Here is a 60,948-nt window from a genome sequence, read left to right on the forward strand (position 1 = left end):
ATCCCTGATCCATCCGCCAAGCCAACCCTTCCCATCGGATTAACCCCTCTAGCAATTTTTGTCGCCCGTGGCAAGGTTAGCTTTTGCGTTGGATTACGATTGGGTTCATGCCATATCCCATCCGTCCATTCCCCACATCCACCGTCACTGTGGAACGCCACGCCATCCCCGACCGACCCCCCACGACCCCGCGCGTCATCGACACGCGCGCTGGGCCCCACCCGAGGAGACGACTCGGACTCCGACTTGAAACCTCCCCGCGAGAGCGAGAGAGATGGAGGAGAGCTCCAAATAAAAGCGGCCCGAGCCTCGCCGTCCTCACCTTCCTCGTCCGTCGTCTCGTCTCGCCTCGCCTCCTCCGCTTCCCAATTCATAAAGCGATCGAGCTCCTTCTCGCCCGCTGATCCCGAGCCGGAAGGAGGATGGGCTGCGCCTTCTCGTCGGCGTCGTCGTCGGGGTCGCTGCGGCCCTGCCCCGCGGGGGTCCGCGTCATCCACACCAACGGCTACGTCGAGGACTTCCTCGGCCCCGGCGTCGTCACCGTCGCGCACGTCACCGGCTGCTACTACGCCGACAAGGACGATCACCCCGCCTCCTCGCCGCGCTACGTGCTGTGCTCGTCGGCGCACCTGCTGCAGCCGGGGCGCGGTCCGTTCCGCCCCGACGACACGCTCCAGCCCGGCACTGTCTACTTCCTCCTCCCACAGTCGGTGTTCCAGTCCGAGTCCTCCGCCGTCGACCTCGCCTGCCTCATGAACCGCCTCACCGCGCTCGCGCGCAAGGGCTGCGCCACCGCCGCCCCCGCGCCCAACCCCGTCGAGGCGCTCTTCGCCGGCGCCACCGTCGCGGCAACCCCGCAGCAGCAGCCGCTGGCGGCGGGGGTCAAGGAGCCCGCCGCGCCGGGGCGGCCGGCGCCGTGGAGGCCCCGCCTCGACCGGATCGACGAGTCCATCGGCCGCGCTTCCATGCGCAGCGCGTCCAGCCGCAGCGCCTGCAGCGACGCCTGAACGATGCGGTCGCCGTCACCCATTATTAGCTTGGTTGTTAGATTTCCCTTTTCTTTTCTTCTCCCTCTTCGATTCTCTATGCAAATATATAGTACATACAGGTTTTGTACATGTTTTGTTGTAGCATAGCATCCATTCGATTGATCAATGGTGTAAAAATAGCAGGGCCAGATTAAATTGTTCATGATGAGTTCCTCCCTAGATTCAGAGCAAGTTCAGAGCATGCGTAAGAGATCGAGCAGCAACCTGCTCTTCCAGATGGTCAGAGTTCGGACCCCGGAAACATGGTTCAGTTTCACCACGTAAACTTGTTGATCTTGTTGATCCAGGACACTTGAGGTGTTTCCGGTGGATTCAGGAGAAAAAGGCAGGTTCCTGATGCAATGGAATTATTGGTGTTCGATTTGGATGCAGGATGCCGGTGGAACGACGACGAGCACGAGCCCTGCCCTGGGTTTTCCAGGCCCCGGTGGACGGCGTGTGGCAGCGGTTTGAAGCGAAAGCGAGTGGATTTACACTGATGACTCGGCCACAGTCTTGCTTCCGCCGCCGCCTGACCGCCGCCGATAAGCGACGATGAGGGGTCTCCATCACGCGAGTCCTGTGCCTTGTCCGCATCGCCTTCGACCTCGCGCGGCCAAATGGAGCCCAAACTTGTTGACTTTTTGCGCAATGCAGTAGTATAAATCTTTCACATACTTTGTTTTCCATAATCGTACAGTACTTGCAAGTTGCGACATCGTACGGAAGAGATTGTTTTCCAAATAAAATCCAAACAGCACGACCTCATCGCTGTTTTGTTTGTTCATCGGTTTTCGTACATGCGCTCAGCATCTCCGTCTCCATCCAGGTCTCCGCGGCAGGTCGGCTGGCAAAATGTCATCGAACCCGATCGCGAGCCTTGTGCTGTGCCTGCATCGCTTTCATTCGACCAAAGCGCGGCCAAATGGAGCCCAATCGTGTTGACGTTTGCGCGCAGATAATTATAGAAATACATCTCTTTCCGTTACTTTACTTGCCTTTCATGCATGATAGCAAGTTGCGAATCATGGAAAAGTTATGTGCTGTATTCAAATAAAAATCCAAGCAGCCTGATCGACCTCACCGCTCTGTGTTTTGTCTGTTCATCGGTTTCGTACAAGGCACTCGCATAGTACAATCCGTGATGAACCACATCACGTCCATGTCTCCTAGAGGTCATGTGTTTCACAAAATTCATCGAAATTTTATATAACTAGGTATAAATTAGTAGTACACGCGGCATGCTTGTGCCATCTGGACATCTGGTTTCGTACGAGTAGGAGTCGGCCGTCCAAGTCGCCGTCTCTCCCTCGTCAGTACGGCACGCACCAAACGGTGTGTGTGTGTGTGTGGAAACGGCGATCGACACACCAGGATTCTAAATTTTTCAAAAAAAAAAACAGACACACCAGGATTCTAGGGTCAGGCCACTTGACGATTGATAAGTATACTGAGCACACCAACTGTTTTCTCGAGAAACTTTTATTTAAAAATATCTCGAGAAAATTAATTCTGAATGATCCATCAGGTTCAGGTCGGGTGGCTGGTCTCTTTCGATCAGCACCTGCAGCGGACACACTCGGTAGCCCCAGCCCACAGGTAGAGTAGGCAGGTAGTCAGGCCCCCCCTCTTTCAGTTTGATCTTTGGGAGTGCTTGGTTTGAGGAGGCATCCATTCTGAACCAGGTGGTACATCATAAGTTAATTTTCAAATTTGATTTAATAAATCTATTCCTTGTATTAGTACTAACTACTCCTTCCGTTCCAAATTACTATTCGTTTTGTATTAGTACTAACTAGTCCTTCCATTCCAAATTACTATTCATTTTGGCTTTTCTAGGTACATAGTTTTTGATATGCAGCTAGATATATATAACAATAAATAACAATTTGCAGTTTAGGACGGAGGGAGTATTAGTTTCCGAGGAAGGATACAGTGATGGATGGATCAACTCTCATTCCATTACGCAAATTAAATAAAAAAATAACAATTGAAAAATGATGGAACTATCTCATTACTCAAACTAAACACCCTATTTATTATTGGCTCTCCTCTTGCTCTACCATCAACACGTACGAGAGAGCCAGTCGAAGGCTTGGTCGTGATTTGGAAGCAATCTCAAGTCCCTGATCAGTGGTCGTTGCCATCAATGTTGGTTGACTGACCGTGCCCCGGAGAGCACTGCGCCTCCGGCGACTAACTTTTGATTTTCTGGCCACCGGTTGCCGCGAACCTTTGAATCCTTCAAACCACACAACTCGTGTACGTGTTAGTGGACGATGAATTCTTGTTTGATTAAGTTAGGGCGCCACTACTGTCAATCTTAACACTCAAAAAACACGTCTTTATCAAGCAATTCGGACCGTGCTGCATCACTTTTCGGCTTCCAGGGTCCTGCATCATCAGACTCGGCAACGGCGCGTGCAACATCTGTCGAGCACTACTGGGGTCCAACACTTAAACATCCCAGAATCCAGATGCAAAATTGATGGCCGTTGTTTTCAGTATGTAGTTTCTATCATATGTTTGGACGCCAAATCTTTTGACTCTAAGGGGTCACCAGACCTGGGCTTGGATCTCAGTGTCAGAGATTGAGCACACAAGATGAAAAGAATCTTTGGACATTTCCAGGCCAGTGATGCTGTATTTTGACTGCTTTTTCTGCAGTGCATCACCTACTCAACTTATTGGAGAAGCGTTTTCAGCAAGGTCGTCAAGATAGGAACTGAAGAACAATTCTTGAATTTGTCTGCTAGGAAAATGAGCCCCATGTGTAACCAGTATTTACAGAGAAAGTCCACGTATATACAAAAACAATTGCTGGATTGCTGGTCCTTCCAGCATGAGGTTATCACAGTAACATCAACAGGAGCAATCACCGAGGAATCGAAACAACAGGACAAACCTGGATAGATATCAAGATGATACTCTCAAGAATGTTTCACGTGGCAAGTGCGATAACATGTTTTTCACAAAACAGAATGCACAAACATACAATTTTACTTTTCCATATACTGATGAAGAAATAACAGCTCTGACTGAAAAACATACCAAATGGCATCCTTCTTTTTTTCTTGAATATTCACATGATTGTTGTTCGTGCTACGAATCACCAGCTCAAATTATGGGGCAAGCGTGTACATCAATACGGTTGCAAAGATATGAACATATACCGATTCTTAATTCATGGTGCTAGGAAAATGAGTCCGTGTAACTGGTGTTTACATATTAATTAAGTCCGCACAGAGGAGCAATATCGAATTGCAGGTCCTTCAAAACATCAACACAAGCATCACTTAGGCCACCAAGTACTAACCAACAGTATGACAAATATGGATACCGAAAATGGCATCTTTTCTTGTTCACACAGCACATGCCATGACACTTAACTGATTCGAAAGATTTCACTACGACCCTGGAACAATATATCTTGCAAAACAGTGCAGGGAAATCTATTCTAATTTTCTATGAAACTTGAGACATTCAATTTTTCTGACAACACTATATTTACCTAAATCTTATGCAAAAGAACTGAGGCATGCAACTCAATTCTCTTATCAGGTTCTTCATGAGAGGCACAAAACATAGACACAAGCACATAATGTGCTAGTAAGGCAAGCAAATTCGTGGTTATGCAGCATTGTGCATCTCGAAGCAGTGGAGTTGGAAAAGTCACCGGCGAGCGGTGATGTGTACTAGCATACAAGCTTTCTGCACTTTAGTCACCATTGACTTCAACATAAGACGCCGCAATAGCACCTCTTGAAGTCCCTTTCCTTGCTCCCATGTCCAACCTAATATCTACCACACGTCTCCAATCCTCATCTGCAGCATACAAGTTTGACGCCAGTACGTAATTCCCCTCATGGTGGGGCTCCATGCCGATCACATGATCCATCACCTTCCTTGCTAAGCTGGCATTCCCATGGTCACGACAAGCACCGGCCAAAACACGCCATATCATATGATCAGGCTTAACAGGCATGGCCAGGACGAACGCAAATGCCTCGCCCAATGCTCCAGCTTTGCACAGCATGTCTACCATGCTCCCATAGTGCTCCATCCATGGTGTGATGCTGTACTCCTCCACCATGGACTTGAACAGTTGGCACCCCTCGTTCACTAGGCTGGAGTGACCACAGGCATTGAGTACACTCAAGAAGATAACCTCATCAGGCTGGAACCCTTCTCTGAGCATCTGCGCAAACCGAACAAGGGCAGCCACTCCATGCCCATTCATGGCAAGTGCTTGTATCATGGCCGTCCACGAAACCACTGTCCTCAATCCCATCAGGTCAAATATCTCACATGATCTCCTCACCCTCCCCATCTTCCCATGCATGTGTATGAGGGCATTGGCGATACGGGTGTTCTGCAGGAACCCATTCTCAAGCGCACACTGTTCCACCCAGTCCCCCAAACTCGACATGCAGTCCAGCTTAGTGCAGGCCGAGATGACAGCAAGCAGGGTGACCTCATCGACCTTGACACCAGAATTCCTCATCTCCTCGAACACTTCCAGTGCCTCAGTTGGGCGCCCATTCTCGGAGCAAGCATTGATCATGGATGTCCAAGAAACAGCAGTCCTCATGCCAACCCCCATGCCGGTGAACACCGTCCTCGCATCCTTCAGCCGCCTGCACCTGCCGTACATGTTCACCAACGCACTGAGCACGGGGAGGTCAAGATCGACGACGTTCCTCACAGCGTACCCGTGGAGCTCCCTCCCGTGCACTGAGCTCCTCAGCTGCGCGCACGCGGACAGGAGGCTCGTGACCGAGATGCCGTCTGGCCGTGCCCCCGCGTCGCGCGCCATGGCGGACGCAGCGGCCAGGGCGTGGCGGGGGTGGCCGGAGCGCGCGTAGGCGGATACCAGGGCGTTCCATAGCGGGATGTCCGGGCGCGGGATTTCGTCGAACAGCTGGCGCGCGGCGGCGATGCGGCCGGAGGCAGCGTAGGACTTGAGCAGGGCCGAGCAGCAGTGGAGGCAGGAGGGGACGACGCTGAGCTTCAGGGCGTGCGCGTGGAGGCGGGTCGCGGAGGCGGCGGAGAGCGCGCGAAGGATGGCCGCGCCGGTGCGCAAGGCGGTGGCGCTCATGGGGCATGGCGGCGTCCACGGCTCGGCGGCTTTAACACAGAGCTCGGAGGAAGCAGGTCCCACAGAACAGACACCTGCTGCCCGACGGAAACGGACTGAGATTATTCGACGCGATCGAAAAACTGGGCCAGCGACATTCTCCGCCATCCAAATATTGAGCCCAAAGTTCCTCTCTAAAAGAATATTGGGCCCAAAGTAGGTCGCATTGGATGGATCCCAATGTGGGGCCCATTGACGAAGCCTCGTTTGTGGTCCAGAGTTGAAGGCTGTTTATTCGGCCTTCTGCATTTTTGCATCCTCCCAACAAAATTGGTGCCATCTTGAAAAGAAATTCTACACGTTTTATTTTCAAATGCTTAGATTTGAGAAAAAAAATAAATGAAGATTTCTGATATGTAGGATCAAACTCTGAGCGAAACACACAAAAAAGAGTAGGATGGGATTCAAATTTCCATGCATTAGAATTAGAAAAGGACGTGGCTACAAGCCCCATACAAGAGATACCCTGATCATGTCAAATAGGCTTAAGCACCCACATATATTTTACAACCTGGGGGACATGCATAACAAGTACAGCATTTTGCTAACTCTTATTCTCTACAAGCTATGAAAAAATTACAGCATTCCTCTGCAGCTCAAGACCTCGGACTTCAGAGGCACAACTCCGCTCTTCCTATTCTCTACTCTCTAGCGCCTGTCACAGTCGTCTTCTACCTATTTGAATCCCATAGCTACCACTGGGATTCTGACGAGGTGACCTCTGTCGCCTTTCATCCTGATCTCGCCGAAACTGTAGGTGCCAGTCACGGACCTAGCTGTCAGGGTTACCGTTATATCCCTAGATGCTCCAGGGAGCACTGTGAGGGCTGCAGGTGTCACATCCAGCGCTATTTCTGGCGGCATTCTTGTCATGATGGTGTAGGTCTCGGTCTCTTCAGACACGCTCGTGACAGTCCGCTTCACTGTCACCGTGCCTCGAAGTTGAGAGATGGTGATTGAGGGGATGTTGAGATCATAAGGACGCTGTCCCTTGGAGCTGGAGTTGCAGGATGCACCAGCTATGTTTGACACTTCACTATGATTGACGTCTGGGATCGAGCACAAAAATGTGATGTAGTCTTCATGGGCTGCCAGCATGAATAAAGCAAAATTAGACAAGGGATGTGGCATTGCCATCTGAATAACTTCGACCAGCTTATCTAACAAAAAAAATTGGCAGTAATTGAACTTACTTGCATCTAGAACAAGGCCAGGATCAAGGGCAGCTTTTGGGTTAACCGCACCACTGCCACAATCAAATGGTGTGGCCCGTGAAAGTGTCATCATTTCTGATGTTGTGTATTGCTGCGCTCTAAGAGGATGGCTCCCTTTGTCCAGTGTATTAGCCGTAGTCATCAAGGCAGATTTTATTGCTGAGGGGCTCCACTTCGGGTTCTTCTGCTTTATCAGTGCCGCAATACCAGCAATGTGCGGTGCAGCCATGCTAGTTCCGGAAACCATGGCAAATCCTTCACCTGGAAAATGTTACCACCAGATGAGAATTTTTAGTAAGCTCAAACACAAACCGATTGTCCTTATGAATTACCGATCCACAAGAAATACACAAGGATGTCGTAACTTGTAAGTGTTGCACTGAAATGCTGAGAATTGAGGAGGGAAACATTTACAGACAAAGCTTACCAGCATAGTTTGATTCATCTGTTCCATTAGGTGCCCATGCAGCCCATATAAGATTGCCAGGAGCAAGTATATCTGGCTTAAGAACATCAGCATCTTGAAAGCTAAAATCTTTTACATCGGGTCCTCGAGAAGAGAACAGCGCAACCTGGGGAGCTGAATTGTATAATGTTGGTGCCAAACCATCGGCAATACCTGCTGTTGCTTTAAAGACTGTAGCCCTTCCAGCCCAATCTCTTGTGGTAGAAGAGTTGTAGTAGTCTATAAGATCCTACAAAACCAAGATTGATATTATTTAAGTATTTAACTCAAGGAACAACAATAAATAATGGAGCGACTTGGGGTACAATAGAGATGAAAGCCAACAAGAGCTGCTAACAAAGACGATATGATAAAGCAAAAGAGGTAACACTAAAAGTAATAGGAAATAGTTAGCATAGGTTGGTTTCAGCATGTGGATTGCATCTATCTATACTAGAAAATTTAATATAAGAGCAAAACATGTATAGGTACTTCACTTAGTACCACCTCCTTTTTGTCATGTCATCCTACAATAGCAGCAGTTCTATACAATTCAGCCCACTACTCTGAAAGTTGTATCTCCTTGTCAATCGTGTTTCCAGCCCAAATTCAATGTTTTTAGAGAATTACATTGTGTATTTACTGATGTATTTCATGTTTACACGGTCTCATTTTTTAGCGACATTCATATGCAATAAGGCTCTATTAGAAGTATAATACCGTTGTCTTGCTGACATCTGTGATGAGAATTCCAGGGATGCTGACTGGCACAGGATCAAATTTTGTTCCAGGATAACTATTCTCCACAGCAACAATAAAGCCAGTCGCACCAAGACTCTTGGCAGTCTGAGACACTTTCTTTATTGAAGCTGTCCCAGAAATGTAATTGAACGAATAGCCGCACAAAAGAATCTTTCCTTGCACCTTCCTCTTATTCAAGAGTTCTGGCCTCTGACAGTCTAATGCACTATACTTCGTTGCAGATGAACCCAGCAGAGCATCGGCCGCAGAAATCAGGCTGAATGACTTGTTCCCATGTGTTGCAGCTGCATTCAGATGAGAAAAACGTCAACCAACCATAAGCAGGAACTTCAAAAGTAATTATCAGAATAACAGGACCACTAGAATGGCTTGTTCTATTTCATTTTGCACAATTTCTATAATGTGGTCTGAACATTGTACATTTGTACTGATAACAAGTCAATGCATTTGCTGAAAAGACACATCAAAAGGACTTACGTGATACTCCAAGTCCAGAAAGAAGTTTCCCATTTCCGAGTGTTAAATGATTTTTGTATCTACGGTCATCAACTCCAGCAGCTACGGTGGTTATCCATGGGCTGAAGGAGACCAGTGTTTTTGGAAATGGTCCTCCATTTCCAGCAGCTTGGGCAACAAAAACCCCAGCTTTCACAGCAGAGAGAAGAGCTGCATCAAAAGGGTTCAAAAACGTAGTCCGCGTAGCTGTTGGTGGGCTATTTGGTCCAACCGAAAGGTTGAGAATGTCAACACCATCCTGAACAGCCTGCAAATAGCTATCCATGCATTAGCTCCCACATATTGGAGGCTTGCAATAGTGACACATGTTATTATCTACCCTGTCTTCTATTCAGTGCACGACATGGTTTAAAGTCAGCGTTATCAGATATTTGTTAAGTCAGCGTTATCAGATATTTGTTAAGTCAGCGTTATCAGATATTTGTTACGACATCTAGCAAGAAAATGAACTTACATTGTACTTCATACTTGTCAAAGTGTAACATCCGTTATACCCAACAGCCTATCAGGATTAAAGAAAATAATAGCACCCCAAATTTGTTTAGAAGAAAGGTTGGGGCTCTATTTAGAAACTGGAAGCTACATAAGCTACCAACTTATTCAACTGTTAAAACTTAAAACCACTATGCCCTTTCTGCTAATTTTTCTATCAAGTCAACCTTAAGGAATGCTGCCAAGCGCTTTTATCAAACATCTTTTAACATATCGCAGAATCCAGCAAAAGATTGCACACAAAGAATTTCCGGATCACATATCATACCTGATCGATAGCAGCCACAACATCAGCTACATAACCACCAAAGAGTCTGTAAAGAACCTTGTAGACAGCTATCCTAACAGGCACAAACTAAAAGACATTAGTCGTTGGCAAGTAAGCAACAGATAAATGGCTTTCTCAAAAACTAATCATCATGATACTGATAGAAGATAGGTGCTTCTGTAGTATTCCTGAATAAAACTGCATGTAACTTCAGAAAATGCTAAAGAAATCAAAGCTCACCTAGCACGTGGAGCCATGCCGCTTGCCTTTCCAAATTCATGACCATGCATTCGAACCGGAATTCCATTGTTTCCAGCAGCAATTGCAGCCGTATGACTGTTGAAGGAAAATACCATACATGTATCAGCTAAGTCCTGTCATTTTCCAAAAAGATAAAAAAGAAGTGGAATAACTAGTTTTGAAGAAAAACATGCTTCAAGCTGAGAGGTTTCCTCTGCAGGCCAAGCATTGTAATATAAACAGTACATTTCTGAAGTTACAAGCATGAATGCAAATAGTACATTTGGCTGCTCCAAACCAGAGCAGCACATATAAGAGCTAAGAGGAAATCATCAGGGGCATGACCTTCCATGACCATCACCATCTAATGGAGATGCAAATTCAATATCAGGATTAAATGCTCCAGCAGCCATGGCAGCTTTCGCAAAATGCTGGGCCCCAACTATCTTCCCATTACAGAAGCTTCTATGTGTTACTGGATCCATCTCACATTTCCCTTTATAACGAGGAACAGGTCCATAAGGATCAGTTTTGTGGGAAGAGAAGCTCGGATGTTGCGGATAAATTCCAGAATCCACAAAGCCAATCACAACATCTTCACCAGCTCTATCAAATCCACCTCCTGTTGGCCACACCCCAGTTGGCAATCCAAGAAACTGAGGGGTGTGTGTAGTCAGTTTCTGTATCTTCATGTCCCTCTCAACATGCTTAACTCCTGGGGCTTTCCTCAAGAACTCAGCCTAGGACAGGGAAACAATATGTTCAATCAAGATAACAACAACGAAGTGGAACAGAGAAAAGGATATGTGCCTCTTAGCAAAATTGGGATGTCAGATACCTGCAGAGATGACATGTGAACTGCGAAGCCATTGATAAGATGATGGTAACTATAAAGCTTCTCGTAAGTCCCTTCTACAAAAAGTGAGTCTAGGAGATTGTCATGGTGCCTTCGAAGGTGGAGCGAATACGATGTGACAGTTTCACTGCAAATCAGAAAATTTGGAGTGAAGACAAAACTATCGCGTTTGCACCGTAAGCACAAGAAGACTGCAATATAAAACTTAATCAGGATATTTCAAGTTTGAAACCAAGGAGCCTACAGCAAAATAACAACAGGTGAGCACCTATTTTTAAAGTTTTCACATTGTAAATTCTCAATTAGTGTATTGTTCGCATGAGCGCAGAGCTCAGACCCTACCCAATACATCTTTGATAACTGACATACTAGTAGTGGCAAAAGAGTAGGCGCTTCCATCAACAACTTTGATATGGAGCTAAATAACTCAATATCAAGTTCAAATCGCAGCAAAACTTGAGAAATAAAATTCAACAAGGCCTGAGTTCAGACTTTGTAGACATGGTCAAAAGCATCAGCAAGCGTACAATACCTGGTAACATCCATCTCCTCATCCAAATCCACAGCAGTTGCTGGAAACCCTTCAACACCACCTCGGTAGCTCACAACTGGATCCCCTTCCATGGTCACAATGTAGACATCATGTGTTCCAAGGACCACTTGTTGCACAAAGACAAGAAGCAAACATGCAAGCTTGATCCTCTTCATCTTCGACAGTGTCCGGAACGCGGCACAGCAGAACCTTCGAAACATAGGGAGCGAGAAACTATCAGGTCAAGCACTCAACACGGACAAAAACATTCGCAGTCAAAAACTTGGCATGCCCAGCAAGCATATTAGTCCAACGGTAGAAGTACAGTGGCTACGCGCCAACACTGACTGCTGCAAAAGTTATCGAACACCGTCAAGGGGGCATGGCACCACTCCCCGCTGGTCCCGCCCGTACCCCGCGGTGCCAGAGCTTGCCCACCTTCACAGGGCTCCCATGGAGTGCGCATTTATGGAAGGATTGGAAGCTCTTAAATTTGGGAGTGCCCATAGATATTAAATGGCTCAAGTGACACTGGTAGTAAATCAGTAGTATGAACGGCTGCCGCATTTCTCATTTCTCCCTCTTGAGAACGGATTGATCTTTAGATGAACTGAACTTTTTGTCACTTTTTATTTGGGGATGAAGAGAGCAAATATTTCGATTGGGTGTCCCTTCCCAAGAAGGTAAGAACAAAACAGAATCTTATTTGCCCCGGACAAAAAAAAACAGAACGCTTGCAGCAATCAATCCAAGCAAACCTAAGATTACTCACTCTGCAACACAAGAAATGGTTCCTCCGCTTCCAGGTGGATCTCCAGCCCACCACGCTGGACACCGAGGGAGGAGCTGCGGCGCGGCCCCAGACAGAGAAGCAAGTGGCCGCTGGGTGGCGGCGGGAGTGGCTCCGGCGGACGGGATCACTCCACCTCAATCACGCTTCCCAATGGCGGCGACGGCAGCGGCATGCCCGGCGCGAGGTGCGCGATGGGCCGCGAGGGTTAGGGTTTGGGAAGCGGGAGAGTGGGGGGGAGCGAGCGAAGTGGCCGCGGTGTGGTGTGGAGTGGAGCGGAGTGGAGGGAGGCAAAGCTGCGTGCTTGCTGGCTAATGGTGCGTCGCCTTTTGGCTGCCTCTCCCTTGTCTTTAATGGAGGGAGGCAACAGCCAAGGCAAGCATCTCAAATCCTTTTTCTCCCTCTCTTTTTTTTCCTCCCTCACGCTTTTGCCACGTCGCCTCCCACGTAGACTGGTCGAACGTGACCCGCACTGTCAGTGAGAGTAACGTGACAGAGGCGGTGTACGGCACGGTTTTTTTTTATCGAAGGTGACGCCTCCTCCTCCTCCGCCCATGGCGGCATGGGCATCGGGCCGGGATACTAGCAACTGCACCGGGTCTTGGTGGATTCGCAGGCGATGGCTCCACCTGTCAGTGGGTGTCGGTTTATGGACTTGGTCTTCTTAGGAGCGGATCCGTGAACTCGGGCGTGTGCGCGCGTGACCGCCGCGGCCGTGGGTCCCGCGGTGGAGCGGCGGCCGCTCGCCCTCTTCCGCGTGCGTGCGCCTGGTCCTTGCGGTCCAACAGAAGCGGGCCCCGAGTGCAAGTGACTAGTCATCCGTGGACCGCGCCCACTGACAGGCCAGGGGGAATGGAGCGGCGCCTCGGTGCTGGCGCGCCGATCCAGCTCTGGCCGCTTGTTGCCCCTAGCAAGTTACTCGGAACAAGTGTCGTGTCGGTCGGCGACGGCGCCGCGCGCGGCCCTCCGTGGAGCCTGTCCACTGGACCTCCGCCGACGTGGCAACAGCCACGCGCCGACGGCCGACGAGGCTCCTGATGACGAGCAGCGACTACGGCGGCGCACAGGCACAGCTGCTGTGCACGTGCGCCCAGGTTTTGAGCTTTTTGAATGGAGACTTGAACAGAGCAGAGGAGCGCGAGCAGCCGAGCTGGATGCCTTGCCGGGATCACGAGATATGCAGGGGAATTAGAGACGTTGCGTGTGTCAGGGCGGGCGCTTTGATTCTTGATCCTGAGCCGGGCAGGCCGTCCCCGACGTGCCACGCTCCATCATCGCAGCTCGCAGGTTTTCAAACGGGTGGCTCAGCGGCGCGCCTGGGACTGGGAATGGTATCAGATCAATAATGCTGGTGCGGCGTCTCACTGATCGATCTTCGGATGACAATCTGTGGCACTGAGCTGCAGCTGCAGCTGCTGCTGTGCTCGTTGTCGTATGCGCTATGCCGGTACGTGAGTGTAGCAGTGCACTAATTGTCCGATGTCTCCCGATAAGGCCACGTACAACGGTTGCTGTCGGTAAACTATACCAGGTCACACACAGACAGCTAAAAAGATAGATTTTACGATAAGTTATCTATTTAGCTGTCTGTAAGGTACTCAATTTATCCATTGATATGTTAATCAAGTATAAATTTGATCTTTTGTAGCTATCTATGTAGCCGACGAGATGATTCAGATGATGTATAATGTGTCGATCTTGGCCAACTTCCCATCAATTTTCCTTCCAAACGCTTATAATGTGTCGTCCTCGGCAATGAAGTTCTTCCATGACTTCAGACTCGAGCTTCATCAGTAGCATCCATTTCTTTTGTGCCTTCACCAGTGGGTTCAAGAGTGCCTGGTTCATCACTACTCGGAGCAGGATCATCACTGGCGACATTGACTGGAGACTGGATCTTTATCCCTGCAAAAGTGTACACTATGCAAAAAGCAATATGATATATTACAGATAAGCAAAAAATACCAGCATATATCACAATGAATGTAAATAACACTCTAGTTCCCAATAATGATCGAATAATGTCATCTTGTGCTAGACATGTTGAGATTTAGCAAAGCTGTTGTAATGTTCAGGGTTTTCTTTCAGTAGTTCTATTCCTAATCTTCATGATCTTGCACATGTAAATGGATAGTTAGACCTACTGAGGTAAGTACAGATTATAAAGTATTACTCACTAGCAATATCCGTGTCAACTGCAAGTTGAACTAATTGCCCAATTGAGCAATATAAAAACTATACTCAAATCATACCTTCTAATAGAACTGGACTCAAACATCTCCGAAATGTACTTGCATCTTGGGGGCCTAATCATGGATCAAATGTACTTACATCTACAAAGATGTGTTACTGGCAAAAATTGATTACAAATACCTGCAATCACTAGTTTCTATGAACAATCTTAAAAGAAATTGGAACGATTTGTTACTAGGTAGCTGGATCTGAAGATTGAGGAAACATCAGTTGTTGAGAGTTGAGACAGTGGGCTATGTTCAGCGTTGGGAAAGAAGGTGCCGGTGAAGAAGCTGCTCCTGTTAGTGAAGCAGCTGCGGTAAATCCACTACCGCGCTCCAGCGCAGCAGCGGCAATCCCCGCGCCATTCCGCGTCTGTGTTGTTGTCGCCGCCGCCGCGAGCCCCGCACCCTTCCACAGTTGCGCCGCTGCCGCTTTGCCCTTCAGCTACCCTGCTGACGCCGTGCCCTTCCACGCATGTGCCGCAGCGGCCCTCCGCTCCTGCGCCACCGCCACATCAAGCAGCTCACGCGCCGCCGCCGCTTGCTTCTCCTCTTGCCGCACGTTGCTCACTCACGCTGCAGATGTTGGACCTGTGACTGTTGAGGTGGGGGATTGGGGAGGAAGAAAAGGCATGCTCCAGAAGATTTTGCCGCCATCCCGCAGGAAAATCCCGCTCGCACGCAAGGGATCCGCGGCGCTGGTGACGACTCGCAGCAGGCCGTACAACGCGCGGCTTGAGGGGCCGACTCATTTCGGAGGACGTGCTCACGCTGCCGATGAAGGAGACGCCGACTCCCTCTTCTTCCTTTGTTTAATGATGTCCACGTCAACCTATTTTGCAGACGTGGTGCTAAAAAGACAATGGCCGGCTAACCGATGTACGGGCCCTAATATTACCGAGTGACACACAAGGTCACCCGCACCCGGCCGGCATTCGACGGTCAGAGGGAAAAAATAATCGAAAATTCGAAATCGGCAAGACAAATTAGGCCCAGTATAATTTAGGCCTGGCCCAGAAAGCGTGACAAGCCAGGTGGGCTCTATGTATGATGCAAAATGGGCCATCCGGCCTGGCCCATACCACAAAGGACCAAGCCCGATTACATTCCCGGGCCGAGCACGCACTTGCAGATGGCCCTTGCAGATCCATTTCAACCATCCAGAGTCTGACTGACAACCTTGAGTTGACCAACGGGGTATGTAAAAAAAAATAGAAGCAAATTAACCAGTAATCAGCATACAACTCAAGATTGAGAGAGGTCACGGCACGGACATGTACCCAGAATTGAACTCGATCAATTCCAAATCATCAGATCAAACTGCCTTGAAAAGGGGCGCCACGGGACGCCAGTGCGGCGGCAGAGTACGCATCGCCGAAGGGGTTGTTCAACTGAGACGCGGCAGCAGCAGCACCATACGGATACGGAGGCTGAAGCTGCCGCGGCATCCCGAACATGGCCTCCTGCTGCTGCGCCGCCATCACCGACATCTGCACGCCGGTCGGCGGCGCGACGCCCACGGACATGGCGAACGGATCGTCCTGCTGCTGAGAGCTCTGCCCCTGCCCGTTTCCATAGCCATAGGTGTTCTGCTGCCTCCTCGCGGCGTCCTCGTACAGGCTGTCCAGCAGCAGCTTGTCGAAGCCCCCGGCCTGCAAGAAACATCGCCGCAGATGGAGTCACCGCGTGCTTCAAGGATTATTGGCGGTGCCATTGCTACCAAGAGAAGAGGTGCTGTTCTTTACCAGCTTGCTCTCTGTCAGTTGGCTGCTGCTGCTGCTGCTGGGCTGTGCCGTGACCAGAGCTAGCTCCCAGCCTGATGAACCTGCAGTTATCTCGCCGAAGCTGATTGCAGATGCGTTACCGGAACCGCCTGCCCAATATAGACAAACACGGTTTCGCTCAAATTTGATGACACAGCTAGTGGCCGTTAAATTCATGAGCAGAAAGTAGTAAAGGCTAAAGAGTCGGCTCGGTTGCATGCAGCTTTACCTGGTGGTACTATGGCAAGAGCCAGTGCATTGCTCTCTTCAAGCGCAGCAACGGCAGGGTTTACTTCATGTAAGCCCTGATCATCACCACACCGATGCATATGATCATCTTGTTGCAGATAAACAGCTACTGAATAACAAAGCAATTTACACTGACAAGAATTACCAGTAAATCAGCAGTTGTTGGAGTTTCAGGCTCCTCTTCGTCGCAGTCATCTGCAAACCGAGGTTCTTCTTCAGGCTCAGGAGGAACTTCCTCCGCAACAGGTTCTTCAAACGCCTCGAACATCGGTTCTGGGTTCTGTTCTTCTTCCTGGTAAGGAACGAAATCTAACTGCTGGTACTCCTGTTGAATACAGGAGCAGTTTTAGAGCTTGACAGCAGAAAACAGGCTGACTGAATATGCATAAAACGATAAAACGAGCAGAGATTAGCTGAATGTCACCCTATGGTCTCATTTGGATCATAAAACGATACATACTATGGTCTCATTAGGAACAGGAGCAGTTCTAGGGGCTTCTCTTATGTACTCTTCCATGGTTCCAAGAAATGACGATGGTGGCTGAAAAAAATTCAGAAAAATGCATTTGGCATCAGAATTCAGAACTTCCATACTATAAGCAAATGAACAGTGAAGGTAGTGATGCAAGAGACCTCTCTCAGAATTGGAAATTGGAAGTTTCTCGCTAGTTCCAGACCTCTGCAGAGCTCGTAGAAGTCAGAAAGAGATTTCGCCTGTTATTCTGATGAGCATTAGTTTCACATGCACGGTTGTAAAATTCCACAAAATAAGAGTAATCACGCTGCAGTCAGACACACCAGATTCCCTGTTCTTCTATAGATGTCTTGAGCTTTGATAGCATCAAGTTTTGTCATATCAAAGAACTGCAATACGCCAGAAATTACTAAAATCAAGAAAAAGAAATCCACAAAGTTATATATTGATCTAACAGCAAAGCAATTGCGAGAGGGGATATCATAGAAGTACCGCATCCACAAGGTTGATGATCCCATCATTAACCGCACAATAAATCTTGAAGCTTTCCTTCAACACCTAAGTGATTGCATCTTTTCTCGTCAGCCAAGAGATTTTTTAGCAATGGCGCTAAACAGAACTGTCAGAGCTGAAATTATACATACCAGAGCCAAGGCATACTGTATGAGGTAGTTTCCAAATGCTGCCCCTTCAGGCTGCAACCACCAGTCCATCAAGTATGCAAGATGAGTCAATTTTAGTTTGGAACAGTAATTGATATAGAAGAAACACTCAAGAAAGCCAGTGTTCTTTTATACCTGACAGCCGACAAGGCGGAGGAGCAGCTGCTGCAATGCAGGGAGCTGTTCTAAGAGGTCATCCTTGCCTAAGGTCCTTGTTCTACTTTGCCCCTGAAAGTTAGGCAGATGTCACAAACGGAATGCTAGCAAGAAACTGCATCACTGAAACCCTGCAACTGCAAGAATGACACACAAACCTTGGGGTTTCCCTCAGCAGGTCTCAGTCGCTCCGACTCGATGTCGTATCTTAGGACTCTGAAGCACTCGAGCCGTTCCTCGAGATACAGAGCATATGTCCGCACCCACGCCGAGCAGTCCCATGCTGCAAGGGCAAGACCATCGGAAATTCAAATCCAAGCAGGAGTCAGTTAAAACTCATATCAAAATTTGCTAAAAGAAATATAAAGATTCAAATTCATCATGCAGAAATGGGTGCAGGTCTGAGAGGTGAGACCTAGTGGGCTGGAGTCGTCCTTGAAGTTGGACATCCGCAGGGCATGGCCCTTGCGCCGGTAGCTGAGGAGCTCCTCCCTGAACGCGGCGTCGCCATCGCGCAGCGTCCGGTGTATCACGATCAGCGTCTTCAGAGCAACCTGAGCAATTCGCAAGCATTTTCAGGAAACCAGAAAACACGACGATCGAGCAACGCAATTGGATGCAGGGCCATGGCAATGGCGTCAGGATGACATACCACCCAGTTGTGGGTCTTGGCGAGGCGCCTGGCGAGAGCGTGGACGCAGTAGGATACGTCGGCGAGCGGGCGGGAGGCGGACGTGGCGGCGAAGATCGCTGCAGGGACAGCGAGCGATTGGTCGGAACAATGGAGATCGATGGTCGCGAGAGGACAGAGAGCGAGAATCTTTAATCTCACCGGCGAGGTGGCGCTCCTTGGGCGGTCGCTCGACGTGGGTGGTGGCCTTGACCACGGCGACGTCGAGGTCCTTGCGCTCACGGCCGTTGCCGCCGTTCACCTTGGCGAGCCCCACGGTGGCGGAGTCCTTGATGGCGCCGCACGCCTTGCGCCAGCTCTTGTGCACCGACGCCGTGCCCATCGGCGCCGCGCCGGCCGCCCCGCTCGCTTGTTTCTCTCTGCTGCCCGTTCCGTTCGCGCGACAAGTCGTCGTCGCCGCCGCCGCCGCGGGTGGTGGCTCGCGCGTGGATGGATTCTCCTTTTTAAAAATTCTTTAAGGATCTCAGATTGGCGCGACGTGCGCGGCTGTTCCTGTGCTCCATGCAACGCGAGCGACGCCGAATAAATCAAATCAGAACGGCGGGGCCCCCGCCGGCCGGCGACCGGGCACACGGCTGAGAGGCGCTCTCTTTTGACGTGTTCTCGCTGGTTGCTGCCGCTCAGCAGGCCCCAAATGGAGTTTACTCCATCTGCTTGCTCTCAGGTCAGGGAAAAATTTTCGATTCACTCTCGCGAGAAAATCCAAAGATGACACATGCATCTCAGGATTCCAAATAGAGGCATGCGTCTGTCTGAAACAATAAGTCCAATCGATGCAGGCGGCACTACGAATTCGGAATCTAGGTGCAAAACCATGTCGATTTCAGAACGAGCATTGTTGGATTCTATCAAGCAGCAACGCAATATTCCCATAGTAGGAATAGATGGCACGTCGGAAAAAATGTATATTTCCCAACAGCAATATGACATCGTTCCAAATAGCAAGAACCATCAGATTGCTAACAAGGAATGCAGAGGTAGAAAACTGGGCATGATAAACCAGGTACGCAGTTCACATTATGAACCAACTCGGCATTAGAATTTCACTGTAACAACTAACAACACTGTCTAAACATTCACTGACAGGAGACAAAGTGACATAAAGTACTGGTACTTGACTCTGTAACACGACTAAACTCTTACAGCCACAGCAGCTAGACTAAGTTCTGCTGCCGAAAAGCAGTCGTGCTTACTCCAAAATCCTCTTAGGTTTGGTACATCCCGCTTGTGGCTTCATCCATTTGACCTGCAAGTAAAATAGTAGGATGGAATCATGTCTGACATCAAGAGAACTAAATGGTGATAATAAAGAAACAGAATTACAACAATGTCAAAAAGAAAACACTAAACATGGTAATGAGAGCCATGTATCCACTCTTATGACAACGAAAATGATCAACAAAATACTAAAATGATCAACAAAAAATGGACAAGATACTAATTGCACAACGCATGCAACAAGATAACCAGCATTCCATAACGTGTACACTGTCTATTCCATAACATAAAGGCACTGTTGTGTGCAAAGACTTTCTAATTTGAAACATTTCATCTGGCTCTCCACTTACCTCAGGTATCACCAGTGTCTGCAAAGGCTTTCCCACTTTCCTTGCCCCCGGCAACTGTCAAGCCAACAACAAACAAGGCATGTCAGTGAGGCCTTCCACAAAACAAAGGTTCATGGGAGTACTGATATGATGGGTTCTTACATGCTTCACCCTTTGTACCATTTTCAAAGTCCTTCAACGTCTTTTCTCCCGCAACTTTGACTTGTTGTCCTCTCGAACTTCATCTGCAGTGTATGTCTGATTGTTCAAGTTCTTGTTCATCTTCTCATTCCCCTTTTCACTGTCCTGGCCATCAATCTTCTTTCCAGAGTTTCCCATTGAACCGGATCCTTCAGAGTTCAGACCTCCACCAGTACTGAACCAATCAATACAAGAGAATAATTAATCGAATGTCACTAATCTGATGCAATCAAGATGAACAAAATATTGATTTATTATTGAGACCCTACCCTATAGGCTTCTCTGTTGTGTCACTGCCAGCATTACAAGCAAGTTCTTGCTCAAGTCTGGTCAAAGCAGCTGCAATACTTCTTCACGAAATACTGAAGCGGGGGCGAAGTGGAAGGAAAATATAAGGTTGGGCGAAGGATCCCTAGCGCGGCGTCCGGTGGATCACGATCAGCGTCTTCAGATCAACCTGCCATATTTGCAAGCATTTTCGGATAACCAGATCACGGAAGAACAAAACTATGCCACACCAAGTTTGTTGTGACTTGTGAGGACGACAAGAAGTCACGATCACGGCGATCGAGCAATGCAATTGGATGCAGGGCGGCCATGGCAGAGGCGGACGTGGCGGCGAAGATCGCTGCAGGAACGGCTAGCACTTGGTCAGAACAATGGAGGTCGATGGTCGCGAGAGGTGGCGAGGTGGCGCTCCTTGGGCGGTCGCTCGACGTGGGCGGTGGCCTTGACCACGGCGACGTCGAGGTCCTTGCGCTCGCGGCCGCGGTGACAGAGTCCTTGATGGCGCCGCACGCCTTGCGCCAGCCCCTGTGTACCGACGCCGTGCCCATCAGTCGCCGTCTCCAGCGCCGGCCGGCTCGCTTCCTTCTCTCTGCTTTCGGTTCGCGCGACAAGTCGTCGCCGCCGCGTGGCCAGATCTCCGAATGGTGCGACGTGCGCGGCTGTTCCTGTGATCCATGCAATGCGAGCGCCACCGAATCAATCAAAAGCAAAAACGACGGGTATTCGCCGGCCGCCCACCGGGCGCGGCCGAGAGGCGCAGTGTTATCGCTGGTTGCCGCCGTTAGCAGGCCCAAAAATGGAGTTTCTCTGCTGCTCTCAGGACAAGGAAAAAATTTCGATTAAATCTCGCAAGAAATCCGCATTTATCCAATTGATGCAGGCGACATTCTGAATTCTGAATACAGGTCCCTCTCAACAGAATATTCAGTTCAATGGGATCTGAGGAGCAGGTATACACAGTGGATGGTAGATGAAACGTGACATTCTCCCCCAGTTGAGGGGAAACTAATATAATATCAAAGAAGAGCATACCCTGAATAGTACATTGATACAGCAAAATCATGTCCACTTCTTTTACTTGTGCCACACAATTTGACCGTGAACTTTGTTCCAGAATGCAATAGGGAATCTTTTTTCCTGGAATACGCAGGAGAGCTGCGTATCATTGCATTAAGAAAGATGATAAAACACTCATATAGCCAAACAACAGCACACACACCAACACTACACACATGCTCTAGGTTACATACGCGCCCGTTAAAATAGTTAAAAATCGACCCCTTACCAACGGGCGCTACTAAACCCCAGGTTGAGTAGTGAACTAGCGACCAGTTCACTAATACCTTTAGCGCCTGCCAGCCTCTAGAGAGCGGCTTCTTCTTGTGCAAGGAGAAGCACCTGCTCTATCCTAGGTGAGGCACCATTGAATACAATATCATTCCTCTCAGTGAATTGAATCCTCTCTTGATTGTCAAGAGTGCTACCAGCTTGTTGCCACCAGTCAAAGAACCCAGTGGAAGATGGTTGAGGTGCAATATCCGGGATTCCAAAAATGCGAAGTAGCTGAAACCAGAATTGCTGAGAGAAGACACAAGAACAGAGAAGGTGCTGAATGGTTTCATCCTCCTGGTCGCAGAAGGGGCAGTGCTCAGGATGAGGGAGACCCCTTCTAGTAAGTCTATCAGCTGTCCAACATCGATTGTGTGCTACTAACCAAAGGAAGCATTTGCACTTCCTAGGACCCCAATTCCTCCAAATTAGAGTGCTCGGCTCAAACTGGACTGCTCCAAGGAAAAAAGACTCGTATGTTGTCTTAGTAGAGAAGTGTCTAGAATTGTCAAATTTCCTTTAATGAACATCCTCAACCTCTAGCAGGAGCAATGTTTCCTGACCCAAGTCCTAAATATCCAGGAATTCTGACAGGACCGCTACTGAGTAGTGCCCCTGGATATCCTGTACCCACTGATTGTTCAGCCGTGCTTCGTACGTTTCTTAACCCGCCTCTTGGGTATAGTTGCAAATAAATTGGGAGCCAATAACTGAATAGAGGACCCTTGTAACCACCGATCAGTCCAGAACTTGGTGTTCGCCCCATTGCCAACTTCCGTAGTTACAGCAGCGGCAAATATGGCCTGTGTATTCCCATGAACTGTGACCAGGAAGGCTGCCCATGGCTTATCAGGTTCAGTTTTACTCAACCACAACCAACGGACTCTAAGTGCCCAACCAAATCTCTGAAGGTCTAAAATGTCCAAACCACCAAGCTCCTTTGGACGGCTCACCTTGGGCCATGCTAATAAATAGTGACCTCCTTTCGCCTACTTCCAGCCTCGCTACAAGAAATTACGATGGATCTTATCCACCGCCTTTAGGCACCATGGAGGAAGCTCCAAAGCAGTGGCGAAATAGATTAGAACTGAGGTGAGAACCGAGTGCACATATGTAGCACGACCAGCTCGATTCATCAACTCAGATCTCCATCCTGGCAAATGATCAACAACCTTCTCAGAGGTTGTAACTGTGCTTTAGACAGTTTCTTGATGGAAAGAGGGAGACCAAGATATTTGCAGGGAAACTCCTCAACTATCCATGGAAAGTGAGTCTGAACCATAGCCAAGTCTTCGAAACATTGAATAGGAGAGATACTACATTTTTGAATATTTGTTGAGTCTTGAAGATGTGCCAAATAGCTGTAACAGTGCATCCACCATTTGCAGATCTGTGGCGACTGGACGAAGAATTAGGACCACATCATCGGCATACAGGGAGACACTGTAACATCCGTAAAATTTACTAACTCAAATCACCCGCTAAAAATTTGTTTCAAAATCTTTCGACCGTTGAGCTCCCGAAAATCTTTTCCTTCCCGGTGACCCCGTCGTCCCGGCACCCAACACCGACAGTCATCTTTTTCCTCCCTCCGCAAATTTTGCCGCGTGCCCGCAAAATCCGTCGCGCGTGCCCAACAATTCTGCATTTTTCGCTGACTTTCCCCCCCCCCTCTTTCCTTTTTCCCCTCCCCTTTTTCCCCTCCCCTTTTTCCCCTTTTCTTTTTCTTCCTTCTCTTTCTTCCTTCTTCCTCCTTCCTCCTTCTCTCTTCCTTTCCTTCCTGGCGCCTGGCGCCCGGCCGCCCGCACCTAAACCGGCCCGCGCCCCACGCTGCACGCCGCCGCCTGCGCCCGCTCGCCTGGCGCCGCGCCTGGCCGCTCGCATCCCGTCGCCCACGCCAGCGCCCGGCCCTGGGCCCGCGCGCTGGTCGCAGGTCGCCACCGTACACCACACCGGCCATCATCCATGTGTGCCCCTATGCTCCTCGTCGGCTGAGCCGGCCCCACCATGCCCTCCACACGGAGCTCCGCTCCAGCACACCACCGGCCGGGATTCCCGGCCTCCATTGAAGGCCCGCCAGCCATCGAGCCCCTGCCGCCCCTTGCGCGCCGCTCGCCTCACCCCCCCTCCCGCCGGCTATAAAAGCCGCCCGAGGCCGGCCTCCTCCCCCACCAAGAGGTCGTCGCCCCCTCCCTGCTTCCCTGTGCGTCGCCCCAACCTCCGCCCGAGCCACCTCCCTGCCCGCCGCCGGCGCTCCCTCTCCGGTCACCATCCGCCCGAGGTGAGGCCTCAAATGGGATCCCCTCATCCTCCTCTACCTCCCCCGCCACTTGGCTCACCGCCGGCGAGGCCCGGCCGGCCGACCCTCCCCCCCTCCCAGTTTTCTCTCTCCCCACCTGTTGTACCGAGCTAAGGAAGAAGAAGGGGAAAAATCTCACGGATATGCCCTTCCACCTTACAAAAATAATTACAAATAGGTCCCTAGTTCTCGCAGTTTAGTCCTAAACCTTATTTTAAGCCCCTAACACTCCGTTAACTCGTCATTTCATGCACCAAACTTCCTCCAATTGATCCCAAATTTGAACACGGCCTCCTCCAATATACTTCCGCCGAGGCATATCCAAATTTCATGAAAATACTCATTCCTTCAATTTTCCGTTCGCATTCTCTGTTCGTAGCTCAACGGGTAAAATTTTAATTTCCTTTTATTTATTGTGTGCTCGATTGTGTGTGCCGTAGATCTCGGAGTACCCGAGGAGGAGCATGAGGAGGAGTTTGACCACGAGCCCGAGCCCGAAAACCAGTACCGCGAGCAGGAACTCCCGGAAGGCTTTGAGAACGGCAAGTCCAATCTCACCCTTTGATGCATATTTATCCTAATTTTTTTTAAACACAACCTATTGGCCTATTTTATAAAATTGCATATTGTTTTACTGTTGAAACATGGTTGGATAGCCACCCCTTGATTGTCATGATTATTCCTTGATTGTCCTATAATTATCTCTAAATATGATTTGCTCTATTTGGATGATAATTACTGCTAGAACGCTTAGGACCTTGTAACTCAATTCAATCATGACTATCATGTGTTTTACTAAAGAATAAAAGTGTGAGTGTTTTTAAAAGGGAAAATGAGTTTCCAAAAATAAAGGAAAGAAATACTTAGATGAGATGGATGGGTGTTTCTAGTGTGAAATGCCAATAAGTTGGGCTCGTACCTTTGTGGTTGAGTATGGTTGGGAGATATCCATCTTGTCATGGTTAAGGACCGAGTTGATGTGTCATCTTGCCTAACCCAATCATCGTGCAACCACTCGACCGTTGTATGTGGCAATGGCTTAGCATAAATCCCACTAGCTCGTCTACTAGTCATCAGGAGAGCTGGTGAGCAGCGGGAGACCATGGAGGAGTAAGATCTTTGTGACTTAGGTCCCGGTTAAGACCTCGTTGGTAGGTCATTAACCCCTTGGTTGCTTCCGTGTTGGCTAGTTAGTCTTAGCTATGGTGGGTAATGACTTTGTTAGGATCTGCACCGGCACTAAGGTGATCGTGTTGCGGTACCCTACTTGAGGGAAAAGTGTACAACCTCTGCAGAGTTAAAACCTATCCGGGTAGCCGTGTCTATGGCATTGGACGAGTTACAGCTTAGTCACATAACTAGCACTTGGAGATGGGTGATTTTCTTGGCGTGTGTTGGATTTCGGAAGTGTCCGGTAGTTGTGCCGTGAGCTATTGTGGACGGGGAGTCCGATAGCATTAAAACTTGGATCCTTTGTGTAGGATCAACCCCACTTAATGTTTCGGTTACTAAAAGAAATGCTTTGCGAAAATTCTTTTGAAAATGAACCCTTGCATGTATTAAAAATCTAGCTTTATTGCAAATAAACCTTAACCTTATCCTTGATATATTCTGTGCATACTCTTGATTGTATCCCCCTCTGTGGATGGGGTTGGACTTGCTGAGTACTTTTGTACTCACCCTTGTTTTGTTGCTTCAGAGGAAGACCCGGAATTCGTCGCCGAGAATTTCGAGTAGGAGGTCGCTTCCGCACCCAACGCTGCCTGTGGTGTTGGCCTTTGCAAAATGCTTCCGCTGACGCTTAGTTCCGATTGCAGCCCGGAGTCTGACTGGACTTCAACTTGGATCTGTATCGTTGTTGGTTTAGTTCTCCTTTGGGTGTGGCTCGCCCGCCCGCTCCTTCGGAAGTTGTACGGTTTTTGAACCATCTGTTGAATAAATGTGTTATCAGCCTCCTGGGACTGATATTTGTATCACATTTAGTCTCTACTTATGTGGGGACGCTTCAAACATGATGATGAATATTTCTAGTGGAAATTGGCTGCAGCAGCCCTTCAGTGCTCGCCTTTTCAATCAAGCTATTCAGGGCATCTATGACAAGGATAAAAAGCATAGGAAAGAGTGGGTCGCCTTGCCGAATACCACACCGGTGATATAAAACCTCTCCAGGGACCCCATTGAGTAGCACCCTAGTTGATGATGAGCCAAGCAAGCCACTGATCATATCTCGGCACTTACGTCCAAAACCCCTTCTCTGAAGAACCTCCAAAAGAAACGGCCAAGAAACCGAGTCAAAGGCTTTAGAAATGTCCAGCTTCAATAGAATGCGTGGCTGTTTTTGTTGATGTAAGAACCTAGCTGTCTGCTGGATAAGGATGAAATTGTCATGAATACAATGCCATTTCATGAAAGCACTTTGATGGGATGACACCAGCTTATTGAGTCTTTTTGTGCCAACAATTTTGTGACCAACTTAGCAAAACTGTGAATAAGACTACTTGGTCGAAAGTCCTTAACTGATGATGCATCATCTCTTTTGGGCAAGAGAGTTAGCAGTGCTGAGTTAAGAAGTTGCATGTTTCTAAAATTTCCACGCTGCACCGATGATAAAACTGCCATTAAATCGGATTTGATAACTAGCCATCACATCTTGTAGAAACGCCTTGTGTATCCATCCGAGCCTGGGCCTTATCCGGAGGCAAATGCTTGATGGTATTCCACACCTCATCCTTAGTAAAAGGCAGTTCCAGGTAGGCCAGATCAATTTGTCTTAAATTCAGCTTATCCAGGTTGATGGTTATATCACGCTAGCCACTTGTACCCAACAACTGATCATAGAAATCAAAAATTGCTGCAGCCTTATCCTCATGGCTAGTCAGCACCTGATCGTCTGTTATTATTTGTGAAATGAAATTTTTTTGCTTCCTATGGCGAACATGAGCATGGAACAATGTTGTATTAGCATCCCCATCTTTCAACCAGTCAATCTTTGACCTGACCCGAGCAGTTGTTCTCTGCATAGAACTCAAAGCTAGGGAATGTTTTTTTAAAGAGTGCAGCAACCAAAGCTCTCCTTCAGATAGCTGTCGGCTATCCTGAGAAATTTTCAAGTTGATGGATAATTTCTCTGGCAATACCAAGTTGAGCACCAATGTTTCCAATGCATTTCTGACTCCAGCTTTGTAAAGCATGGGCGAGCAATTTAAACTTAAGTGACAGTGTCTCCAGAGGACAAGCCCTTGCTTCTACAGAACCCCAGGCCTGAGCGACCACTTCCTGGAATCCCCCCAGTTTAGGCTAGAATGATGCAAAGTGGAATCTGCCCTTCCCAGCATGTCATTAAACCCTATAATTAGGGGCCAATGATCCAAGTCCAAGAAGGCTGCACTTTGCAATAGACAACTTGGAAATACATTTTCCCATTCCATGGTAGAGAAAACTCGGTTCAGCCTGCTGAGAGTGGGCGAATCGCCACCACCACTCCATGTGAATTTGCAACTAACAAGGGGAAGTTCCTTGAGAGCCAAATCATCCAAGGCTCGATGGAAACGACCCATCATAGCACGGTTGAGGTTTGCATTATTCTTATCTTCCTTCCTATAGATGAGGTTGAAATCCTCGGCTACCATCCATGAGCCATGACAGTGAGTGCGGATCAAGCAGAGTTCTTGCAAGAAATTGATCTTCTCCTCATTCCCCAGCAGCCCGTACACACAGGTGAGCCACCATGGTTCGCTGTCAGTAGGAAGAAATTGGAAGAAACAATAATAGGAAAATAGGAAGCTGCAATCTGAACCGGCTAGAAGCATAGTGAGTGTCCACCCAAAAGTTCCCAGGAGGGCCAAGAGCTTCCTTCCATCCGACAAGTATCCCTCCACTAGCACCACCGATGGCACAAACACAAAGTGATAGAAATCCGGATCTAGAGTAGACAGAACAAACCACTGAGAAATACCTTCCATCTTAGTTCTTGAAGGCAAACTATGTCAGCTCTAATGGAATGGACCAACATTCGAATAGAGTCTTGACGAGCTGAGGAATTCAGACCCCGCACGTTCCAAACAAGAATCTTTGAAGGATCCATATAATCGATGAGAGATAAGACGACCACGATGCTGCTCAGGAGGTAGTTACCAGCACTCCAGGACACTTGTATCCCTCGGGAGGTGACCAGCCAAAGAGCGCAGCGAGGGCCTAAACGTGAGAAGCCGAGAGGGGGCCGCTAAAAAGTTTGGCGTAGTCGTCCATTATCTTCTGATTGACATGCTCTCGTTCCAACTCAATGCCATGGGAGCGCATGACAGTCTTGCAAGAGCCGACATTCGGAATACTAGGGAGCTCAGCTTCCAACCCAGCCGTCCTCCTGCTTCTACAAGGAACAAAGGTGGGGGGGAGGAGCCCTCGAACATCTCTTCAGCACTGCGGGCGGCTGGGGAATTAGGCCCTCTGTGTTCTTGGAGAGCTTGTCAATAAAAGCTTTCTGTGCCGTGGTCGTCGAGGAGTCAGGGCACGGCCGCCGATGGGAGTAGACGCCGATCTCGGGTAATGACGGGTTCACGTCACCCGGTGGCCGCGGAACGGCAGCTAGCCCTACGGGGATGCCCAGCGAACTCTGTGCTTCCTCCATGTTGGAGCCTAGAGCGCATGACTTGCCAGGCACAACTGTTGGGCTCGTTGTAGCTTCATAGGATAGGGCCTTCTCTGGGGAGGTGCACAAACCAGTTGCTGAGCCTGGGAGTTGTGCTTCTGGAAACTTGACAGACTCCAGCAATAGGCTTACCCTGGCTGCACAAAATTGGGCCTCCTGTTCTTCGACCATGGCGTCACAGGTTCGGGCCTGCAGTCCATCAGCCTCGGGTGGGACCAGCCTGTCCTCCAGGTTTACATCCGCAGCCGCCATATTGACTTCAGGGGGCGAGTCACAAGGCGGATTTTCCATCGATCGCTCCTCGAGGCGCATGAAATCCTCGGGCTGCCCCTTGGCCTCGGTCACCGTAGCTGCCAGCATAGGAGGGGAGGAGGCCCATCCGTCATCCCTACCGCCGCAGGAAGAGAAGTGGTCCTCCTCGGAACCCACCGTGGCCACCAGCGCAGGAGGCGAGGAGGCTTCCAGGTTTACACCCGCAGCCGCCATAATGACACCAGAAAGCGAGTCCCGACACGGATTTTCTATCGACCGCCCTTTGGGGCGCACGGAGACCTCGGACGTCGCAACCGCTAGCACAAGAGGTGAGGAGGTCCATCCGTCGTCCCGTCTGCCGCAGGGAAAGGAGCGGTCCTCCTCGAAACCCGCCATGGCCGCCAGCGCGAGAGGCGAGGTGGCCCATCCGACATCACTGCCATCGCAGGGAGATAGGCGGTCCTCCTCGGGACCTGACGTGGCTGCCGGCATGGGAGACAAGCAGGCCGACGTGCCATCAATGCCGCCGCCAGAATTTGAGACATTTCGTGAGGGAACGGATGGACCCAGCCTAGCACACACCAGAATTTGAGAAGGGTGGTCCACCGGAGGCTGTTGTTCTGCCGCGACGATCAAGACGTCAATTGGGTAGACGAGAGAGCGCTTCGCCGGGAGCTCGTCGCCGGCAACTAGCAGCTCCACAATCTCTAAATCTAGCCTAGAAGGGACATGCTCCAACGAAGAACACCAAGCAGCTAGCCGGAATACATCCCGTCGGTCCTAAGTGTCCGGATGAAGTCCATTGATCCAACAAAAGCCATTAAGGAGCTGGCGCGCCGTCTCTAGCTCCTAAGCATGGGCCAGGCTTCCACGAATCTCCAGCTCAACGGCGACAGGGAGGGTTGTCGTGCTGGAGTTGATGAACCTTGACCAACGCATGACGTGCAGGCGGTGGGAGGCGGAGATGATCGGCCGCCCTCTGCCGTAGAACCTTGTCACCGACTCAGCATCTGGTAGGGTGAGCAGGAAACTCACTGTGCCAAAACGATGAATGACGATCTATGCCTCATCAAACCCAAACTGTTGCAAGACTGTAGCAAGAATGGAGCTCACCGAGCTATCCAGATAGTTGCCAAACACTGAGATGACCAAGGCCCGTCCAAGGTCAGATTCCCTCTGTGATATGGTGGTTGAACGATCGATGATCTTCCTAGGCCTTGCCCCAGTGGTCCGACGATCATCATCGCTTGAAGAGAAGGAATTCTCCCCTGCTTCCTCACCACACCTGTCGCTGCTGTCGACCGGCAGGGCCTGGCCACCACCAGCCGCCCTGCGGTGCCCCCTACTCCGGGCACGCCGTCAACGACCAGAAGTTTCGACCCTTTGTGAAGCTTGTGCATCCATGGTGGCCAGGGGGGTGTAGCAGCTGGGGAAGCTTGCACCTACCGCCAAACCAAATGCCTGCTAGGAGGAGGCGCTTCTGAACACAACCTCGAAAATTGACGCGGACAGCCGTAGGAGTGATGCTCGACACTGCAGCAGGAGAAGCAACGAGGTCCTAAGCGGCACTCCACCGCGCAGTGGTTAGGAGAGAGGCAGTTCAAGCACCTACCCCGGAGGTCACTAGGGATCGGTTGACAGGGCGAGCGTGCCTGATGAAGACGATTCTTGCGAGAACAACGACCCTTTGTCGTCCACCAACCGTCGGCGTCGAGGCGCCACGCCTGAAAAGGGAGGCCAACAAACTGGAGGACGACCCGAGGAGCACGGGGAACAGCCTACGAGGCAGTGACCGAGACTCCCTGGAAACAGCGACACCAAGGGTCTGCGAGGACACTGCCGAGGCTGTTCCTCGAAGAACCTCCTTGAAAGAAGGGGAGGCCCCGTTGGAGTCACTCGAGGAAGGTGAAGCATCCAGCCATCGTTGGGCCTTGGAGTGACCTGTACGGGTAGGATTTCCTGACACTGCCGAGGCTGTTCCTCGAAGAACCTCCTTGAAAGAAGGGGAGGCCCCGTTGGAGTCACTCGAGGAAGGTGAAGCATCCAGCCATCGTTGGGCCTTGGAGTGACCTGTACGGGTAGGATTTCCTGACACCAAAGGAGAGGGAGAGGCTAGGCTAAGGATTGCCGATGCTGTGCATTCTAAAGAAAACAAAAATTCTGGGATGGCCTATTGAGGTACAAGTTGATCTGGTATTGTTATGTTTTGTAGCTCCAGCCTGCAGTTAACAACACACCGTAAATGCCACCATAAATCTGACTTCAATCTCTCTTTTATTTCATTTCAGCAAAGGGGTTGGAATTGCAATGCCTTCGTATCCATCCCCAATCGACCAGTTCCATTACCATTGTCCATTAGCATGCACACCAACTGCTGAGATCAATTTGTTAGAATGGGCCTTTGGTTAACTAATGAAGCCTGAACATTTGTATTTGCTATCTGATCTAACTTGTCGTTGCCTGCATCGATTCTGATCGATCTGAACTGTAAACTGTTTGACTGCAACCTTCAACCACCTTTGTAGGTGCTCTTGCTTTAAGCATCATTTCATCGTATTCTGCTTCTGGGTCTGACATTGCTACAATCGCCCCACCTGCCCCTACTGTAGCTTCTCCATTGTGCAGGATGACTGTCCGGATCACAATATTCAGATCGAACGTGTGGTTATACGAAAAGAACCCAATGGATCCTGAGTAGATACCTCTCGGACTAGATTCAAGTGAATCGAGAATCTCCATTGATCTAACTTTCGGGGCCCCAGTCATTGAACCACCTGGAAAGGCTGCTTTGACACAGTCGACAGGGCTCAGATTCGACTTCTTTGTTCCACGGACGGTACTCACCATGGTGTGAACAGCTTTATATGACTCTACATCCATGAGACGAGGAACATGAACGCTCCCAGGTTCACAAACCTTACCCAGATCGTTTCTTAGGAGGTCAACAATCATCAAGTTCTCAGCCTGATCTTTTTCACTGTTGAAGTTGAGCACATGCAAAAGCAAAAAAACTACCAGCATGAGTACTATGACTTAAATCGAACCATATGGCATCGACTGTTAACAATAATACTGCACCACCAAGAAAGGGAAACATAAATGGAATTTCGACTATAGAAACCTCCAATGAAACAATAAGAAAGAGACAATCCTTATGCTTACTGTAAATCTTATACAACCATGTCATTTTCTATGATAGATCTTTGATGCTGAACACTAAATGAGTTTGAGCAGACAGTAACAGACTATTGAACCAAGCTTTATATCAACAAAGATTGCAGTTATGTACACCAAACCTTTTTAGGAAGACCATTTAAAACACACTCAATTCAAAAGACTAAGAGTAGCAAATAAATAAATCATGAAAAGCAAAGAACCCCAAGATCAACATTTTGTGAAAGATTTGAGCTAAGATATCTTAACAACAGAAAAGAATATATTTACACTTGCCTGTATTGCAACTGCAAACGCAGGCATTCATCTTCCTCTGGTGTTCTGCCACGTGCTATAGTGCCTTTGATTGGTTTTGCTTCTAGAGTTTTGCTTCGATCTAGTCGTAGAAACCTTTCAGGAGAAGAGCAGCATATGCTCAAGTTTTCTGAGGAGAAGTTAAGCCAGGCTGCATAAGGGGCTGGATTTTGTTTTCTCAATTTAAGGTAGAGCTGGAGCGCATTTATATAGTCTACTCTTCTCTTCATCTGAGTAGTGAAGCATAACTCATAGCTTTCTCCATCTCTGATATAATCCAGGCAACTCTGAACATCTCTAATATATTGATCCTTGGACTTCTCTACAACAAAACTTTGCTTATTCACATTAGATGATATAGCATATGCCTTCCCATTAATCAGCAATCCTGGAGGCATAGCGCCCAGTCTAAGAAGCTTCTTCTCAGTCTCCACTAACCATGAATTATGTGTTGAATTTCTGCATGTCCCATCTCCATTACTTGAAGAAAATTCATCATGCAATGATAAAATGTACACATCACCGTTACTGTGATCAACCACCACGGTGTTATCAGCAAAGAAGAAGCATGCATCAGGAGTACTTGATTTGGCCTTGTTAGATGATGCACCACACTCAACTTTAAGACCATACCTGGTATCAGATGAAAACTAAAGAGATTCAAAGGGAGCTTAAAGGACTCCAAAAACACATATAGACTCCAGAAACATGGATGATACAAAGGGAGTTAATTAAAGTACAAAACGCCCCAGATGAATCCATGGTCCATGCAAGACAATCAAGGGAATGAGGAGGACAAGATTGAGAAAAATGTTTGTAGCATGGTTTAAATAAAAAAATGTCTGTAGCAGGAAACTAGTCCAACTGCAGGCAAAAATTGATATATTCGTATATATATGATATCTAATATGAAACTACAAGTGTATATTTCAAGTAAAAGAAAAGCATCAGTCATGATAACAAATCAGTGTACCCTAGATATCCAACAAAGCCACCATGGAAGTCAAAGGGCAGTCCTTCGTAATCCTTTTCGTTGTATTCAATGGACTGCATTTCCTGCAAATTACGAAACAGTGATAATCAAAACTCAGACAAATGCATGCAACAATGTACCCAAGGTTGGGGCCGGTCATGTGTGCAGAATACAGATACTATGTTAGTCGTGTAATGCGGCATAATGAGTAACCTCAGATCCAACATATATATTGTTTTCTCATGGTTTGCTGCCAATTGAGTACATAAACTAGTAACACACTTAGTTTGTTCCTCTGTGATGCGGGAACTGTGAAAGTTCATATAGCGGTAAAGTGATCTATGCTAAGTTTGTACACCACATTCATTTATTTGTAACAAAACAATTGGACTCCTATGTTGACAAAAAAAAAGTTGGGTTCATTGTACCTTAATAAATATATGCAATTATTTGTGCTTGAGAAAAATTTTCGGAAAACAAAACTTGGATAGTGGCAACTGGCAACCGTAAAATTAATGACAATAATTAGAATAAGCATCAGCAATCTTTCAACATATACCTTGTTAAGGAACTCCAAAAAACCTTCTTTGATAAAGTTGTTGGCAGTAGATCCACAAGCATCTCGGATAATAAGGGTTCCTCCACAATTGGCTCTGGAACAGAATTTGTGAAATAAAAAGGTCTATTCACATGCTGGCATGGATAATGCATTAAAGTATGTTTCTTCTGCTTTGTGAAAGCAACTTCTCACCTTTGACCAGATAGGTGGAATGTCATTTGCTTCCATAGGGATCCACCTTTACCACCCATGAATGAAAAGCGTGCCCTATTCTGCAAGCAGAAGATCACAACAAAGACAAAGGACCAAATAAGTTTCCAACAAATTAAAGATCTATCGCTCAACTAGACATTGACTGCAGCTCATCAGCTTTTTTTTTGTCTTACTGATTTATTTTATTAATTTACCGGCTAGAACGAAACACAACCTAGTTTGTTAAGATTCTTGCTTTCAAAGACTTAATCGTGGCATCAAATCATAGCCCTGTCAAGCTTCATTTCACATCTGATGAAATCTATAGAATAAAACTAAATTGGTGACTGGTTAAGAATAAGCTGACTGCGTACCTGATCAACTGATGAGCTATCCAGCCAAAATGTGTCTTCACCGCTTTGATGGCCAAAAAGAGCGGTAAATATGTCTTCTGATCCAACTGAGGAACAAAGGAACCTATCGATTTTCTTCCATCGCAACCGTAAACACTTTTTCCCAATGGCTCTCTGTGCAAGCATGCAAGCCCCGTTAGGCTCCTGGAGTTCCAGTCTTTCAGTATGCAACAAATCATGGGAGACAGAACCACATTGGCCAGCAGAATTCACCTGCGGAACAACAGAAATGTCTACTAAAATGATGCATAAAGGGGATTTGTATCAAACAACTTCACCACAGATAGTACTTGAGATTTTTCCAGTTTACCAATACTGTGAACCTTTGTTTCCTGAAGCCATGATGAGTGCAATCCAAAATCTCTTGTCATCTTCTTGAAGTTTTGAAAAATCTGTCTTCCATAATGAGTAGCAACGCTCTCTGGATGAAACTGAATAAAAGACAATCATGTGTAAGAACAGTTGGCTAGGACTTGGAGAAATCATTGCACAGGAGAAACTAGAATACCTGCACTCCATAATGAGGCCTGCTAGAGTGTCTGATGGCCATTATAACCCTGGAACCATCTGACTCACTAGCATTGTCATTGCTTATGTTGGATAGTTCCCCACAACTGATACTGTGTTCTAGAGGGATTGCCATAAAGTTGTTGTCCAACGATCCCAGGAAGGGACTAACATCAGTTCGATCACTTTCAAGGTAAGAGAGCAAATTTGGAGAGGCAGTCCATGCTATTGGCATAAGATCATCAGATAGAGAACCTGCTTCTATTACAAGTGAATGATACCTCACTACCTGAAAATAGAACCAGTAACTAAGTACATGATCCTTCACATTGCATACAGCAAGAAAAGTCTGAACTATGAACCTAAATGACATGGCATGGGGTTATTAGCACAGGGGGTACTAACCTTGAATCCGGAGTTTCTACCAGATGGAACGCATTTAAAGAGGTAGCACCCGTCATGCTCAATTTCACTGTGGGAAGTCAAAATCATGTGTCAGAGGTAGGAACAGCTAGAATTGAGCAGAGAACCACCACTCCTTGTAGGTTTATTTTTCATGTAACAGAGTTCAAGGCCTTGCCTGAGTCTCCCATGTATAGCCTCCGGAGCATGAACAATCTTAGCACCATGTATGAATCCCAGGGCCTGCAATGATCAAACACAACAACAGACATTTCAGGTAAAGTTAACACAGCATGATCCTAGCATAATTTCTTTGTCAAGACTGATAAAAATAAGTTCACATGGGGAACACTACAATGGAAAGACGGGTATCACCTGGTGGCCAAGGCAGACACCCAGGATGGGTATGTCTCCACACTCCAAAAGTATCCGCAGACATACACCTTAAAAAAAATAAAACATGCACCAGATTAGTAAGTTGCACTTGGTAATGAATAAACAGCCTCTTTCGCGCATCCCGGCTTAACTGAAGGTGAAGTAAGCTCACCAATGTCACCGGGGCACGCCGGAGATCCAGGGCCAGGCGAGATGACGATGTTGTCGAAGGCCCTGTCCTTGTACACCCGGTTGAAGACGTCCTTCCACGTCCACTCGTCGTTGCGCACGACCACCGGCGGCACTGCGTTAAGAGGATCATGGTCATAGGCTTCCGTCAGTTCCACCGCCCGCCCGTGAAGGCGCAATGAGCACGCCGACGCAGCAACAGGCGCAGAGACGGAGGGAACTTCCGTTCAACTCACCGCCGTTGACGACCGACAGCTCCTGGAAGATGTTGTAGGTGTAGCTGTCGTAGTTGTCGATCAGCAGCGTCCTCACCGGCGGCTCCGGCGTCTCCGGCGTCTCCTCTCCCTTCGCCCGCAGCGCCACGAGGCGGCGAGGGGGACGGACCCGCCGCGCCACGGCGGTAGCGGCGGCGGCGGCGGGGGCAGACACTTGGGAAGGAAGCGGGGCCCACCTTGCCGCCGGCGGGGCGGGGAGGCGGAGGGCGGCCATCGTGGCGGCGCGCGCGGAGGATCCGGAAGGGAAAAGAAAAGAAAAAGGCGCCTCTTTTTTAGGGGTCGTGGTTCGTCTGGAGTATTGGCAGCGCGCTCCGTTTATATTACTAGAGGGCTTTTCTGCCGACCTATCTCATCGTCTCGACGGGTGTGCCGTGCCGTGCCCCAGTGCCGTCGCCGTCGCCACCAACTGCCAACGCCGGCGAGGCGGCGGCCGTACCGCAACCAAGAGACGATGAGCCGATGACGATGACGATGACGACGGCCACTGCCCACTACTCCTAAGTCCTAATTCCGCGTAGAAAATGTAGCATGGGTCACTCTGGTAACTGATGATATCGTGCATCGGTGCAGTGCAGATGGGATGAGTAGTAGCGATGTGAAACGATACTACTAGTAGACAGATTTATTTAAATTGCGTATAAAAAAGATTTACTAGTAATACCGGCTCGACAATATTATTTTACAAACTTTGTAACATAAAAAAACTAAGTTAAGGTTAACTTTAACGACATCAAATATACTCCTGTTCATTTTTAAAAAAAAGATAAAATCTAATATTTTGTTAACTGTTACATAACCATAATCGTAGGTCTTCCTGAAAATAATCATAATCGTTAGAAAAGCTTTCAATACGAATCTATAAATTCTATGGCACATAATTCATTTACTTTTATACTAAATGTCGGTCAAAGCATATGATTCTGAACGGTAAAATTACGCGCCCCACTAAAAACCTTCTGCGATGACAGATGTCAGAATAATTTTGGTTCGGTTAAGAACATGTTGAAATACTTGTTGCTCTTTATAGTTCCATGAGATTTACTCAAGTGCACTTGAACGGCTGTGTGCTGTCAACAACATTGAGCGAATGGGGCCATGGGGGATTTGGTGATCCAACCTGCTAATAGCTTGTGCATGCAGCAACTGCAACAGGCCTTGTTTGTTGCCATCTGCTTTCAGCACACCAACCCCCTCCACAAACTGGATTCCTAGTAAAAACCAACAAAACACTTCCACTTCCTTGATGAATGGTTTGATTCTGTAGTGACATCAGCGTCTATTCTATTGCTGTCACGGCGGCCTGATCAGGAATTTTCCCAGACAACTTTTCATCTCCTTATTACTCTCTTCATAATTCACATGACGAAACCGGCACATGCACAGGTGCAGAATCAGATCATCACATATTTCAGCAGACAGACAGCTCTGAAAAATTTCTGGGGAAATTTTGCCACGGGCACTCAGGCCTTGTTTAGCCCTTGTTTACTCCCCCAACTCCCAACTTTGACACTATGCAAAAAGAAGATTCTCCATCACATCAAACTTGCAGTACATGCATGGAGTACTAAATGTAGATGAAATTAAAAACTAATTGCACAATTTTGTTGTACTTTGCGAGACGAATCTTTTGAGCCTAATTGATCAATGTTTGGATAATAATTCACAAATACAAACGAAACGCTACAGTGTGCTACAGTGCCGGAACAGTAATTTTGACACTCCCAATTTTGGCAACTAAACAATTAGTTTCCCCAAAACCCCAACTTTAACACTATGCAAAAAGAAGATTTCCCGTCACATCAAACTTGTGGTACATGCATGGAGTACTAAATGTAGACGAAATCAAAAACTAATTGCACAGTTTTGTTGTACTTTGCGAGACGAATTTTTTGAGCCTAATTAGTCAATATTTGGACAATAATTCACAAATACAAACGAAACGCTACATTGCTGGCACAGTGATTTTGATTGTCCGGGCAACTAAACAGGCCCTCAAAACGCGTCACCTTAGCGCTCAAGCTCTTTTGCTGAAAGAACCGGACAAAACCGATCCTTGTTAGACACTGCAACTTTGTGTATATTTGCTGAACAATGAATCGTGTCTAGCAACAAATATACACGAGATTATAGTGTTCATCAGCAAAGATCACTTTTTCGATGCCTTTTGAGTGTCATGTGGCAAAATTTCCAAGAACAGGAAACAGCAGGAATTGCAGAAGCGCACCAACAACACGGTTCCATTAGCTGGTAGGGATATTACTCCATGCCCTTTTTTACAACAGCATCTGAAGCTGGAGAAGTTGCTAGCAAAACCACCATTTGATCGCCCCTGGAAACAAGCCACTCTACAGGCATCTCTACAATCTGCAGCGCTACAACACTGCAGAAATGAAATTGGAGAAGTTTTTGTGCTTCTCTCGGGGGGTGAGAGGGAAACCCCGGAGATGCCCCTAGGGGCGGGATTTTGTCTTCTTTAGCTCTCCTTTTCTGATGCTTGCTGCTGCTGATGCTGTAACTGGAGAAAATGCGCCTTGCTGACAAACCTTCCCTGCCAAACCAAAACACGAAAACCTTCATAAACTGCCCAAAATGTGATACATTTGGTGGTTTTGCCAGAGAAAACTGTCATCGTCTCAGGAGTCAGGTTTTTGTTGCTTACATTGACCCGAGGCCGGTAGTACCGGCTATTCTTATTTGAGGGGAGGGGAGTGCACATCTTCTGCTTGCGCTGCATCTTTAGAATGTTGCCTTCCCTGATAACAGCACTGGTACCATTCTTTGGGAACATATCACTGCCTTCATGTTTAACCTGCGATGGAAATTACACACTTGTCAGTAAGAAGAATGTTCTTCAGGTAGAAGCGACCATAAGAGATGAATGGAATGTTTGTATTGTAATGTAACTGGCCTTCAGCTGTTCAGCATGTTGATGTAACACACATCATCAATAATAACAATTTTCCTTTTACATGGAACAATACTGGGTTCGTATACTATTTGCAACAGCAAGTTGGGATAGGGTAGAGTCATATTCATATACCATCTGGCAGTACAATTGGACACTTTATCAATAACCTAAGACATTTGATGCTCCTAGAAACTAGAAAGAGACTCATGAATCTGAATTCGTGTTTTCTTAAAAGCACAACTGCTCCAATATTTTTGCCATTTTAATAGGGTCATTCACTCATTTGAGAAAGATCAAGTTGGTTAGAGTTTGTTGCACTAGCTCTTTCTATGATCCGAAAACAATTGGAGCTCAACCACTCTTCGATGACGAAACAGGGCATGCATACATGCCTTAAGGTACCTACTTGTACATTGTGCAAAAGTAGGTCTAGCCATCTATGGCTCATTAAAATGGTAGGAATAAACAGCAACTGCTAGGAAAGCTCAGTCACTCACATGAGAGTTTTCTTAAATTAGGAACATCTCCAGAAATGAAACATAAATGTCTGAAAGTTAGTTGTTGGATGAGCAATTTTCTGGGTAGGGATTATAAGGAGCCTTTATTAGGTTTCGATGCTAAGGAAAAGATGCTTCCTTTTTTCGCTCCGGCTTTTCTTTTTCCTCGTTGGTTTAATCATCCTTCATTCAGTTTTCTGTCTCTGAACGCCAACTTAAGAATCCAGAAATACAGAAATAGAGCAATTACTTCAGAATTCCATACTAATGGGTGAATGTACTATATGAGGACTCAAATGAAGCAGTGGAGCAGTGAACAACATTTATTTCAATAGTTCTATTTGAAATTTCCACAATGAATATTCTTCTGCTCCTTCCATAAAATTAGAAACTGCAAATAAGAGCTAAATGTGGTATGAAGAGTCAACTGGAAGAAAAGGTCCATTTGGAATTTCTTCTCCTGTTGCATTCACCTGGTATGATCAAGTATTGAGGGAGGCTAAATCCTGGTGTTTTGTAATGGCCATATTTACATATTTCACGGACAGAAAAATTTTCTTGTAAGAGACTCTCTACTGACTAGAAATGTAGATGGACTCAGGTCAGGATTTTCAATCGTTGATGGTATGAAAACCGCAGATGATCTAATCTTCTACTGATACGAAACAAATTCTCTTTATCAGATGATATGGATAACAAACATAATGCAGGTTTCAAACAACTCCAGCCATTTTTGTCTTGAACTGTAATAAAGATCATTTTATCTAAAGAAGCTAGGAATACTTACCACCACATGAGCAGAAGACAATGGTAGGTCAGATGCATTGCGGTCAGCGAACACTGAGCCTCTGCCGCACCATGCCTTGAGCACCCGCTCAGTGTTCAACCTCAGCCCCAATCCTGTCTTTGGCAATGCCAAAACTCCAGTACCACCATTGGCAAAGTCAGGAGTCCATTCCTCTTCTTTCTTGCAATGCTCAGTGGCCACATCCTTATATAAGGAATCCAATAACTTCTTCTTACTCTTCTTCTTCTCCAAAACTGTTGGTTTTGCCACCAATGGTGGTGGTGGTGGCGGCGGGGCAATGTCTTTCACTGGTATGGCCGGGCACATCCACCATTCAGGATTGACATTATGCCGCTTTAGCGCTTGGTTGATGCTGCGCTGATCATGCCTGAAGCTGAGCCCCAGCAACATGAGGTTCCTGAGGTATGGGTGTATCTTGGAACTGGGCATGTTGGAGTTGGTGCTGGAAGCTGCTGCTGCATTGTTTTCCATGGATAGCTTGCCCATGATGCCGTCAATGCCCTCCGCCGCGCTCTCATCAACGCCACACAGAATGGAATCAGCGTCGAAGCTGTCATCGTCGTCGAAGTCGAGCTCCCCGGGCTCGTCCGCCGCCGCGGCGTCGGGGGTCGCGGGGGACGGCGCCGGGTCGCGAAACTCGCTGAAGACGCTGCTCACGCCGGCCGGCGACGGGCAGCTCTTGGCGGGGACGGGGCTCATCGGCATCGGCATCGGCGGTGTCTGCGGCGGCGGCAGGTCGCGGAGGAGGAACGCGGCCTGGTCGAGGACGGGGAACGGCGGGAGGAGGTCGGAGCAGCCGGGGTCGTCGGCGAGGGCGGAGGCGAGGCCGAGGAGGCGGGGCGGCGCCGCCTCGGGCCCCATGGCGGCGGGGAAGACGGAGGGATACATGGAGGCGAGCAGCGCCGCCGCCTCGTTGTACGTCTGGTTGGGGCGCTTCCGCGGCGTGCGCGGGCGCTTGAGCGACAGCGAGGCGACCGACGACGTCGCCGAGGAGGAGGACGCGTTGGACGCCTCCGAGAGCGTGGAGGACGCCGCCGCGGAGTGCGCCGGGCGCGGCGCCGCCGCCGCCGCGCCCGCCGCCTTGACCATCTCCAGGTCCAGCCGGAGGCCGGCCGGGATGCAGGACGACGCCATGGATCGATTCGATCCAACAAACCGAAAAAACTTCACCCAAAAATCGCAACTTTTCTCCCAGAAAACCGAATCAGAGGCACCAGCTCGGGGGAACGAATCGGGAAGGAAACCCAATCAGAGATGACGAATGGAAGGTGGGGGAAATCACAAATCAGGGGCGAGCCGCGAGCGAGAGCCGAGAGAGATGCCGTGGCGTCCGTCCTAAACCCAACCGGAGAGCCACGCAAAACCCCCCAGGCTCCCACCAGAAAAAAACCAGCGGAAAAGGGAGGAAAGGAAGGGGCCGAAACGCCAAAGGGTGCCGCCGCGTGGAACCCGAGGAATTTCTTGTTCACAACGCCACCGCCAGCACCAGCAGCGCCTGCCGCTGCCGCCACATCGGCCCGGCTGCTCGGTTCAGGAGCTCGGCGCCGCCTCGGAGACGGAGCCAATGGTCGCCGACAAATAAAAATGCAAAAATCTCGGGAAAAGGCGATCACCGAGCGAAAAAGAAAAAGGGGAGGAAATGATTAAGGATTCCGAGAAGAAACAGCGGGTTGTTTGTTGCTAATCAAAGTGGCATCATCTCAGTGCATCCCCACTCCCCACCACCAGCGCACCAACCTCGAAGAACGGGCGAACTCGGAAAGTAATCGAGCTGCCCACGCTTGGGTTCAGGTGGTGCTCGTGGTGTGGCGATTTGGGCAAGAAATGAAGAACAGAACAGGGAGGGACAGCTGAGGCGTTGTTGGAGTTGATTAGCTGGGCTGGAACTGGACCCGAATTGGGGCGGAGGAAACAGAGCTGGTAAAAGGCATGGGCAAACGGAATTCGGCGGCCGGCCGGCAGCGGCGAGACGTTTCTGCTTGGATTCGTCGATGAAAACGAGAACGGAAAAAAAGATTTGTTGGTGAATTACTGCTACTATTACGAGGAACAGGAAGGGTTTTAGCGAATGGAAGGGGAAGAAAAAGAAAAGGAGGCTTCATCAGAGGTGGAGTGGAGTGGGGGGAGTCCGCGGAAGAGACGAACCTCGCTGTCAACCTGTCACTGTCGCTCTTCCCGTGGGCCCCGCACGCAGCGCCCATTGCTTCCCGGCTTCCCCCTCTCTTCCAGCACCACCAGACCTACCAGAAGGGAGTCGTCGTGCGTGTCTTGACGCGAGGGCGCCTTGTCACGTTGCGGACTTGAGCTCCTCGCCCAGGTACACGTGTGAGGAGCCCCCACAGGGCACAGCCGTGTGACCTACCGCTCCAGGTCACGTGTGACCCGGGGTCCGGGGAGGAGCAACTGCAACACTTTGTTCTGACAGTGCGGGCCTCCACTAGGATCACGGGCTCCCAGCTGCTGTGCATTGCGTTACAGTATCACGGGCAGGAACCGTGCATCTGCATGCAAGAACGCAGCAAGACTGGATGGAAAACGGAGCTTGTCTACCAGATCCGGTTTTTACATGTTTTGCTTAAACCAAGATAATGTAATCTGAAAATCATTCGCAAACGGAGAAAAGAAAGCAAGAATTTGAAGCCACCAGTTTTGGATTTACCGGTGAAATCATGTTTAGGACAAGTCTTTCGAAACTGCCTCTAAAGTTCAGTGTGCTGCTGAGGTCGCTAGACGGACAGTCGGGCACTCCCCGGGGAAGTGGAGCAGGACGCCGGCCTGCCGTGATGGCGATTTCGGGGCTCAAGCAAACATGCCCGCTTTATTAGAGCTTAGAAGTAACCGGAAGACGACGGGGTACGGCGGCGACGGCGACCGTGCTGCTGTTGTTGGGTGGTCGTCGGCTGGCGTCACCCTCCCCTAAATTATCAAATTCCGTCCTGGTTCATTTAACCTACCTTCCTCGGCAGCGGCGGCGGCGGCGGCGGCGGCCAACAACGGTCGTCTGGACTCGGCGAAGCATCCAGCAAGCAGCATGGCAATTGAACGTTCTCCCCCGGCCCAGGATTTTTTTTTGCGGCAGGCCCATTTCTGTGGGCCGGTATGCTTCGCTCAACATGCGGCCCAGCACGCGCCCGCTCAGCGTGCGGCCCGGCTCCCTTCTCTCTCGAAAACCAGAGCACCGGCAGGCGCCGTGGCTCCATCCTTCCTTCCCCGTCGGCACTCGCAGCCGCCGCCGCCGCCGCCGCCGGGCGCCGGGAGGCGACTAACCTCCTGCCCCGCCCTGCCGCCGCGCGCCGCCGGCTCCTGGGATTCTCTCGCCTCAGCGCACGAGGCCTGCCGTGACCGTCGGACGGATCTTCCCTTCCCCACCTGCGGGGACTGAACTGGACACCGCCCTGTCCCCGCCGGTGCCTGGTTAGTGGTTCGTCTTGTTTCCTCCTCGTCTACATTTCAACTAGGCTGGATGGATTCGTTGGAGCTTTAGCTTGTTTAGTTAGCACGTCTGATCCAGGGTGAGATTGTGTAAAAAGATCGGATTTTTAGGCCAGATACGAGTTGGATTCCCAAGTCGAATTGTACTTGGATAGTCTTGTCAGGATAGTCTTGGATCCACGTAGCTGGAATTCTTGAGTTAGGCTAATATTGAGATAGTTCGTGGGTTGGGGCTTGGCGCGGTTAGGACTTGGCGTGGGCGCTTAGGTTTTGCTCGGTTGATTTGCCTCATCTGGCTACCAACTGCTTGGCGCGTGCCTTTTGATGATACTTGGGTGCCTTTGGCTCTGGTTGTTTAGTAGTTTCCTTTTCCATTTCCAGTGCGACTTTAGGGCAAGCGGCAATGGATTTTGCAATATATTTTCTGCTGAATTATTGTCGTCATGCCGATGAGAAAAGTGGTGATATAATGCTTCATCTAGATATACCTGTAATTAGTCTTTGGTTTTTGAATGTTGCAGGAGAGCCCGATTGCACGCTTCGGAGAGTCTTAACTCGTTCCTGCTACACTCCACCCCTGTCAGCAAGATGGCACGCCAATCCGCTATCTCGCTCATGAGAGATCGGGCCAAGGTGGGGGTGCTGAAGCGTCTAACTCTGAGCTCGTCGAAGACTGCAGGTAGGAACTCGTCCGGGCGCATCACCTCTTTCCACCGTGGAGGAGGGGCCAAGAGGTTGCAGAGGAAAGTCGATGTGAAGCGGGGCACCTCTTCCCTGGGCATTGTCGAGCGGATTGAGTATGACCCGAATCGCTCCTCTAGCATTGCTCTGGTTCGATGGGTCCAAGGGGTACATTTCCGCCGCCGCAAGATTCCACAAGAGCTCAGTACCAACTCTCACACCCCAGGATCTACCACGGCAGATGTCTCCAGTCGGTTTTCCCTTGCGGCATTGTCTGGTAGAGAGCATAAAGGAAAGGAAGCTGCTTCTGCACTGTACTCTTCTCTGGGCAATGGAGATATTCCTTCTGTTAACTCTGGTCCATCATTGAGCTTACCTAGGATAGCTCTAGCTGGTGCCAAGCCTGCTTTCTTCACTCAAGTCAGAGGAAATGAAGAAGGAAAACAGACATTTTCTCTTTCTGAGATTCAGAAATGGACAACAGATGATGTGCTTTGGGCACAGAGAATGAAGCGTCAAGCTGCTCTCTCTTGGCAGAATGATCTGAAGAAGAAACCTTTGCTTCTGACACAAGCTAACCGCTTCAGTAGCTTGGCAGCAAAGTCTGTTGGTACGAGTAAAGGGCCAAAGGGAAAGGTTGATTGTGTACCAGTATCCTATGTATTGGCCAGTCACCAATGCCTGCCAGGTAGTACAGTGATGAACTATGATTCCTCCAAACCTTCTAAGAGTTCAGCCTCTTCACCAAGTTCCTCAGCTAATCAGTATGATATAATTGACCTCAACTCAAAGGTCGGAAATTGCATACCATTAGCCAATGCACGAATTGGAACATGGGTGCATGATATTGAATGTCGTCCTGGTCAGGGTGGGAAGATGGTTCGAGCAGCAGGTACATATGCTAAGGTAGTCCAGGAGCCAGGTGCACAGTGTGTTCTGCGCCTTCCTTCAGGTGCTGAGAAGATTGTGGATTCAAAATGCCGTGCTACAATTGGTATAGTCTCTAATCCAAGCCATGGTACGCGCAAGCTAAGAAAAGCAGGGCATAGCCGGTGGTTAGGCAGGCGCCCTGTTGTCCGTGGTGTTGCTATGAATCCTGTGGATCATCCCCATGGTGGAGGTGAGGGACGTACCAAAGGAGGCAGGCCTTCAGTTTCTCCCTGGGGAAAGCCCACTAAAGCAGGGTACCGGTCGCCAAGTGTGGCCAGCCGTAAAGCTTAGTGTGCTGTAACAAAGCTCTTATTGGAATGATGTTTTTTTGTTTTCCTATTGTTGAGAAAATAAAGAACAGATGTTGGTGGCAGAGGGAACTGTGTGATACATCGACTTTGGTTGTGATGTAGTCAGCAGACAAAGAAGATAGTTTTCATTCCAATGCTTGTCATCAAAACTCATTACTGGATTTCTTCTTTATAACCTTCTGTTTTGTAACTGGTGGCATATTTGGTTTTGGTGCTACTGTTCTGATGGAGAAGGGATGTTCTAATATTTTTGACAGAGGCTTGTTTCAGAAACAAGATACTCCTGTTGGCATATTGTTCCTTTTCTTTTCTTCTCTGTTAACATATTGTTCATATTTTATCATGTCCGAGTCTGTCACTATGTGTATTCTGTGCAGCGAATGTGGTAGACTATTTCAAGATAAGAGTTCTGATTTCTTGCACTGCAAATTTAAACGGAAGTTCATATAACGTGAACCGATAAATAAATAATGTGTATGTCCAACTTTTCTATACATGTGCTATTGTTCTCGCTGCGGCGCAAGATGCCGCGCGCGCAGGAGCAGGATGTGCCCGTGGAGCCGTCGTGCTCCTCTCCTGTCCGCATACGGCCCCGGCCGGCCAGCAACTGACCCCTCGCACCTCGGTGCCGTTCATCGGCGTGGAGCTCTCCCCAATCAGGAGGCTGTGGTGCCCCGACCATTCACAGCAAAAACAAAGGCTTGTTTTCAGGCCTTTTTGCGACTGGTGTCAGCAATGCGCTCATGGTGGGACCGTAGGTGAAGTGAAGGTGAATGCTTGGCCTTAGTGTATGAATCTGCTTGGACTAGTACAGATGAATAACGTTATCACGAACAATTTGCGCTTGGAGTACAGCAAGCGTTGTTGTTTGGATGACCCTGAAGCTCGAACGTCACATTTGTTGACCACTAAAGCAAGGAAACTCTGAATCCAAAAATCGGCTGTCACAAGCAATGGGACTGAAGTTGCTGAAACTTGCTGGAACAGATGGTAAAGCCTGCTCTTCACCTACAAGTTGGGTCCAAATGGAAACAAGGAGAGTAACGAAAGTGCCAAGCTCCGATCTGTAGCAAGCTGTAGGGCAAAACTGAAAACGAAGATGATCGATGTACTTGCTTAAAAAATTCAGATGATCGATGTTGCTGAACTTGCACCGGATAGACCGACTCAGCATAGCACTCGCATACCACTGCTCCGCAGTATTCATCATCTCGCTGTCATGGATGGAATCGAAGTCTTTCTCGCCCCGTTTTTTCCTGCCTTGATCTGCAGAGGAACTGATGGCCAGCATATCCGACCTGCAACTGCAAGGACATAACCCACCATTGACGTCAGGGGCTTCACCGGCCAGGCCACAACCGGGAGCGTCTGACCTTGGCATCCGGGGGCGCGGCCTCAGTTCCGCCGCCGCTGCCGCGAGCTCTCACGGCCTCTACCCACGCGACCGGAATCGGCGAGGGGGACGGCGACCGGTCAAGCGGAGCCTCGAGCACGCGAGGAAGAAGAGAAGGGTCCCCGTTTGTCAATATGCGCCGCGATCATGGCCGCAGATGTCCGATCCGACGGCTGTCATAGAACAGGGGTGGACGGTATTTCATTTACCGTCCACCCCCTGGGTCGGGCTGCCAGCCTGCCACTCGCCGGCGGGCGGCCGGTTGACATTGGCGGCGCAACTACGCCATCTCGTCCTCCGCCTGGAGTCCCCCAAGCCATCGGCGAGCGTTCTGCTGCAGACGGAGACAGGACCGCCACCGGCCCGGCTGTGCCCGCCGCCGTGGACCCCAGAAGGCTAGAAGCACCCATCGACGCTCCTCGGACATCTCTCCTCACCACCGGCCACGCCGATTCCGTACGACCACCTTCGCCCCCGCAAGATGCCGCGCGCGCAGAAGCAGGATGTCCGCGGCGCCGTCCGCGTGGAGCCGTACGTCGTCGTTGCCGCGCCGTGTCGTGCTCCTAGAGCAACGACTGCCCCTCAGCCCTCGCACCTCTGTGGCATTCATCGGCTTGGAACTTCCGCCAATCCGGAGGCTGTTGTGCCGCGACCATTCACAAATCACAACCAACAGGGGCTTATTTTCAGGCCTTTTTTGCGGCTGGTGTGCGCAATGCATGCGCTAAAGGTGAATGCTTGGCCTTGGCGCGTATGAATCTTCAGATGCAACTTGCTCCTACAAATTGGGACCCAAGAAAAGTAACAAGATTACGAAAAGAGCCAAGCTTTTATAGGTTTGAAGCTGTAGTGCAAAACTAAAAGCGGAGATGATCACTCTACTTGCACCACAGAGACCGAATCAGCATAACACTCTGAACCCTGAAGTATCTGTGGAGCATCTTTCCTGAACATCTGACCGTTGTCATGGAACCATGGAACCGAAGCCTATCTCGCAGTGTCCTCCTTTAACTCCATGATCTTGATGGAGCTTTTGCGCTAGAGTACGGCTGTGTGGTGGTGGCCTGGTGGGTGTGTTCCTGGTAAACATAAACTAGAGATGGTGGAGTCCAGCTCCAATCTGTTTCTCCCGTTTTGTTGCAGATTTTTGCTGGTTCGCTCTAGAATACTTTCGCCCCGTTTGGAGCCGCTTATTTTTCGCGGTGCGGCAGCCCACCGTGCCGAATCGCGCCGAACGGGGCGCGGCTGCCGCGCATATTCACACCGCGCTTCAGCCCCGCGGCTGGATTTGAACTGCGTACCGCGAAACCGCCGCCGCAGAAAGATCGTCGCGATACGGCGCTGCATGGCCGTGATAATGGCAACCGCCGAAACAAACACGGCTTTTACTAGGCACCAATGAAATCAGGTGGTTCCTCTCACCACACAATAGTCTGAGAAGCCACCGAATTACGAGTCAAAAAGATATGATGCTCTCTTAAGGACAATGCTCAAAAGAAATGACAGAAAAACCTCTAGCTAAAAACAAACAAGTTTTGTGAACCAAAACAAGTTTTGCGAACTTTTGTGATCAATTCGGGCTGGGCTGGCATCTCAAATTCCTTTGTCCGAGTCCCCAACTTCCTCCGGCCCACCCACCCTCGTATTGCGGCCCAAGCTGCGGGAACAAGTGCCTCTGTGAGGCTATCTGAGCCCATGTCCCTCCCTTCTGTCCGTACGCGTGGGCCTCCCTCTCTAGCCCCCTCTCGTCCTCCACCCGCTCGCCTGCTTCCTCCTATCCACGAGCGCAGCGCAACGCAGGGGAGGAGGGGGCGGAGCCGAGCCACGGAGCAGAAGCGAGGCGCACCGCAGCAGCAGGATGCCGACGCTGATCCTGAGCACCAACGTGCCGGTGGACGCCGTCGTCGCCGCCGACATCCTCAAGGACTGCTCCAAGGCAGTCGCCAGGATCATCGGCAAGCCCGAATCCGTAATGCACCCTGCCTGTTCGACGCTATGCCTCTTTAACTGCTTATTAGGCTTCGCAGCATCTTACCTAGCTCCGGCACTTGACGATGCATTTCAATCAGCTGCTACCGATAAACTTAAGAGTTCAATTTGCTGCAGTACGTCATGGTGTCCATAAACGGGTCGGTGCCCATGTCATTCGCGGCGAGCGAAGAGCCAACGGCGTACGGTGAGCTCGTCTCCATCGGCGGGATCGGCCCCGGCGTCAACGGCAAGTTGAGCGCGGCCGTTGCTGAGATACTGGAGACCAAGCTCTCGGTCAGCAAGTCCAGATTCTACATCAAATTCGATGATGTGCAGGTACTACGCGCAATCTTAGGCTTCAGCTCAGATCAACCGTGTTCGCTCGCTTCCCTTCCAACCGTTTGAATTTGTCTATGATACTCGATAGTATCCCAGTATTGCAACTTTACGATCTGTACTCATAAGCCTTAAATTCCTATGTGCTACAGCGACACAACTTTGGCTTCAACGGGTCGACATTCTAAAGAAAACTCCATCAGAAGAAGATGATTGCTGCGTCCAAACAACCACCTCAACCTGCCCACACATACCGCCATCAGTTCATCAATAAACGTGGATGATCAAGGGTTTCATCACTTCATGTGTATCTCCTGCACCTCCAAGGGATATTCCGCTTGTGTGAGGCAGCACTAATTTTATATGCTTTATTTCAGCATGCCGTCGTGCACCTCATCCCTCATTTCATGATACATCGTTCTTCAGTAGAATCAATTATCTCTTTCTGGCATTTGAGCTTCAAACTAACTTTGCAAAAAAACAAAAGGGACTTAATTTCACAGCATACATCACTGAAGTGCCAATCAAAAGGAGCCAGACAAATAATACCGAAAATGCAATTCTACTGCCCTAAAAAAATGTGAACAAATAGAACAGGAATTGTACTCATGCACACCTCAGAAACTAAATAGCTGGAACCAAGGCCTTCAGATTTCCATACAGCAGATCAGAATCTAAAATTACAATACAGCAGATCAGAGTCTAAAATTACAAAGTCTTAATACCGAGTTCCACTTCACATACTCATACAACAACGTGGTCCATGTACTACAGAAACAAGAAAACCCCCCACACATCTTATTGAGCACATATTTACACAAGAGGTCACCTGACAGCAGTCTGATACATATAGGGATAACTTGATAGGTGCTGTAATCGCAGTAAGCTCATACAAAACGTGAACATGTGACGATCCTAATATAGCAGATATTTGCCACACGTTCATTGCTGCCTGTCACATGCTCATCCCCGTCACAACCTCAGGGTGGTAGTGGATCATCTCCTGCCACATCATTTCGCGGATCATGTCTACGCCAAGGTTTTCATCTATGTCGAGATCGATGGGTACTTGAGCAGGAGGGTTTGCGCTTGGATCATACAGTGGAGACATGTAAGGGTGCTCCAGAGCCTCGGTGACACTAATTCTTTTGGAGGGATCAAAGACTAGCATCTTCTGCAACAGATCGATGGCAAGAGGATGTGCTTGTGGGTACATGCTGGTGAGGGGAATGCCTGGGGTGTATGGAAGGGACTTAATGTACTTGCGGGCTTTCGGGTTGTCAATGAACTCAAGGTCAGCCTCACTCATGGTGCCAAGAACATTTACTATGAGCTTAAGCTGATTGAGGCACTCAGTTCCTGGAAAAATTGGCTTGCGTCCAAGTAGCTCTGCAAATATGCAGCCAACAGACCATACATCTATTGATGTTCCATAGTTGTCACAGCAGAGCAGCAGCTCAGGGGCCCTGTACCAGCGGGTGACAACATATTCTGTCATGAACTGACCCTTAGTGTTGTTTGTGCGGGCAAGTCCAAAATCACATATCTTCAGATCACAGTTTGCATTAACCAGGAGGTTCCCTGGCTTCAGGTCTCTATGGAGTATCCCAGCTGAATGAAGGTACTTCATGCCTCGGAGCAGCTACAATGAAGAAGAAAGGTGGCAGTTTAGATATTAGAAGAAAGGTGCCAATTTATATACTAGTTGATTGACAAAGAATAATCCAGAAACTAAAATATAATTCAATACTTCAGGAAGACCTCACAGCAACAAACTTTAAAATCTGGGGAAAAAAACATAGTGAAAAGTGAGTTTTGTGGTACACCTTAAGATGCTTAAGTTACAATTAACCTATAGAAAATCTATAAGGCTATAGGCTCGTGAAAATCTATTTGTCATGTATTGAATCATTTCCAATAAAAACAATTCCTACGCAAACACAATATCTGGGAGCAGTAATTGAAGATTCCACTAGCCATGCTAAAGTTTACATTTTGAATAACAAACATGCTACTTCAGAGGAAAAACAATAGCCTGCCAAACACACTCCCAACCAACACCAACTAACCAATATTATTTCCAGATCTCTCGTGATATGTGTGGTCCACGTTGTCCTTGTCCCCAGAAAACAACTTGTTTGGATTGTTAAGAAATCATTTCTTCCTTTAACCACTCCCCCGAGCTCTGTGTTTAGTTTGAAACCTAGAAATTATCCTATATTTGTCCATATGATCTATCATGTTTAGACAGTATAGTCTATTTATCCATCCAACAGCACAGTTTCAGATACTGCCCTGTTCAACTGGAGCCAAACTTCCAAGATGATTTATGTTCATGAAACATAAATAGATGTTGACTCGAGACTTTTAAATGTACATGTATGCTAAGTTGTGGGTCCAAACTTCTAATGATGTGCATTTTTATGCACAAGGAAGACAAGCTACTAAGAAATAATAGAATTTTGGAAATCCCAAACAAGCCAACAGTTTACCATATTCCAAAGTAAAAAGTATTCCAAAAGCTGTGCTTTTCAAATGGATATAGATCCACTCGTGCCTTTTTCTGATTCCAGGAAAGCTAACCAACCAAATGAGTCATAACTGAGTTGATAGAGCCTTTTTACCATCCCTGGAGAGGTACAAAGAGATACCACCAATTATAACTTGGGAAGTATCTCTTGGTACCTTTCCAAGGACCATAAAAACCTCATGCTGAAAAGCAAATGTGACTAACCGCACTTTAACCAGAAAGAGAAATGGAGGATGCAACAGATTCCCATGACCATATTAAGTTTGCCCAAATGTGCCAACCTAACGAGTTGAACTCAACAAGAATAACCCCATATCAGGCAAAGTACATCGACGAAAAGATGCTTGATCCATGAAGTGGTTGCAGACTTGTACCAAACTAACAAAACCAATACTGTATCACCACAGATCTGCTTTAGCTAGACTAGTCAAACAGAATAATTAAATTAAACAGGATCTTGCCAACCACAACAATAGGTGGATTGTGTATACCAATTATGACTAGCATGGCTTATGGCAAGACTGAAAAATTCTCAATTCTCAACCCTATTCTGATTATAATGATAGGCCAGCAATTCCTAACCATGGCATCCAGATAGAGCCTAAGGTGCAAACGAACAAGTGCAAGTATTGGGTTACTAAGTGGCTGCCTTTTGTGACAAACGTCTTACGCCAAGGTGGCAAAATATTCTTGTGTTTATGCTGGAATTTTCGATAAATGAACAAGAGCAAGGATTGGCAATAGATCCAAAACTTACCTGAAAAAGGAAGTACTGGCAGTGGTCATTGGAAAGTGGTTGAGATGATTTAATTATTTGATGCAGATCAGTGTCCATGAGCTCATAAACCAAGTAAACATCCTTGAAGCTCCTTCTATGCACCGGCATCATTATATCCTTCAGAGCAATAACATTCTCATGCCTTAAGTGCCGAAGGAGTTTCAGCTCCCGCAGTGTCCTTAGCGCATCCACACGGTTGTCAAAGACATTGTTTATCTTTTTTATTGCAACCTTCTCATTTGTCTCACGGTTTATAGACGAGCAAACTATTCCGTAAGCTCCTCTTCCAATGGGCTTGATTGGCACGTACTTGGTGTCAATCTCAAATAGTGTTTGCCACATGGTGTAGTAATGCTTCCCTTGGTTTCCCATGCCATTGGGGGGATCCACCATCATCGCCATTTTCTAGCAAGGAACACATGTCAGTAAACGAGAGAAGATGAACTTATGAGAAATCAAAAGATGGACAAAGTATCAGCAACTTCCTTCATACTACACATAGGACAAACCCAGGTGGGACTTAGTGATCAACCAAGTGAAGTTCAGTAAGTTTCTTGTATGTAGATAGTGTGTATTATTATGATCAAAGTCAACATTGATCCAGTGACGATATCGACTGGATTATTGCCGAGCTTTATTGATTTATGTGAGATGAGTCGTTAGACTTTTCTACTCGAGAATTTGACCATGTCAGGCAAATTTCCCATCGTTGATCCCACATCCCTGTCAACATCTTAAGACTAACTCAAAAGTAAACCAAAGCAGCAAAGAGCTTGCAACATATCTAGTTTAGTTTCTGTTTGAAGCACCAGGCACATGTGGTATCGCGAGAACATGCATTCGACCACAACTGAGGCACCCACAAGGCCACAACCCCATCTCCAACGTTGCTGGAGCGCGAATTCCGAAGCCAGCCAGCAGAATAATCCCAAGCCAAAGCTGGGTTGAACAATTGACTCGCCACGGAACAACTGTAGTAGCTAAGATCGTCTCGGTGGAGCCAAGCAACACAAAGAAAGAGGAGCTCGGCTTTCGATGCCCCATGCGGCCCTTCACCCTTGTTCCAGCAACCACCTCATCAATCGCGCGCTCACCGAGCAAAATTGAACCCTCGAGCAAGCGAGCGGCGCGACCGCGGCAGATCGGCGGGAATCCGGTAAGCCAGGGAAGGAACGAAATTCGCTGCGGCCCGTACCTCGGACTCGGAAGCAACAGGTGGTGCGCCGGTGCGGTGGTGCGCCGGCCGCCTAAGCTCTCATCACCCAGCCAGCAACCGAGAGCAGGATCCGCCGCCGCCCAGCCCAACTGCACGCGCAAAAGGAGAGAGAAACAGCATGAGCTGCGGTCGAATGCCACCGGACATCGGAAGAGCGTGGTGAAGGGGGGAGCAGCACCCACCGGCACCGGGACGCGCTGCGTCGACCGACCGGCCGGCCGGCGCCGCCGCAGATCTGGGGGAAGCGGAGAGGGGAAGGCACCGAGCGTCGGGGGGAGGGGGAGGGGAGGACGGCACGCGCAGGCAGGCGGATGGGTGCGGGTGGGGGGAGCGTGCGTGCGTGCGAGCGGGCGGGCGAGGGAGGCGAGAGCCGAGAGCCCGAGAGCACTGGGGCGTGGCCTGCTATTTTTATTGCGGAGACAGGTGGGAGAGAAAGGGGAGGGGAGCGCAGGCACAACACGCGGCACCGCGGCGCGGGCGGTTATTCGTCAGTCAGCGAGCGAGCAACGGGCAGGACTCCGGCGCGGAGCGAAGCAGCTCTCTGCAGCTGCAGCGCACCTGCACTCCGCGCCGCGCCGCGCCGCACTGCCGCCGAGTGCGCGGGCGGGCGGCGTCGCTCTCCGCCCCCCACGAGCCGAGACGAGACGGCGGCAGGCACGGGGTGTTTCCTTTCCCTTTCTTTCGTCCCAGTCCGCACCGCACCACCACTCGCCGGTCGCATCGTCCAAGCCTATCTACCTGTCTCATCCGGTTTTGACCGCGCCTTTCCTCCGCGGCGACTGACTGACCGGCCGGCCGCCGGTTCCGGGCGTTCGGCCGCCGCCTTTCCGTGCGTCGCTCACCAGTAGGCAGTAGCAGTAGTAGCACCGTCGTGGCCGGCGTCATGGACGTGACGCGGCGGGGGATGCGTGGCGTGCGCGGTGGGGTTGGTTGGCGCCGCCCGCCGGCCCGGGTTTCCAGTTCCACCACCCACGCACACGCGCGCACGGCTAACACGGGGACGGGGGCTTCCAGTTCCCGCATCGGGCATGTGGGTCGGCCGCTTTCCGCAGCAGTTACACGCGCGGGTAGGTTCCTTCCGCTCCTTTTCTCCGTTGCGTCCGCGATCCTCTCCCCCAAGCCGCCGCGCGCGGCGCCGCGGCGACACGTGCCAGCGGCGAGCCCCAACCCCGCCGTGCCGGCCGGACGCTGCCGTCTGCCGCACTGTGCAGCACCCCGCGGGCCGGCGGCACATTTTGAGACGCGTCATGTACGGACGTGCACTGATTGTTCCGCCATGTTTCTGCGTCGGGTTACGCACGGAGAAGGGTACCTGCCTGAATGGAAGCGTCGTCGCGATCAGCCGGAAAAGGCACGCAGGCCATCATTCCGGAAGCAAGCTGGCCGGGGTAGAGGGTTTGGGGCATGTCGCTTTTAGCCGTGCTACTGGATTTTCTGAATCTTGTAGGCCAGCGGCGCGACCCATCACCCATCAGGAGACTGGTCTCCGACTCTCCACCGTCGCGGCGTCGCCATTTCACCGAAACCGGGGGGCAGATGCTTATCGTCACGTTGGCATCCGATGTGATGAGCAGGGGCGCTGCCGTTTTGAGAGTCGAGATCATCTCTGCATTTCTGGTAAGCGAACGGACTCCCTTTCTTCCTCTCCTTTGGCAGGAGTAAGTCGCAGTCAACCGGTAAGAGTGGACCTGGTAACTAACTGAGATGAGAGGTCATTTTGATTGGCCCTTCCATCACTCGTCACCATCCCATGCACAGCAGTTGAGGTGAGACTGTCAAAGGGGGTGTTTGGATATTTAGGGCCTGTTTGGATGCAGTGTGCTAAAGTTTAGCACCCGTCACATCGAATATTTGGAGGCTAATTAGGAGAACTAAACATAAACTAATTATAAAACTAATTACACAGATGGAGGCTAATTCACGAGACGAATCTATTAAGCCTAATTAATCCATCATTAGCACATGTTTACTGTAGCATCACATTGTCAAATCATGGACTAATTAGACTTAATAGATTCATCTCGCAAATTAGTCTCCATCTATGCAATTAGTTTGTAATTAGTTTATATTTAATATCCCTAATTAGTATCTAGCATTCGATATGAAATTTAGGAGGACGAAAAAACAAACACCCCAAAAGTCAAAGTGATCCACGCAGCGCCACTGATTGATTGATTACCAATTTACAACCCATGGGGGAACGGTAACATACGAGTCATAAAAGCTTCCGCGGAAGTTTTGTATGACGGCCCATCTTTTCCTGGCCCAATTAAAACTTCGATACTCATGGCCTGCTCAGTGCCTCAATGCTCATGGCAACGCGCCATTATTTACAAACTCTCGCTCCGATCGATTCATTTATTCATGCTCATAAGCAATTTTTTTCTTTATTGTTTCTCCGTACACAAAATTTATAAACCATGTGTTCAACCGTTTTATACCGCAACATGCAACTATTCATGTTCTTAAGTTAAGTTGTTATTGTTTCTCTGTACACAAATTTTACATGAGAGTATATGCTCATATGCGTTCTCAGAACAAACTCTTCACCGAACATTTAAAGAAAGCACGTACAAATGGGAAATAAAACTCTTAAAAAGGAATGTATTTCTTCAAAAATATGAATTTCTTGTACAGTGGGGGTGCCTCCTCTTTCATAGGGAAGCCAACCGACATTTACATATCGAATTTACCCCTACTCAACCACTACATTTCAAGCCATCTTTTTTGTTTTAGTCTTTTTTGAAATATTCTCACAAATACACCCCTGGCGGATCCATCTCAAATTCTGGACCCTTAGCTTGGTGCCATCCACGCTGGCGCCAAGCTTACACGTCAGCAGCTGTGCTGCACCTACGGCGCCAAGATCCACGATGGCGCCAAGCCCCCGCCACTTCGGCATCCGCGTCAGTAGCTATGCTGGACCTGGCGAGACGTGTAAGCTTGGCGCAGCTAAGGGTCCAGATTTTGAAATGGTTCCGCTAGAGGCGTATTTGTGAGAATATTTCACAAAAAGGGCTAAAAAATAAAAAAATGTGTACATTTTAGGAATATGTTGTACGTTTTGGTAAAGAAAGAATCCTAATCCGATTTGTACACCCTAACAGGGTCACGCAATACATGCTGCTAGAGTCAAGTTCGCAACGTGACCCTCTTCTTCCGCACCTTCGCTCGGGCAATGTGGAACGAGTCTCGAATTCTTCATTGCGAAGGTGCTCATGACCTCTACGACCTCCTCCTGGATTTGCCCAGTACCTCCGCTTTGCTCCATCCAATGCGAATGCCTGCAAACACACGGTGTTTGGATCCTTGAGCTAAAGTTTAGTCCGTGTCACATCGGATATTCGGATGCTAATTAGGAGGACTAAACATGAGCTAATTACAAAACTAATTGCAGAACCCCTAGGCTAAACCGCGAGATGAATCTATTAAGCCTAATTAATCCATCATTAGCGAATGTTTACTGTAGCACCATATTGTCAAATCATGGACTAATTAGGTTTAATAGATTCATCTCGCGATTTAGTCTAGGGGTTGTGAAATTGGTTTTGTAATTAGCCTATGTTTAGTACTCCTAATTAATGTCCAAACGTTCGATGTGACAGGGGCTAAAATTTAACCCGGGGATCCAAACACCCCTAAAGCAAATATTCTGCACCCTCGCAATTAACCCGACGAAGGTAACGGGGGGTTTCGAGGGTATTAGTCCCGAGCGAAGGTGATAGCCAATTCGATTAATATTGCGGTGATTCGATTCCAAAAAATGGCGTGCGAGGGTGATGCAGGATATCCTTATCCAGATCCCCAACAATATGCTTTATCCATCCATAATTTTATTAAATTTTTTATACATATTAAGGGTAACGGGCAACATCGGAACCTAGCACCGAACCTTCTTTCACGAGTACATCATTGCAACTGCAAGAAAAGAAAAGCTGCACGTGATATTCTGCACCGCGATCATGTGCTCGCACCGGGATTTTGGCATAGCACCCACGTTGCCCCCATGGCTATTGCTATGAGAAGACGCTGCAACAAGTGCTTTGCTCGGCTAATATCGAATCGGAAGAGAAATTCCCTCACGTCCTCTTGGGGAGGGGATTCATTGACTGATCAAGACCCGAAAAATGCCGAGCCAAATACCTCATATGCGACCCTCATTGTCCTCGCACAGCCTTAGCTTTGGTGCCTGCAAAAACAGGGCAAGTCCAGTACAAAGCCCAACATCAGGAGCAGCAGGACCAAGAAGGAACACCAAAATCTATGATCTATGTACATATGAATTTAGCTCGTTTTAGTTTGAGTTGGGATCCGGATCAGTCATGTGTTTGACTTGATCCCCTCCTAAAATTTGTAAAGTTATTAGTAGTACATGATTTTTCTGAACCTCGAACAGATGAATAAATAGAAGTATTTTAAAAAAAAAGAGGGAACCCCGGAATGTAGGTTTGAGCTCGGGGGTTAGCTAGGAAGGGAACTTTTACGTTTTATACCCACCCCATGAGACATCGAAATTATAATCTTAAAATCTAGAAACCTTAAAGTTCACCACAACTACAAGCTTAGGGGGTGTTTGGCTCAAGGGAGCTCAAGTTTAGCCCTGTCTGACATCGGATATTTAGATACTAATTAGGAGTATTAAATATAGTCTAATTATAAAACTAATTATACAGATGGAGTCTAATTCGTGAGACGAATCTATTAAGCCTAATTAGTCCATGATTTGACAATGTGGTGCTACAATAATCATTTGCCAATGATGGATTAATTAGCCTTAATAGATTCGTCTCACGAATTAGCCTAGGGGTTGTGCAATTAGTTTTATAATTAGCTCATATTTAATCATCCTAATTAGCATCCGAACATTCGATGTAACATGGCTAATCTTTAGCCCCTGATTTCCAAACACCCCTTTTAGTGTCAGAAACATAATATTACAAAGCAGCTAGAAACTCTACAACCAATCAAACTAGGTCGTCAGAACGCGCCGCGGCGGCGATGGCGGCGGTGCCCCCTCGTTCTTGAAGGTGATGCTGTACCAGTGATCCATGTACAGTGTCTCCCTGCAGAGATGGATGGTGAAGCCTTCCTCCGAGTCGCCACCACCGCCACCGCCACTCTCCCGCGCGCTGAGCACGTCCTGCACGGTGAACTTGGGCGGGCTCCGGCAGTACCCGTACGACTGCAGCCTGCCGCGCACGGGCAGGAGCTCGAGCAGCACGCCGACGTGCATCGGGCGGCGCTCGCACCTCACGATGGCGGCGAGCACCCTCCGCCAGAACCGGGCGTCGAAATTGGCCCTGAGCAGCGTGCCCAGCACCCGCGCGTCCAGGAACGTGCGCTCCAGGTGGCCGGAGATCTCCCGCGCCACCGCCGCGATCCGCGGGTGCTCCCGCGGGTCCGCGCCGCCGAACGCGAACGCCTTGAAGTAGTACCAGTATTCCTCCTCCTGCAGGGTGCGGAGCACCACCGGCTCCGCGGTGCCCAGCCGGGCGATGTCGGCGTCGCGGCAGGTGAGGAGGAGCTTGCTCCCGCCGGCGAGCGCGCTCGGGGTCGCCGCCAGCGCAGTCCACGCCGGCTCGTCGATGGGCCACGCGTCCTCGAACACCAGCAGCGACCGCTCCGCCGCGAACCGGGGCTCGCCGAGGATGCGCCGCACGCCGGCGAGGTACTCTGGCCCGTCGCTCTCCCAGATGGTCTGGTCGGGTTGCCCGCCGGCGCGCACGACGTCGGGGGTCTCGAACCACTCGATGCGGGAGAAGTGGCCGCGCACGCGCTCGTCGTCGCAGGCGTGCTTCACGAGCGTCGTCTTGCCGACCTTCTTGGCGCCCACCACGGCGAGCACGCTCAGGAACGGCGCGCGGCCGGGCGGGGGGCGCTGCAGTAGGAAGTCGACGATGCGCTCCTTCTCCACGTGGCGCCCGAACACGCACCGGTCCATGTACAGCGTCGTCGTCACCGGCCGGTCCACCTTCCGGGGGTACCCCTGCACCAGCAGGATGAACTCGCGCATGTAGTCGCGCGTCAGGCCTTCCAGCTCCTCCACGACGGCGGCTAGCCTCTCCGTGCCTTCGTCGCCGCCGCCGCCGCCCAAGATCAAGCTCGTGACGCGGGAACGCTTCGCCCTGTTGAACGACGAGCACAGCGCGAACGATCGCTTGCCCGCGGCCGCGGCGGCGGCGGTGGCAGTAGCGTCGTCGTCACCGTCACCATCGTCGTCGTCGCCCTCGCCGCCGGCGGCGTTCCTGACGTCGTCGAGGTCGGTCACCTCGAGCGCGAAGCGGCCGCGGTACATGCCCACGGTGAGCGCCTTGAGGTGGGAGAGCAACTGCTGGTTGGTGATGTGGCGGCCCTCGGCCTCCTCGACCATGCTGCCGATGTTGCCCAGCAGCCGCTCCAGCCGCCGCCGGTGGAGCTCCCTGGCTCCGGGCGACGGCCGAGGGAGGCTGTCGAAGAGGAAGGCGAAGATCCGGCCGAGGATCTCCGACAGCGCCGCCGGGACGACGACTTCCCTTGTGAAGTCCATACCAAATCACTACTCTCACTGATGATGATCACTCCAAGAATTGAGCTAAAAAATGGCGAGATATATAGACGTCCGAGTCCGAGGACGTAGCAACCGGCCAATGCTGGGCGACGACGCGCTCCAATTGTGTTGCCTCCGCCCTCGGGCGTGCAGAGACCAACTTGTTGACTCGTGCCGGTCTCTAGGTTTGTTTCGTGCTGCCGT

The 60,948-nt window shown here is 49.2% G+C and overlaps 10 protein-coding genes across 14 annotated transcripts; 3 read left to right on the plus strand and 7 right to left on the minus strand.

Annotated features, from left to right (window-relative positions):
* Nucleotides 1-267: 267 nt before the first annotated feature.
* LOC101762573 lies at nt 268-1,208 on the plus strand. The gene has a single exon (XM_004966057.4). It carries the CDS (start codon nt 423-425, stop codon nt 1,005-1,007), a length of 585 nt encoding a protein of 194 aa, XP_004966114.1. The 5' UTR covers nt 268-422; the 3' UTR covers nt 1,008-1,208.
* A 3,091-nt stretch (nt 1,209-4,299) lies between these two features.
* On the minus strand, nt 4,300-6,418 carry LOC101754743 (pentatricopeptide repeat-containing protein At4g14820). Its single transcript, XM_004967186.3, has one exon. The coding sequence runs from the start codon at nt 6,271-6,273 to the stop codon at nt 4,747-4,749; it is 1,527 nt and encodes a 508-aa protein (XP_004967243.2). The 5' UTR covers nt 6,274-6,418; the 3' UTR covers nt 4,300-4,746.
* A 145-nt stretch (nt 6,419-6,563) lies between these two features.
* LOC101762978 (subtilisin-like protease SBT2.6) lies at nt 6,564-12,620 on the minus strand. Of its 2 annotated transcripts, XM_004966058.4 has the most exons (11): nt 12,263-12,620; nt 11,491-11,700; nt 10,941-11,085; nt 10,448-10,842; nt 10,103-10,198; nt 9,863-9,935; nt 9,064-9,349; nt 8,545-8,870; nt 7,807-8,074; nt 7,359-7,640; nt 6,841-7,253 (listed from the first exon to the last, which is right to left on the minus strand). In XM_004966058.4, the coding sequence occupies exons 2-11, from the start codon at nt 11,664-11,666 to the stop codon at nt 6,841-6,843; spliced, it is 2,460 nt and encodes an 819-aa protein (XP_004966115.1). In that variant the 5' UTR covers nt 11,667-11,700; nt 12,263-12,620. The 2 variants fall into 2 exon arrangements, with proteins under 2 accessions (XP_022681762.1, XP_004966115.1); XM_022826027.1 differs by lacking the exon at nt 12,263-12,620 and having other exon boundaries at nt 6,564-7,253; nt 11,491-11,666.
* A 2,999-nt stretch (nt 12,621-15,619) lies between these two features.
* LOC101755148 (putative clathrin assembly protein At5g57200) lies at nt 15,620-18,832 on the minus strand. Its single transcript, XM_022826149.1, has 14 exons — nt 18,652-18,832; nt 18,472-18,569; nt 18,235-18,373; nt 17,978-18,102; nt 17,799-17,891; nt 17,646-17,696; nt 17,494-17,559; nt 17,325-17,390; nt 17,160-17,240; nt 16,987-17,067; nt 16,672-16,851; nt 16,507-16,582; nt 16,260-16,387; nt 15,620-16,166 (listed from the first exon to the last, which is right to left on the minus strand). The coding sequence occupies exons 1-14, from the start codon at nt 18,830-18,832 to the stop codon at nt 15,825-15,827; spliced, it is 1,707 nt and encodes a 568-aa protein (XP_022681884.1). The 3' UTR covers nt 15,620-15,824.
* Nucleotides 18,833-31,214: 12,382 nt separating this feature from the next.
* On the minus strand, nt 31,215-36,715 carry LOC101755552 (probable aminodeoxychorismate synthase, chloroplastic). Of its 3 annotated transcripts, none has more exons than XM_012845698.2 (13): nt 36,389-36,715; nt 36,136-36,267; nt 35,964-36,031; nt 35,767-35,831; nt 35,592-35,658; nt 35,188-35,475; nt 35,003-35,110; nt 34,641-34,892; nt 34,267-34,346; nt 34,075-34,168; nt 33,516-33,598; nt 32,525-33,175; nt 31,215-32,051 (listed from the first exon to the last, which is right to left on the minus strand). In XM_012845698.2, exons 1-13 carry the CDS (start codon nt 36,639-36,641, stop codon nt 31,520-31,522), a joined length of 2,673 nt encoding a protein of 890 aa, XP_012701152.1. In that variant the 5' UTR covers nt 36,642-36,715; the 3' UTR covers nt 31,215-31,519. The 3 variants fall into 3 exon arrangements, with proteins under 3 accessions (XP_012701152.1, XP_022681904.1, XP_022681903.1); XM_022826169.1 differs by having other exon boundaries at nt 34,641-34,912; nt 34,990-35,110; XM_022826168.1 differs by having other exon boundaries at nt 34,970-35,110.
* Nucleotides 36,716-38,455: 1,740 nt separating this feature from the next.
* On the minus strand, nt 38,456-42,817 carry LOC101763382 (protein CHLOROPLAST IMPORT APPARATUS 2). Its single transcript, XM_004966059.2, has 3 exons — nt 40,620-42,817; nt 39,087-39,236; nt 38,456-38,975 (listed from the first exon to the last, which is right to left on the minus strand). The coding sequence occupies exons 1-3, from the start codon at nt 41,772-41,774 to the stop codon at nt 38,901-38,903; spliced, it is 1,380 nt and encodes a 459-aa protein (XP_004966116.1). The 5' UTR covers nt 41,775-42,817; the 3' UTR covers nt 38,456-38,900.
* Nucleotides 42,818-43,819: 1,002 nt separating this feature from the next.
* On the plus strand, nt 43,820-46,299 carry LOC106804309 (60S ribosomal protein L2, mitochondrial). Of its 2 annotated transcripts, none has more exons than XM_014805094.2 (2): nt 43,820-44,061; nt 44,594-46,299. In XM_014805094.2, exon 2 carries the CDS (start codon nt 44,661-44,663, stop codon nt 45,972-45,974), a length of 1,314 nt encoding a protein of 437 aa, XP_014660580.1. In that variant the 5' UTR covers nt 43,820-44,061; nt 44,594-44,660; the 3' UTR covers nt 45,975-46,299. The 2 variants fall into 2 exon arrangements, with proteins under 2 accessions (XP_014660580.1, XP_014660579.1); XM_014805093.2 differs by having other exon boundaries at nt 43,820-44,054.
* A 2,833-nt stretch (nt 46,300-49,132) lies between these two features.
* Nucleotides 49,133-50,145, plus strand: LOC101764466 (macrophage migration inhibitory factor homolog). The gene is made up of 3 exons (XM_004966062.3): nt 49,133-49,356; nt 49,494-49,694; nt 49,847-50,145. Exons 1-3 carry the CDS (start codon nt 49,246-49,248, stop codon nt 49,880-49,882), a joined length of 348 nt encoding a protein of 115 aa, XP_004966119.1. The 5' UTR covers nt 49,133-49,245; the 3' UTR covers nt 49,883-50,145.
* Nucleotides 50,146-50,314: 169 nt separating this feature from the next.
* Nucleotides 50,315-54,702, minus strand: LOC101764874 (mitogen-activated protein kinase 4). The gene is made up of 4 exons (XM_004966063.4): nt 54,401-54,702; nt 54,198-54,307; nt 52,982-53,407; nt 50,315-51,336 (listed from the first exon to the last, which is right to left on the minus strand). Exons 3-4 carry the CDS (start codon nt 53,402-53,404, stop codon nt 50,650-50,652), a joined length of 1,110 nt encoding a protein of 369 aa, XP_004966120.1. The 5' UTR covers nt 53,405-53,407; nt 54,198-54,307; nt 54,401-54,702; the 3' UTR covers nt 50,315-50,649.
* Nucleotides 54,703-59,187: 4,485 nt separating this feature from the next.
* Nucleotides 59,188-60,744, minus strand: LOC101765270 (putative disease resistance RPP13-like protein 1). The gene is made up of 2 exons (XM_012845325.1): nt 60,487-60,744; nt 59,188-60,336 (listed from the first exon to the last, which is right to left on the minus strand). The coding sequence occupies exons 1-2, from the start codon at nt 60,742-60,744 to the stop codon at nt 59,188-59,190; spliced, it is 1,407 nt and encodes a 468-aa protein (XP_012700779.1).
* Nucleotides 60,745-60,948: the final 204 nt, after the last annotated feature.

Source organism: Setaria italica, chromosome IV, assembly GCF_000263155.2.
Source record: "Setaria italica strain Yugu1 chromosome IV, Setaria_italica_v2.0, whole genome shotgun sequence".
Classification (NCBI taxonomy): domain Eukaryota; kingdom Viridiplantae; phylum Streptophyta; class Magnoliopsida; order Poales; family Poaceae; genus Setaria; species Setaria italica.

What these genes read in the sequence shown, in the direction of transcription:
- LOC101764874 (XM_004966063.4), bottom strand. Translation starts at nt 53,404, where the DNA reads ATGGCGATGATGGTGGATCCCCCCAATGGCATGGGAAACCAAGGGAAG. An exon ending in GCCAGTACTTCCTTTTTCAG is followed by an intron (nt 51,337 to 52,981) that starts GTAAGTTTTGGA and finishes TCTTCATTGTAG; the next exon opens with CTGCTCCGAGGCATGAAGTA.
- LOC101754743 (XM_004967186.3), bottom strand. Translation starts at nt 6,273, where the DNA reads ATGGCGGAGAATGTCGCTGGCCCAGTTTTTCGATCGCGTCGAATAATC.
- LOC101762573 (XM_004966057.4), top strand. Translation starts at nt 423, where the DNA reads ATGGGCTGCGCCTTCTCGTCGGCGTCGTCGTCGGGGTCGCTGCGGCCC.
- LOC101762978 (XM_022826027.1), bottom strand. Translation starts at nt 11,666, where the DNA reads ATGAAGAGGATCAAGCTTGCATGTTTGCTTCTTGTCTTTGTGCAACAA. An exon ending in TTCTGGACTTGGAGTATCAC is followed by an intron (nt 8,871 to 9,063) that starts GTAAGTCCTTTT and finishes ATCTGAATGCAG; the next exon opens with CTGCAACACATGGGAACAAG. An exon ending in TGGCCTTGTTCTAGATGCAA is followed by an intron (nt 7,254 to 7,358) that starts GTAAGTTCAATT and finishes TCATGCTGGCAG; the next exon opens with CCCATGAAGACTACATCACA.
- LOC101763382 (XM_004966059.2), bottom strand. Translation starts at nt 41,774, where the DNA reads ATGGCGTCGTCCTGCATCCCGGCCGGCCTCCGGCTGGACCTGGAGATG. An exon ending in TGTCTTCTGCTCATGTGGTG is followed by an intron (nt 39,237 to 40,619) that starts GTAAGTATTCCT and finishes TTTCCATCGCAG; the next exon opens with GTTAAACATGAAGGCAGTGA. An exon ending in ACTACCGGCCTCGGGTCAAT is followed by an intron (nt 38,976 to 39,086) that starts GTAAGCAACAAA and finishes TTGGTTTGGCAG; the next exon opens with GGAAGGTTTGTCAGCAAGGC.
- LOC101755148 (XM_022826149.1), bottom strand. Translation starts at nt 18,832, where the DNA reads ATGGGCACGGCGTCGGTGCACAAGAGCTGGCGCAAGGCGTGCGGCGCC. An exon ending in GGACGACTCCAGCCCACTAG is followed by an intron (nt 18,103 to 18,234) that starts GTCTCACCTCTC and finishes TTGCCCTTGCAG; the next exon opens with CATGGGACTGCTCGGCGTGG. An exon ending in TCTTGCCATAGTACCACCAG is followed by an intron (nt 16,388 to 16,506) that starts GTAAAGCTGCAT and finishes TATATTGGGCAG; the next exon opens with GCGGTTCCGGTAACGCATCT.
- LOC101765270 (XM_012845325.1), bottom strand. Translation starts at nt 60,744, where the DNA reads ATGGACTTCACAAGGGAAGTCGTCGTCCCGGCGGCGCTGTCGGAGATC. An exon ending in GCGGCCGCTTCGCGCTCGAG is followed by an intron (nt 60,337 to 60,486) that starts GTGACCGACCTC and finishes AACAGGGCGAAG; the next exon opens with CGTTCCCGCGTCACGAGCTT.
- LOC106804309 (XM_014805094.2), top strand. Translation starts at nt 44,661, where the DNA reads ATGGCACGCCAATCCGCTATCTCGCTCATGAGAGATCGGGCCAAGGTG.
- LOC101764466 (XM_004966062.3), top strand. Translation starts at nt 49,246, where the DNA reads ATGCCGACGCTGATCCTGAGCACCAACGTGCCGGTGGACGCCGTCGTC. An exon ending in TCATCGGCAAGCCCGAATCC is followed by an intron (nt 49,357 to 49,493) that starts GTAATGCACCCT and finishes AATTTGCTGCAG; the next exon opens with TACGTCATGGTGTCCATAAA. An exon ending in TCAAATTCGATGATGTGCAG is followed by an intron (nt 49,695 to 49,846) that starts GTACTACGCGCA and finishes TATGTGCTACAG; the next exon opens with CGACACAACTTTGGCTTCAA.
- LOC101755552 (XM_022826169.1), bottom strand. Translation starts at nt 36,641, where the DNA reads ATGGCCGCCCTCCGCCTCCCCGCCCCGCCGGCGGCAAGGTGGGCCCCG. An exon ending in GTAGAAACTCCGGATTCAAG is followed by an intron (nt 35,476 to 35,591) that starts GTTAGTACCCCC and finishes TTCTATTTTCAG; the next exon opens with GTAGTGAGGTATCATTCACT. An exon ending in TTTTGGAGTTCCTTAACAAG is followed by an intron (nt 33,599 to 34,074) that starts GTATATGTTGAA and finishes CGTAATTTGCAG; the next exon opens with GAAATGCAGTCCATTGAATA.